This window comes from Muntiacus reevesi, chromosome 1 (genome assembly GCF_963930625.1).
Source record: "Muntiacus reevesi chromosome 1, mMunRee1.1, whole genome shotgun sequence".
Taxonomy (NCBI): domain Eukaryota; kingdom Metazoa; phylum Chordata; class Mammalia; order Artiodactyla; family Cervidae; genus Muntiacus; species Muntiacus reevesi.
This window is the reverse complement of record NC_089249.1, coordinates 183,079,436-183,149,813: the sequence shown is the minus strand read 5'-3', so window position 1 is coordinate 183,149,813 and position 70,378 is coordinate 183,079,436. Positions and strand designations below refer to the sequence as shown.

Below are 70,378 nucleotides of genomic sequence, written 5' to 3'. Positions count from 1 at the left end.
AGAAAACCCTACAAAGACCCCACACACACCAAACAACAAAAAACCCTCTTAGAACTAATAAACAAATTCAGCAAATCAGCAGAATACAAAATTAACATGTAAAAATCCGTTGTGTTTGTATACACTAACAATGAAGAATCGAAAAAGAAAATTAAGAAACCAATTCTAATTACAACAGCATCAGAAAGAATAAAATACTTAGGAATATACTTAACAAGGAAAGGGAAGTCTTGTGCACTAAAAACTATAAAATGTTGCCAAAAGATTTAAAGAACATATAAGCAGAAAGACATCTGAGTTTATACATTGAAAACTTAATATTGTTAAGATGACAATGCTATCCAAAGGAATATACAGATTCAATGCTACTCATATAAAAATTGCAATGACTTTTTTTGCAGGAATAGAAAAATCTATTCTAAAATTTATATGGACTCTTGGGACTTCCCTGGTGATCCATCGGCTAAGACTCTGCATTTCCACTGCTGAGGGAGTGGTTTCAATTCCTGTTTGATAAAAAAAAGATCCATCCCACATTCCACATGGCATGGCCAAAAAAATTTTTAAATTTTATACAGAATCTCAAGGACCTTGCAAAGCCAAAACAATTTTGACAAAGAAGAACAAAGTTAGAGGACTCACACTTCCTGTTTTCAAAACTTCTTACAAAACTACAATAATCAGAATAGTGTGGCACTGGTATAAAGACAGACAAATAGATCAGTGGAACAAAGATCCCAGAAATAAACCCTCAAATACATGGTAAAATAATTTTTGATAGAGATGTTAAGGTCATTCAATGGGGTAAAGGACAGATTTTCTTTTTTTCAACGAAACAGCTGGTTCTAGAAAAATTGGATCTCCACAGGAAAAAGAATGAAGCTGGAACCTTACCGAACACCATGTACAAAAATGAACTCAAGATGGATCAGAGACCTGAATGGAAGAAGAAAAAAAGGAAAACATCAGGCAAATTCCTTGGATATGACTCCAAAAAACACAGTTAACAGAAGATAAAATATATAAAAAAATACATAAAATGAAATTCATGGAAATTAAAAACTTTTGTGCACCAAAGGAAACAAACAAGAGAGTAAAAAGGCAATATATAATTATATATATATATATATATACACACTATATATATATATATATATATAATCCCCTGGAAGAGGGCATGGGAACCCACTCCAATATTCTTTCCTGGAGAATCCCATGGACAGAGGAGCCTGGCAGGTTACAGTCCATAGTGTTGCACAGAGTTGGACACGACTGAAGTGACTTAGCATACACACACACACACACACACACACACAAACACACACACATATATAATACAACTGAAAGACAAAAAAGACAAACAACCCCATTTAAAAGTAGGCAAAGACTATACTCCAATTAAAAAAAAAAAAGAAAATTCACCTTAAAATAAAAACAGAAAAACAAAACAAAAAATTAATAAAAATGGGCAAGATGATACACAAATGGCCAAAAAGCACATGAAAAGATGCTCAACATCATTAGTTATCAGGGAAATGCAAATCAAAACCACTGTGAGCTATCACTTCACACTCATTAGGATGTTTATAATAAAAACAAAAGGAAGCTAACACTCTTTTGAGGATATGGAGAAATTGGAGCCATGCATTGCTGATGGTGCAACAATGTGGATGTGAAATGGTGCAGCTGTGGTGGAAAACAGTCTGATAGTTCCTCAAAAAATTAAACACAGAATCACCACACGGTCCAGCAATTTCACCTCCGGTGTCCCCAAAGAGCTGATGGCAGAGAGCTGAAGAGGCATCCGTACACTATGTGTACAAGAGCATTTTTATTTTTTATTATTTGCAATAGACAAAGATGGAAGCAATCCTTGTCCATTAATGGATAAATGGAAAAACAAATGTGGGGTATCCAAACTGTAGAACATTATCCTTAAAAAGGAATGAAGTTTTGACACATTCTACAATATGGATGGACCAGGACTGCAAGATCAAACTAGTCAGTTCTAAAAGAAATCAATCCTAAATATGCATTGAAAGGACTGATGCTGAGGTTGAAGCTCCAATATTTTGGCCAGCTGATTCGAATAGCTGACTCATTTTGGAAAAGACCCTGATGCTGGAAAGATTGAGGGCAGGAGAAAGGGGTGACAGAGGATGAGATGGTTGGATGATTCAATGGACATGAGTTTGAGCAAACGCTGGGAGATAGTTAAGGATAAGGAAGTCTGGTGTGCTGCAGTCCATGGGGTCACAAAGAGCTGGACATGAGTGAGCAGCTGAACATCAATAACAATATGGACTGACTTTGAGGACTTCATGCTAAGTGATGTTAACCAGTCACAAAAGAACCAACACTGCAGGATTCCAGTTAACATACAGCACCTAGAGTGATCAGATTCATAGAGACAGAAAGGATGGTGGCTGCCAGGAGCTGAGGCGCTGAGGGAGGTGGGAATAAAGAGTTGTTTAATGGGAACAGAGTTTCAGTTTTACGTGGTAAAAGGAGTTCTAGAGATGGATGGTGGTGATGGTTGCCCAACAAAGTGTATATACTTAATGCTAGTGAACTGCACACTTAAAAATGGCTAAGACGGGGACTTTCCTGGTGGTCTAGCGGTTAAGACTTCACCTTCCAATGCAGGGGTGTGAGCCCCATCCCTTGTCAGGGAGCTAAGAAAAAAACCCCAAAAAACCAAAGCATAATACAAAAGCAATACTGTAACAAATTCGAGAAAGACTTTAAAAAAATCTTTTAAAAAGTGGGTAAGATGGTAAATTCTACATTTTATTTTACCATTTTCTTTTGTTAATTTTTAGTTTTATACTAGAGTACAGTATTCTTGCTTGGAAAATTCCATAAACAGAGGAGCCTAGTGGGCTTCAGTCCACGGAGTCGCAAAGTCGGACACAGCTCAGCACAGAGATGCATCGGCAGCCAACAGCTGATTTACAGCGTTCTTTTACTTCCAGGAGTGCAGCAGGGTGATTCAGCTACACACACGCGTGAGTGACAGTCGCTCAGTCACGTCTGACTCTCTGAGACCCCATGGACTGTAGCCAGGTTCCTCTGTCCATGGAATTTTCCAGGCAAGAATATTGGAGTGGGTTGCCATTTACTTCTGGGGACCTTCCCAACCCAGGGATCAAACACTGGTCTCTTGCATTGCACGCAGATTCGTTACCATCTGAGCCATCGGGGAAGCCATTTCTAAGAGACATTTCTAAGTATAAAGAAAGGTCAACTTACAAAGTATCAGCAGATAAATGCTTGACTTTATCTGATCTATAGACAATACATTAGAATATGTAATGACTCCGTACACCTTTTCCAAAGGAATACCCGAGACAAAAGTAGCAATAAAGTTATAAATGACAGTCATCAATCAGATGAAACAATTTAGATGAAGCTTATATCTCTTGAAGAGATGGGGACTGGGCAAGTGGTCAGAAAGGAAATACAGTGTGCTTTTAACTTTTTTGAAAAATAATGTTCAGTTCCCTGTTGCTCTGTTTTTGCCAAATAAACCCTACACTTATGCATTCTTTTTCAGATTCTCTTCCCATATAGGTTATTATAGAATATTGAGTAGAGTTCCCAGTCCTGTACAGTATCCAAAAAAAAAAAAAAAAATCTAAAGGATACCTTTATGATTCCACTTATATGGCATACCTATAGTAGTCAAATTCATAGAGAAAGCAGAGTAGTTAGCAGGGACTTGAGGGAGGGGATGGGAAGTTAGTGTTTCATGGGCACAGAGTTTCAGTCTGAGAAGATGAGAAAGTTCTGGAGGTGGGTGGGGGTGATGGCTGTACGGCAATAGGAATGAGCTTACTGCCACTGAACTGTATGCTTAACAATGGCTGGGATGATAAATACTCTGTTATGTACATTCTACCAACGGACAAACTAAAGCAAAGAAGGATAATGTAGGAGCAGTGTGAGGATTGAGGTCCTACTGCACACTGCCTGGGGTGGATGCACGCAGAACCGCCTCGCCAAGTCTAACTGCGGTTCCCAATGCTTAGGTGAGGAACGCGAGTCCCACCGCGGGTGGAGCAGGGTTCAGACTGGCACCCTGCCTCTAGGGGGCACCATCAGGTGGAAGTCCTGCCCCCTCGTCTCCCTGAGCCGCCAACTTCTCATCTCTCAGATGAGCCCTTGGGACGTCCCCGGTGGCCCAGTGGTTCAGAATCTGCCCAGCCCGTGCAGAGAACATGGGTTTGATCCCTGGTCCTAGAAGGTTCCACATGCCATGGGGCAACTAGCCCACGTGCCACAACTACTGAAGTCCATGTGCCTAGAGCCTAGGCTCCAAAACAAGAGAAGCCACCACAGTAAGAAGCCCCCACACAGCAACTGGATAGTAGCCCTGCTCACTGCAACTAGAGGAAGGCTGAGCACAGTAACGAAGACCCAGAGCAGCCAATAAACAAATAAAAGATTTTTTAAAAATAAGATGAGCCCCACAGTAGTGGAGCTACTGTGAGGTACATCGCACCACCCCTTAGGCAAGATCCTTCCATGTCATCAACACAACCTCTTGCAAGAATGTTCAGCTTGGGACTCCCTGGTGGGCCACGGGTTAAGATCCATGCTTCCACTGCAGGGAGTGCAGGTTTGATCCCTGGCTGGGGGACTAAGATTGCACAAGCAGTGCGGGGTAACCAAAAAATAATGAAAAATAAAATATTCCTCTGGGGATGGATCAGAAGGAGTGAGGGTGGAGCCACAGGAATGGCTCAGGCAAGCAATAGGAGAGGAAAGCAGTGGCATCAGTGTCTCCACGGTGACATCGAAACTCTGGGGGGGAAGCAATCTGTGAGTCCAGAGTCGCTGTTTAAAGTGTAAGAGAAGGATAAGAAGAGGGTGTAACTCTTTATTCACTCACTCAACAAGCAGTTACTGAGAGATAGGTATTGTGGGAATTGTGGATGTGTCGGTGATCAAGGCAGAAAAAATCCCATCCTCATGGCTCCACACTCCAGATAGGGAGACATAAAAGAAAATAAAATTGTTTTAGATCCTGGGAGGTAAAACAGGTGATGTCACAGAGACACAGGAAAGCTATGAAAAACCTACACAGCATGTCAAAAAGCAAAGACATCACTTTGCCAACAAAGATCCATATAGTCAAAGCTATGGTTTTCCCGATAGTCATGTACAGATGTGAGAGTTGAACCATAAAGAATGCTGAGCACCAAAGAACTGATGCTTTTGAACTGTGGTGTTGGAGAAGACTCTTGAGAGTCCCTTGGACTGCAAGGAGATCAAACCAGTCAATCCTAAAGGAAACCAACCCTGGATATTCATTGGAAGGTCTGATGCTGAAGCTGAAGCTCCAATACTTTGGCCACCGGATGCAAAGAGCTGACTCATTGGAAAAGATGCTGATGCTGGGGAAGATGGAAGGCAGGAGGAGAAGGGAACGACAGAGGATGAGATGGTTGAATGGCATCACCGACTCAATGGACACGAGTTTGAGCAAACTCCAGGAGATGCAGAAGGACAGGGAAACCTGCCGTGCTGCAGTCTGTGGGATCGCAGTGTTGTAGCCACACGTTCCGGAAAACAAACTCACTCAGAAGGACAATGCAGGTAGTGGAGTGCAGTTTATTACACCAGCGGGCCCAAGGCAGAGTTTCCTCTTAGGCAAGGACTCTGACCGACTTTGGTGAAGACCTTATATACCTTAAGTGTACAGCTCAAGCTCACATCCCCAAATTCCTTAAACCCAGCCTGGAAAGTGTTAAAGGGAGATGCGATCAGGTTACAGCCATGATTCGTAATCAGAAGGGTCAGCTGGTTATACACTGTGGCCTATGCCAATGGGTGCCATCAAGATTACAGAGGTGACTGACTACATAGGGGATCATTACATTCTTTTTGGCGACGGGAAATCTTGGTGTGGAATCTGGTGTTTATCAGTCCGGGGGGCCAGTTCGGCTGTTGATATGTTATCCCCATGGCTACCAGGCACATGGTCCAAAGCTCACTGAAAGTGCAAGATGGAGTTTCCTTCTTTTTCAAGATGGAGTCAGCTCGGCCTGTTCCTTTCCTCCTTCAACAAAGTATGGATATAGACTGACAATAGTGAAGTTCCTTGGGGGAGATGAAAGTTAAGTCAAGCCTTAGGGGCGAGAAGAAACTGGCCTTGGGGAAAGTGATAGGAAATGCATTTCAGCCAGAGGAAACTGCCAGGGCAATGGCCCTGGGGTAGGAAAAATCTTTGCGTGTTTGGGGAACGGCAAGATGGAGCCTGTTTCCCCTGCCAGACTGTCCGCCCGCGGAGAGGGGGTTAGCTTTCCACGGGGAGCAGTGAGGGGAGGCAGCCGTCTCTAGGCAACCGCTCCGCAGTGGTCCCATGGGGCGTGGGGCAGAGGCCCCACAGACTTTCAGGGTCAGGTCACTGACCTTGTGCAGCCAAAAGGGGTCGTTCTGACATAACTGCCAGAAGAGAGCAGAGGCCCAAACCAAAGGGCCCAGTGTGTTGATTTTAGCAATCTACACTCATGCTAGGCTGATGTACCTGGAACATTTTAAGCTGGCCCCACCCCGACCCCCGCAGCCCTGGGCCTGGGCCTTGCCATGTCCTGCATGGACTGGGATCCTGACGCTCACTGCCCCCACCTGAGGGTACTGAGAGACCCATGACAGTCAGTGACTTCTTTTTTTCCTTTAATTTTTTGTTAGGTAATTTTTTAAATTAAAAAATGTATTATTTATTCTGGCTTCTCTGGGTCTTCGATGCTGTGTGCAGGCTTCTCTAGCTGCAGCAAGTGGGTCTAGCGCGTTCAGGCTCAGTAGTTGAGATGCTCAGGCTTAGTTGTGCTGTAGGATCTTAGTTCCCCAAACAGGGATTGAACTCAGGCCCCCTGCATTGGAAGCATGAAATTTTATACACTGGACCACCAGCAACAAGTTTTTTTTAATGGTTACTGTATCCAACCATGAGTTTCCCTGGGAGCTAAGATGGTAAAGAATTTGCCTGCAATGTAGGAGACCCGGCTTTGAACCCTGGGTCAGAAAGATCCCCTGGAGAAAGGAGTGGCTATATCCAACCATGCCACAGGCTCCAACACCTACTATGGCTCCCCATGGCCCTGGGGTGAGGTCTAGATCTTGACTGGCCTTGGAGTTCTCCCCCTTGCTGACATGCCCACCACTTTCCCACAGACACCCCACATGCCCACGTGCTTCATTTCCTTTCCCACAGTCTCTGTCCAGATGCAGTCAGTCAACACGCCTCCATATGCTCTCCCTTGTGACCAGGGAGCATCCCTACAGTCTTCTCACAGGAGCTGGCATTCTCATGGATGGTTCATGGTGGGGTGGGGACATGGAAACATATTGATGGTAAAAACGTACGTGTCAGCTTCGTTAGGCAACGGTTCCCAGGGGTTTGGTCACACACTAGTCTAGATGGTGCTGTGAAAATATTTCCCAGATGTGGTTAACATCTCCCGTCAGTCAGCCTTAAGGCAAGGAAGTTATCCTTGAGACTCTGGGTGGGTCTTATCTAATCAGTTGAAGGCCTTAAGAGCAAAAAACGGAGTCTCCTGGGAAAAAAGAACTCTCTTCAAGACTGCAACATGTGGAACTTCCCTGGTGGTCCAGTGACCTTCCCTAAGACTCTGTGCTCCCAATACAGGGCGCCTGGGTTCGATCCCTCGTCAGGGAACTAAGAGTTTGAATGCCACAACTAAAGAACCCACACACTGCAACAGAGATGGAAGATCCTGCGTGCTGCGCCTAAGGCCTAGTGCAGCTATCTGTTCGTCTTAGCTTTGGCTGCACTGGGTCTTCGTTGCTCTGCGCCGCTTTCTCTAGTTGCCGCGAGCAGGGAACTACGCTTGGTTGTGGCCTGTGGGCTGCTCACTGGGATGGCTTCTCTTGTAGCAGGGCGTGGGCTCTAGCTGCCCCGACTTCAGTAATTGCAGCCCTGGGGCTCGGTGGTTGTGGCGCATGGGCTTAGCTGCTCCATGGTGTATCAAATCATCCAGATCAGGGATTAAACCCGTGTTCCCTGCACTGGCAGATGGAGTCTTATCTGCTCCACCACTAGCGAAGTCCCTGCAGGTATCATATTGACTGTTTCTTTAGAAGGCCCTCACTGATACAGGCACCCAGAGGCCTCACAGTGGGCGGAGGCAGGGCTTGCTTTTTATTTTTTTTAATTTACATTTATTTTAATTTTTGGCTGTTCTGGGTCTTTGTTACTGCTCAGACTTTTCTCTAGTTGCGGCCAGCAGGTCTGCTCCCTAGTTGCAGTGTGCGGGCTTCTCAATGCAGTGGCTTCTCTTGTCACAGAGCACCAGGCTCCGGGTGTAAGGGCTCAGTAGTTGCAGTTCCTGGGCTCTAGAACACAGGCTCAATAGCTGAGGCCCATGGCTTCATTGCTCAGCAGCATGTGGGATCTTCCCAGACCAGGGATTGAACCCATGTCTCCTGAATTGGCAGGCAGATTCTTTACCACTGAGCCACCAGAGAAGCCCTTGCTTTTTATTTTTTTGTCCGTGCAGCATCGTAGTTTCCCGATCAGGCATTGAACCTGTGCCCCCTGCACTGGAAGTATGGAGTCTTAACCACGGACCATCAGTGAGGTCCAGGGCTTGCCTTTTAGAGATGGAATTTCCTTGACAAAACGAGAGCATCAGGAGGCAAGAACAGCCTACCAGACCCAGTTCTCAGACTCGGATGCAATCCACCTGCATGCCAAGGATGTGGATTTGAGGCCTCAGGTTTCATAGTCCTGGGCACAGGCCACCCCCGACATGCTGGCCCAGCCCGCCACCTTCAACCGAGTAAACCCAGGGCAGGATGCCCTGAGATCAGCCCCCCTCCAAAACTCCAAGGCCTGATCCAGACCAGAGATCTAGATGGCTCCAGTCCCATGGACAGGGCTATCTTTGGTTCCCCACCACCTTGAGGGTGGACAAGTTGGCCACAAAAAAACAAAAAATTCATTTTAGAGAGACCCAGGAGAGGGGAAGTGATTATACCCGCTGACAATGAAAGGGCACTTTCTACTCTCAGACCTCTACGAGGCGATCAGAGGAATCCAGGAGCCTCTGGAGTCCTCCTCACAGGTGAGCCAGTGGGAGATTCCAGCCGGCATTCCTGATTTCAAAGCCTGAGGGGTTGGATCGTTTATCTATCCAACCAAGGTGACTGATTTTTTTTTTAAGAATAATTGCTTTACAATGTTGTGATGGTCTCTACTGTACCTCAGCCCTCTCTGTTGAGCCTCACTCCCCCATCCCACCCATCTAGATCTTCACAGAGCACCAGGCTGGCCTCCCTGTGTTATATAGCAGCTTTCCATTGGAAAATTGATGCTTTCAGATTGTGGTGCTAGAGCAGATTCTTGAGAGTCCCTTGGACTTCAAGGAGATCAAACGAGTCAATCCTAAAAGAAATTAACCTTGAATATTCATTGCAAGGACTGATACTGAAGCTGAAGCTCCTACATTTTGGTTACCTGATGCAAAGAGACAACTCACTGGAAAAGACTCTGATGTTTGGAAAGAGTGAGGGCAGAAGGAAAAGGGAGCAACAGAAGATGAGATGGTTGAAAGGCATCACTGACTCAATGGACATGAGTTTGAGCAAACTCCAGGAGATAGTGAAGGACAGGGAAGCCTGGCATGCTGCAGTTCATGGGGTCTCAAAGAGTCGGACATGACTTAGTGATTGCACAAAAACAACTAGTTGTCTATTTTACACATTAAAGTGCATATAAGTCAATGTTATTTTGTCGATTTCTCCTAGCCTCTCCTTTGCCCACTGTGTCCACAAGTCCGTTCTCTACATCTGTGTCTCCATTTCTTCTCTGTAAATAGGTTCATTGGTACTACTTTTCTAAATTCCATATATTAACATATGATATATGTTTTTCTCTTTCTGACTTACTTCACTCTGCCTAACAAGCCCTAGGTTCATCCACCTCACTACAACTGACTCAAATCCATTCCTTTTTATGGCTGAGTAATATTCCGTTGTATATATGTGCCACAGCTTCTCTATCCGTTCATCTGTCAGTGGACATCTATGTTGCTTCCATGTCCTAGCTAATGTAAACAGTGCTGCAATGAACATTGGATACATGTGTCTTTTGAATTCCGGTTTTCTCAGGATATATGCCCAGTAGTAGGACTGCTGGGTCCTATGGCAGTTTTATTCCCACTTTGGTAAGGAATCTCTTACTGTTCTCATAGTGGTGACTAGTTTAAAAATTAATTAATTAATCAATTTGACTGTGCTAGGTCTTGGTTGTGGCACTTGGGATCTTCGATCTTCATTGCAGCACGCAAACTCTTAGTTACAGCATATGGGATCTAATTCCCTAAACAGGGATAGAACCTGGGCCTCCTGTATCGGGAGCACAGAGTCATAGCCATTGGACCACCAGGGAAATCCCCCCAGGTGACTATTTGATTGAAGTCTAACAGGGTTCAATATAACCAGGAAACATTTACTGTTGGTCCTTAGGTGAAGTGAAAACCGACGTCCACACAAACACTTGGACATACATGTTCACAGTAGCAGTATTCACAGGAGGCAGAGGTGGAAACAACTCAAGTGTCCGTAGACAGAAGAATGGATGAACAAAATGTGGTCCAACCACACAAGGGACTATTACTCAGCCATCAGAAAGAATGAAGCCTTGACACATGCCACAGTGTGGGTGAGCCTTGAGGACGTGCTTGCCGAGAGAAGCCGGACACAGGAGACCTCATGTAGCGGGATCCCATTTATCTGATCCTGTTGGTATGAAACGTCCAGAACAGGCAAATCCACGGAGGCAGAAAGTAGACTAGTAGCTGCCAGGGGCTGCAGGAAGGAGGAGTGTCAGCGACTGAAAAGGACGCAGGGTCTATTTTGGGGGTAGTGAGAGTGCTCTGAAATTGACTGTGGTGGTGGCTGCACATATCTGTGAATATCCTAAAAACCATTGAATTATATATTTTAAATGGATGGATTGAATGATACCTGAACTATATCTCAATAAAGCTGTTTTCTAAAAATGTCCCCCCGAAGTTCCACATTTATTGAGCACCCACTATATGCCAGGCACTGAGCTAGGTGCTAGAATGGAGCCCAAAGCAGGAGACAGAGTCATAAGCAGATGACCATAGTACTGGAGGATTCCTCTCTTACAGTACAGAGAGGAGATTAATATATATATATATTATATATTTGGCCATGTGTGTGCAGAACTTCCCTGCCCAGGGATCAAACCCACGCCCCATACATTGAGAGCACAGAGTCTTAACCACTGGACCACCAGGGAAGTCGTAAACATTTTTAAAAATGAAAACAAACCCATCCTTACTTGTCTTTATGAACCGAAAGAGTGCATATTTGGACACTTCATAACCCACCCCAAACCATGCCTGCCTCACCCATGTCAATTTCTGAGTGACATTCTTTATGTCCACAGCAAAGACAGTGCTACAGACTGACAGGTCAGTCTCTTTGTTCATCAAGAGTGGAGAAATCCCAAAATGTGGCCGCCTGTCTGTGAAGATAAACAACAGAACAAGGGCTGGGTCTGATGGAGACCCTCCCCCCAGGACCCGCCCTATCTCCACTAGTCTGGATTCCCCCTGGCCTCTCTTCTCCCGGTGTGGCCAGCGGGTGGCTCTGGCGGGTGGCCGCGAGAGCAAAGAGGCCCGACATTCTCGTCCAAAAATAAATCATGGCCCTGAATGAGTAAACAAGAAAGGAGGGCGGCGGAGGGGACTGGGAAGGGCTGAGGGGAAAGAGAGAATTGTGGTTTTCTTGAGAAGATGAAGGCAGCTTTCAGAGGCTGGCCTCCCAGGGCTGGGCTGACAGCCGTGTGCTGAGCCTCTGCTGAGCCCCCAGCTGCTCCCAACCTCCTGACGCCTTCCCTGCTGGGTCTTGACCCCTGAGGCTCACACCTCTCTCAGCGTGGACTCCATTAGCACTCAGAAAAGTCCTTCCCTTGCAACTGTTTTTGTAAACCCAGGGTGACCTTTGACTGTTCGCCGAGTGCAATAGGCTCCCTGCCCTCAGTCCATTTTACAGAGAAGGAAATTGAGGCTCAGAAAAGGGGAGAGAGGACTTTCCTGGTGGCATGGTGGATAAGAATCCATTAGCCAATGCAGGGGACACGGGTTCGATACCTGCTCTGGGAAGATCCCACATGCTGAGGAGCCACTAAGCCCGTGCACACAACTTCGGAGTCCACGCGCTGCAACTACCGAAGCCCTTGCACCAGAGCCTGCACTCCGCAACAAGAGACGCCACCACAGTAAGTTCAAGCACAGCTACAAAGACTCACTCCTCTTCTCTACAGCTGGAGAAAGCCCGTGCAAAGCAGCAAAGACCCAGCGCAGCCAAAATAAATAAATAGAAAATAGAAAAAAAGAAAAACTAATAAAGGGTTTTTAAAAAAGAAAAGGGAAGAGAGTAGAGATTGGGATTCAGGGGTGAGGAGCTCCAGGTATCCTCCCCAGGTCTGATTTTTGGCCATTTTGAAGTGGGAGGTATCTGAAGGGGCAGATGTGCTTGGTCAAAAGCAGCTGAGATCAGTAGATCAGTAGAGCCCTGGGTGAAGGCTCGGGTTTTGATCCTGGCTCTGCCTACCTGCAGCCTTTGTTTCTGCTCCTTCTGGACACAGCATCTTGGTGTGTATGGGACTGATCCTCTCCCCTCTCAGTGAAGTCTCCCAGGCCCTCCCAATCAGTGTACTGGGGCTCTTTAACCACTGTAACTGGTTTGGAGAGAGAGGCACATGCCTCAGGCTGGGTCAGTAAAATGCAGTCCTGGTGCTTCTACTGTGCATGCATACTCAGTCGCTTTGGTCGTGTCCGACTCTTTGCAACCCCCTGGACTATAGTTCTCCAGATTCTGCTGTCCATAGGATTCCTCTGTCCAGGAAAGAATACTGGAGGGGACTGCCAGGCCCTCCTTCAGGGGATCTTCCCAGCCCAGGGATCAAACCCGCATCTCTATGTCTCCTGCACTGGCAGGAAGGTTCTTTACCACTAGCACCAGCTGGGAAGCCCTGCTTCTAATATAGCTATCAGAAAACAGGGCTCTTTTCAACATTGCTTATGTGTGTAACTGTCAGCTCAGAGCTGCTGGCCATGATCTTGCCTGCCTGGAAATGATGCTGACACAAGGACAGCAGAGTCGAGAGAGGGAAAAAGAGGCTGCCTGGTGAAGTGGGTTAAGCACCTTGGTTCAGATGAGCCTGAAGCTATCATGTTTAATCCCATTAACCAATTAGTTCCCTTTAGCCTTCATGCAGCTGAAGGAGTTGGCGTGGATCTAGCCCTTAATTAAGGGTTAATTTCCCTGGGCCTTGGTTTCTTCCTCCGTAAAACGAGTCGTGGCTGTATAAGTTGAGAGGGGGCATGAAGGGTGAGTGCCCTGCAAGTACCCTGAGCTGTGCCATGCCTGGTGTTTTTGTTTGTTTTTGGCCGCACCAGGTGGCTTTCAGGATCTTAGTTCCCTAATCAGGGATTGAACCTGTGCCCCCTGCAGTGGAAGCCTGAAGTGTTAACCACTGGACCGCTGCCAGGAAGTCCCGTGTGCCTGGTGTTATAAAATCTCTAGTGTTCTCCGGCACACCTCCAGCTCCCCCTGGGCTCCCCCTGATACAGACATAGAAAGGTTTTCCAAGTGTTGCCGGTGAGCCCAACCATTCCTTCCCACTGCAACCATCCTCCAAGAACACTGGAGGCCAGAAGGATGGAGTGGACATCTCAGGCTGGGCTCTCAAGTCCGAGGTTCCAGGGTGGGCAGTGGGAGAGATGAGCCACTCCCAGAAAGGACAGGTTTGGTTCTGAAACCCCCAGAAGTGACTTCCCGGGGCTCAGGGCTGGGGTGGAGCCACCGCTTTCTCTGCTGCCCCATTTCAGGAAACAGCTTAAGATGGAGGCTGTTCTGACAGCCCCAGAGAGACCGCAGCATTGACGCACTAATGGCACTGCCTGAAAAGTCCTTCCTGGTGGTTGTTCTTAGCAAAACAGCTCACTGTTCAGCACATGGGGTCTTTTGCTCTTGTCTCTTGGCCCACTAGGGGGCAGGAATGCTGTGGCACATGGCCTGGAGGACTGACAGCCTCTGTCCTGGCCTCGCGCATCTGTGACTGGCTCTTGGAGCAGAGCCTGAAACAGGCATTTGTGGGCGAGTGATTTTTTAATATTTACCTATGTATTTATTTGTCTGTACCTAGTCTTAGTTAAGGCTATGGTTTTTCCAGTAGTCATGTATGGATGTGAGAGTTGGACTGTGAAGAAAGCTGAGCGCCGAAAAATTGATGCTTTTGAACTGTGTTGTTGGAGAAGATTCTTGAGAGTCCCTTGGACTGCAAGAAGATCCAACCAGTCCATTCTAAAGATCAGTCCTCGGTGTTCACTGGAAGGACTGATGCTGAAGCTGGAAACTCCAATACTTTGACCACCTCATGCAAAGAGTTGACTCATTGGAAAAGACCCTGATGCTGGGAGGGATTGGGGGCAGGAGGAGAAGGGGACGACAGAGGATGAGATGGCTGGGTGGCATCACCAACTCGATGGATATGAGTGTGAGTAAACTCCAGGAGTTGGTGATGGACAGGGAGGCCTGGTGTGCTGTGATTCATGGGGTCTCAAAGAATCAGACACGACTGAGCGACTGAACTGAACTGAACTGAAGTCTTAGTTGCAGCATGTGGGATCTAGTTCCCTGACTGGGGATCAAACCCGGAGCCCCTGCATTGGTAGCATGGAGTCTCAGCCACTGGAACACCAGGGAAGTCCCTTGAGTGATTTTTTTTCCCTCGAGTGGTTTTTAAAGAAAATCCCAAAAGGACAGGGAAGGGAAGATGTGAGCCAGTGGAGGGATGGGAGAAAAGTCCAGGCGTGCCTCCCACAGAGTCCTTGGAGGGTGGCGTTGGTTCTGTCCTGCTGGGAGATCTGGAAATGTTTTATGCCACTGGTTTGGGCTTCCCTGGGGGATGTCAACTCAACGCGTTTGTGGCCCTCTGGTCTGCATGCAGGCATAGGATGCTCCAGGAGCCCAGAGGATCCCCTGGCAACCACAATCAATCACACAGTGTCCTTGAGGTTAAACAGGGAGAGGGATGCAGGGGTGTGGATGGAGTAGCACAGTGTCAATTTCTATTCCTGCCCTTCCAAGTTGCTCTTTTAAAAGTATACATTGGTGAAGTCAGATATAAAAGGCCACATGTTGTGTGATCCCATTTATATGAAAAGTCCAGAACAGGCAAATCCACAGAGACAGAAAGCAGAGAGGTGGTTACCAGGGGCTGGGGAACGAGGAAAGGGGAGCGACTGCTAATGTGGAGTTTCCTTTTGGGATAGTGAAAGTGTTCTGGAACTATTGGTAGGCCACAGGGTTTGCTTGGGTTTTTCACTAACAGCTTATAAACAACCTGAGTGAACTTTTTGGCCAACCCACTATACAGAGGTGGTGGTTGTACAACATTGTGAATATGCTAAATGCTATGGAATTAAACATTCTAAAGTGGCAACTTTTATGTTGTGTAACTTTTACAACAATTAAAAAAAGCATAAATAGGGCTATGCCCCTGCTGTGCTCTGAAGTCTCCCATGATTCCCCATTGTCTTAGGACAAAATCTATACTTATTCCCACCCTGGACACCTCTCACCCTCAACCTTTCCCCTTCTCTTCATCTCCCTCCTCTTCCACATTTATTCTTCAGGGCCTTTTTACATGCCATTCTCTCTGCCTGGCTTGCTCTTATTCATCCTTCTCAGCCCAGGTTCCAGTACAGCCCTTTCTCTGTACCTTGGGAAAGTGAAAGTTAAATGTTGCTCAGTCATGTCTGACTCTTTGCAAGCCCATGGACTAGACAATCCATGGAATTCTCCAAGCCAGAATACTGGAGTGGGTAGTTTTCCCTTCTCCAGGGGATCTTCCTAACCCAGGGATTGAATCCAGGTCTCCCGAATTGCAGGCGGATTCTTTACCAGCTGAGCCACAAGGGAAGCCCAAGAATATTGGAGTGGGTAGCCTATCCCTTCTCCAGTGGATCTTCTGACCCAGGAATCGATTCTTTATTAGCTGAGCTATCAGGGAAGCTTCCTTCAAATCACTGACTGCAGGTTGTAATTTCATTGTGGCTTTAGATCTTGGATGGAAAGTTCCACCAGGAAGGAGCAGTTAGGTGTTTCTCAGAAGTGTAGTGAGTGAATGAGTAAGCAAATGAATGTATGACTGAATGAACGAGTGAATGAACGAATGAATGAATGTGAGTGAAAGAATGAATATGTGAATGAATAAATGAATGAATTAGTGAATGAATGAATATGTGAGTGAATGAATGAATGAATTAGTGATGAATGAATCAATGAATATGTGAGTGAATGAATGAGTGAATTAGTAAATGAATGAATGATTATGTGAGTGAATGAATGAATGAGTGTGTGAACCAACAGAGATGGACAAGGGCTAGCTACCAAGATGGTGTCAGGGAGATGCTGGAGGGACTTTCATGGCAGCTTACAAACTGCAGTCCTGGAGGAAGCGATGTTTAATCACCTATTTGACATGGGAAGAAACTGTCTAGTTTCACATCTGGTTCTTTTTTCTCCTAAGATTGCAGCTGCCTCTGAAACAAAGACCGACCACTGACGCCAGCACACACTTCATCATTCTCACTTCCTCTGAATGTTCTTCAGTGGGTTTTCTTTTTAAACTGCATAGGCGTGCACTCTCGCGGTGCCCAGACACATGGCTGGGGAAGGGATGGGAAGAGCTTCTGCCCCACCCCCACCACTTTCCCCGTGACTCAGGCAATTTGGAGCAGACCCTTCTCTCTTTGCATGCAGGGAATCTGCTTACATTTTATATACTATGTTTTCTACAATAATCACATCACACTTTGCAACTTTATCCTTTAGCTTCCTACAAAAAAAATCACATCACGCTTTGGATTTTGTCCCCCCAGGGTCTAACTTCTTCGTGAAAATCTACATCAGATTTCACATCCGAAGACCCCTTAACTTCTCCCTGCCGTCCCTCTGGTTGCTCTGTTCTCAGGATTCCGCCCCACGTCTGTGGACATCGAGAGTCATCCCCTAGGTTCACCTCAGTGTGTTTGCCAGATGAGGGGGAAGATCATGACTTTTAAAGACACTGGCCCAAATCAGCTGGCAGAAAGGCTAGACTATGGAGCAATCCCATGGAAAACAGCTCGGCAGCTCCTCAAAAGATTAAATGTAGAGTTTCTAAAAAGGTGAAGTCGCTCAGTCGTGTCCAACTCTTTGCGACCCCATGCACGGTAGCCCACCAGTCTCCTCCATCCATGGGGTTTTGCACGCAAGAATACTGGAATTGGCTGCCATTTCCTTCTCCAGTGGATCTTCCTGACCCAGGGATCGAACTAGGGTCTCCTGCATTGCAGGCAGACTCTTTACCAGCTGAGCCAAGAAGGAATCCAGGATCCCGTAATTTCACACTTAGGTGTAGACCCTGAAGAATTGAAAACAGGAGTTCAAAACCTATAAGCGAGTACTCTGAGCAGCACTATTCACAATCCCCAAAAGGAGGACACAATCCCAATGTCCACTGACAAACAAATGGGTGAACAAAATAGGATCCAGCCACACAGTGAAATATTACTCAGCTGTAAAAAGGAATGACGCACTGAAACCCTGTACACTGTGACCAAACCCTGAAAACACCATGCTGAGTGAAAGAAGCCAGAAACACAAGGCCGCATAACATGTGACCGATTTCTGTGCAATGCCCAGAACATGCAACTCCAGAGACAGAAAGTAGAGTAGAGAGTAGAGATTATTAGGAGTTGGGTCGGGGGACTGAAGAGTGACTGACAATTGGGCATGGGGTTTCCTTTTGGGGTGAATGTTCTAGAACTAGATAGGGATGGTCCTCGCACAATGTCATGAATGTATTAATGTCACTGAATTGTTCACTTAAAGACGGTAAATCTCAAGACTTGCTTTGTGGTCCAGGGGTTAAGAGACTCCATGGTCCTGAGACAGTGGGTGTGGGTTCGATCCCTGGTCAGGAAACTGAGATCCCACGTGCCATGCGGCATGGCCAAAAATTTAAAATTTGAAATTTAAAATTTCAAAACAAATGAATAAAATGGTGAATTTTATGTGATGCGAATTTTACATCAATAAGAAACAAAAAATTGGGGTGATCCTCATGGAAGCCAGCAAGGAGGGAAGTGCTGTTCCTGCCAATGCAGGCAGCCACCAGGCATTCTCACACCTGTCTGGGCTTGTGGTCAACGAGGCCGCCTCTTCTCAGGGATTTATTGGCTGCGTGCATTGCTTTCCTCCAAATCTCTTGCTCATTCACACTTCTTGGCTGACGCTCCAGGACAGTGTTAATATCCTTATCTACAAATGAGGAAACTGAAGTTCCCCTGGGGTGAAGTGACTTTTCCAAGATCACCCATTATGGCTGTTCCTTCACATCAGGAACTTGGGACTTTATTTTTAGGAGGAGAAGGCCAATAAGGACCCTCAGTGACAGGCTTCCAGCCTCAAAGAACAATGGAAACAGTACAGCAAATATTTGTGAGCTTTGAAGCATGCTAGTCCTGATTCTCAGAAGCCTGGGATTAGATGCTACTATTCTCCTGTTTTATGAATGAGGACAATAAGGCTCAGAGAGGTGAATCACTCACCCTAGGTCACACAGTGCAGGGAGGACATATTAGGACAGGACTCAAACCCTCAGGTTCTGCTTTGCTCTGAGCTGCCTCTGGGCAAAAGCAGGTTATCAAGAAGTAGACACTGAGATCTTGAAGCCGAAGGCTCAAATCTCACACTTGCACCAGGAACTCCAGAAACTGGGAGATGGTGCTCCCACAAGCCCAAACAGAGGAATCTCTGGAGAAAAATCAAGCAAAGCTCAGCTCATGAGGTCCCCCTCCTGGGGTTCTGAAGAAAGCAGCTGAAGAAGGAGATAGATGGGGCCCCTGGACCAGGCAATTGATATTTGTCAAATGGAGCAAAACCGCAGTTTTGCCTTTAGCCAGACAAGAAAAAAATGCCTGTTTTCCTTCCTGCATTGATCTGGAGGGAATAAACTAATGGGGGAATTCGTTGCAGCAAAAACAGAAATGAGCGAACCATCAAACAGGCCTACAAGAGTTAAACAATCTTGGTTATTCTTAACTGTTACTACTAACAAACAACTTGTAGCTGGACTAGTCCTTTACAAAGCTAATTACTCTCTGGCTCCATATAGTTTATAATCTGTGCCTGGCATTCTTCTCCCCCTACTCTCCCTAGTAGCATTCTGCATTTCAGAAAGGTCAGGGGCTGATAACTTCAGGGACACCAGACCCAGCTGGGCTGCCTAATGCTAGCTGTGTTCATTTTGAAACTTTGCAAAAGAAAAAAAAATAAAGCAAGCCCTTCAAGACGATATAAAACCTCTCCCTCTTCCCAAGAAAGGGGGCACAGTTCTTGAGGCACTAGCCTGCTGTGTTTCCCTTTTGCCTGGCAAAAACAATAAAGCTACTCTTTTCTATTTCCTTCAAACTCCGTCTCCATATTTCTGTTTGGCATTGGTGGACGAGGAGCCAAGGTTTTGGCAACAGTGAGACCAACTGGAAATCCTGGTGTTTAGTGTGAGTCTGCAGTCAGACTCCAGACCTCAGCTTCTCCACTGGGAAATGGGCCAGCTCCTGCTGGATGTGAAGAGTACAGTCCAGGGAGACCATTGGAAGGAGATTGGTTACGCACACAGTCTGGGCTACAGGCTCCAAAGTCGACACCTGTGATCTCCTTTGATTCTCAAAGCAAAGCCAAGGCTTAGTTTATCATCCACGTTTTCCTAGACCATAAATTTCTGTCACTCTAAAATCATATAAGCAAAAATTTTAAACCAAAGAGATAAATAGTGGAAACTCCACCCGCAGCTCAGCCCACTTCCCAAGGAACCCCTGTTGATAGATGGATGTGGAGTTTTCCAGAATTTGTCTGTGATGATGCATGTATGTATTCTGAGCTTGTATCTCTATTTCCCTAGAGTCCGATACAGTGTTTTAAAATTATGATATATGGGAATTCCCTGGTGGACCAGTGGTTAAGACTCAGCACTTTCATTGCCTGGGAGCCCCAGTTCAATCCTTGGTTGGGGAACAAAGATCCTGCAAGCTGTGTGGTGTGGCCAAAAATTAAAAGTAAATAATTAAAACGGCACTGTAAAATACTGGAGAAAATTGACTTGTCAATTAATGGTACGTTTTGGACTCTTTGAACTTATACTTCAACATCCGATGTTATGGATGAAGGAGATGGAGTCCTAGAGGTCATGGAGCTTGCTCAAGGTCACCCATTGTCATGGCCCTGGTTTAGGACTTGACTTGGGTCTGCATGTCCCACCCCAAAGCGGGTCCCCTTCAGACACTGTGCTCATTGTCCTTTCATGAAACACTCATTCAATGCTGGGGGTTTAAGACAAGAAGGCCTGGGTGAAGGAGCTCTCAACCTGGGTGAGACAGAGTGGGACTTGAACATCCCAAGCCAAGGGTTTGAGGGACGGACCTGGGGAAGCCAGAGGGGCAGTCGGGCCTCTGTTGGGCAGAGCAGGGAGGGCTGCCTGGAGGAGGAGACATGGGAGGTGGGCCTCGAAGGTTGAATAGAAATTCTTCAGGCAGAGTGGGGCCTCAGGGCAGGGTGGAGAGTCACCCCCGACTGATGGCCAGCGGGGCAGTTTAGGAGTCTTCCTCACACTTGACATCCAGGAGCAGAAGACAATACTTGACTCCAGGGCTCAGCTGTAAATCTCAAGGACCGGCTCAAAAGGTTGCTGCCTGCTGCAGCACAGTGCCAGCCCTCCCCAGATGGGGAAGCTGAGGTTTGAGCAGGCACGGAGACTTTGAAGTGCTTCCTGTGCAGCCTGGGCCTGGGCTCTTCCCCTTCTTGGGCCTCAGTTTCCCCATCTGTACAAAAGGTACAGGACAGCTGGCAGAATCTTGCAGCTGAGCAGGAGTTTGGCTCCAGTCCCAGCAAAACAATGTCAGCCCCGGTCGTTCCCTTCAATAGAACCCGTGCCCCAAACACATGGGAGTTTGACAATTTACTCCTCTCCTAGGGGCTGGACCCTAGGCCTCAGCCCAGGAAGGGGGGCAGCTTTGGGGGTGTGGCTCTGCCCATGGAGAGGGGTGAGGAGGGCACTCTGAAGGGGGTTGGGATCCTCATGGTCAGTGCCTGCTTCACAGGTGGGGAAACTGACGCCCAACAGGACGGAGTAAGGAAGGGTCAGTAACGATAACAGTCCCACTCTAGAAGTGGGCCTGGATTACCCTGCAAATCAGCTAACCCATTTCACCGGAGGAGTCGAGGTATAGAGTCCTGCCGCCTGCTGTGGCAGGCTGCCTTTCCCCTCTCCCTCACTCCCAGCTGGTGCATCCTCAGCCCCCATGATAACACTTGGGCAGGTGTAGAGGGGGGAGTCAAGGCCTGGAGAGGCAGGGTCCCCTACCCCGCTCGATGGCCACTCTGGGAACTATCGGCTACAGCTGTGCTGACGCCACACAGGTCATAATAGGGTGGAGGGGGCGATGGGGTTAAAGGAATCCAGGGGAAGCCAAGGGGTGGCAGCTGGGCCTGGGTCCCGAGTATAGTGCAAGGACATGGTCCCGAGGGTCAGGGTCACAGGCTCCGGTTTTCAGGGGAGCACCTCCAGGATCCACAGCCCCTCTGCGCCCTGGTAAGGCAGACAGAGCTGCGGAAACAAGGGCGCCCCCAGGGTTGCCCCCTAAGTCGGGTGACGTGGGAACCCTGTGGAGGGGGGCAGTGAGGTGGAGAGACCGCAGGGAGGACTCCAGAAACACTACTTCTAGAGCTTTATCCACAAAGGTGATCTGTGATGTCAGGCCAAAGTTTCTGGACAACCCATGTGGCTATGGGTGGGGAACTTGTGAGATAAATGATAGTCCAAGGGTGTCCGTGTGCATGCGTGCGTGCTTAGTCATATCCGACTCTTTACGACCCCATGGACTAGCCCGCCAGGCTCCTCTGTCCATGGGGATTCTCCAGGCAATACTAGAGTGGGTTGCCATGCCCTCCTTCAGGGCATCTACCTGACCCAGGGATAGAACCCGCGTCTCTTATGTCTCCTGCATTGGCAGGTGGTTCTTAACTACTAGCGCCCACCTGAGACCAGTCCAAGACATATATATATGTAAATGTATTTTTGAAAGTTAAGTGAAAAAATGCAGAAGGCAGAATAGAATGTGAAGTATAATTTGCATTTTTAAGAAGGCTTCTGTCTAAAACATGCCCATATCTAAAATCATCTACACAAAGGGATCTGAGGCCTGGGGTGCCTTGGGTTGTGGAAAATTATTTTCCCATTGAACACAATTCTGTACATTTTGACTTTAGCTAGGTATTACGTATTCACAAACAGTACTTGAAAATTATACTCATGTGGAAAGACTGTTTAGACCATGAGGAAGCAAGTCTCTAGGTATCAGGCAGTTCAGTTCAGTTCAGTCACTCAGTCGTGTCTGACTCTTTGCAACCCCATGGACTGCAGCACGCCAAGCCTCCCTGTCCATCACCAACTCCTGGAGTCCACCCAAACCCATGTCCATTGAGTCAGTGATGCCATCCAACCATCTCATCCTCTGTCATCCCCTTCTCCTCCTGCCTTTAATCTTTTCCACATCAAGGTCTTGTCAAATGAGTCAGTTCTTCCCATCAGGTGGCCACAGTATTGGAGTTTCAGCTACAGTATCAGTCCTTCCAATGAATATTCAGGACTGATTTCCTTTAGGATGGACTGGTTGGATCTCCTGTCCAAGGGATTCTCAAGAGTCTTCTCCAACACCACAGTTCAAAAGGATCAATTCTTCAGTGCTCAGCTTTCTTTATAGTCCAATTCTCACATCCATACATGACTACTGAAAAAACCATAGCTTTGACTAGACGGACCTTTGTTGGCAAAGTTATTTAATAAGCTGTCTAGGTTGGTCATTGCTTTGCTTCCAAGGAGCAAGGTAGCATGCATGGTGAGTCTTAAATGTTAATTTTTTTTACTTTTACATGGGAGTGGGAAAGAGGGGAAACCTCTGTGCTTTGTTCTGCATCTATCTGGGTTTTGCACTTTTAAAATCTTTTACAAAGAAAACATACTCATGTTGCCTGGATGTGTATGCTTGCATGTATTACATGTGCATGTTACATAGGTCCATAGGTCCACAGACTAGAGGTTCTCCAGCAGCACCGTCTGCCTTTCTCAAGGTCCTGGTCCGAAGGCTTCCCAGGAGAGGGGAGGATGAGGGGGGAGGAAGGGGTGGGGAGAGGCCATTCACGCTGGTAATGGTATGTTCAGGTTCCAATCAGCCCTAAATGACAAGGTAGCAGAGGAAATTTTACCTTCCAAACTGAAAGAAATCCTTCCCAAATCACAGAGGGAAATAGGCCTGAAGTAAAGACCGTCCTGAGTTCTCCTGGGTGGAGAACCTTGTTCTGTGTGTCTTCCCCAGCCCTGAGCAGTGATAGAGCTGGGAAGGGGGTCTGCCAAGAGGGAGGAGGAGAGTGGGGGGGGTGGGTGGGGGTGGTGTCCTTACAGGTCCTCAGCAGTTTTCTCAGGCAGCAGCATGAGTCGTGGTCAGACTCCACCTCCAGGGCTCTGGGGAAGACGGCAGCAAACGTATGGCTTCTTGGCTGACAAGACCTCCTATCACGGTTATGTGGGTCTGTCAGTCCTGAGTCCCTCTGGGACAGCGAGAGGAGCGGTTCAGGGGACCCACAGCACTTCCTAAGGGGTCTCGTCTCCTCTACCCCTAACTTGCTAACAAAGCCCCCCAAACCTTCCTGGGCTGTCCGCTACCCTGGGCACAAGCAGGCTGTGCTCGGGTGGAGGTCCCCACCGGCCCTGCTGACGCCAGGCTTGCCTGCCTGAGTGCTCTGGACCCTCCCTCCTCACCGGAAGGGCCAAGGGGCTGCTGACGGAGCAAGCAGACAGACAGGGCCGAACACGGGAACAGCAACGAGTGCTCAAGATAGTCCACAGGCTGGCTCCTAGGTCAGGGCGAAGCCCGAGTGGGCCTTGCTCTAACTCTGGCAGCTGGAATCCCAACCCTGGGAAGGCTGTGAGGTGGGCAGGTGAACTGTGGGTGGCTCAGGTAAAGCTCCCATATCCTGATACACTCTCAAAGGCAGATTTCTGTACCCAGTAACTCACCCCTCGTTCTCCACAAAAGATATGGTGGACCCAGCCTCTGTGCTTGGCCCTGATCACTACCTGCTCTCTGGTACCCTTCAAGCTTTCCTCGTGACTCACCAGGCCCCCAACTGCAGCAGGGCAGTCAGAGAGGCCCCGGCTGGCAAAGCACACGCCTGAGAGGCGGCAATTTTACAATATGTCTCCATGTAGGCTCCACCACATCCACCACATGTTCCCCAGCCAGTATGATTGAAAAACGCATCAATGGAGACCATGGAAAATTGGGTTTTCTCTACATTTATTTCAACTGCTAAATGATTAACAACATCCACAACTTCTTAGTTTAAAAAAAAAGAAGAAAAGAAAAAACAACCCCAAACCCCCAAAACTTCCATTTTGTAACATCACAAATGTCTTCTAGGTTTTACCAAGGACCAAAAAGCTAAAATTCTCTATGATTTCCAGTGACGGAAACAAGGCAGAGACAGTAAGCACCCAAAGTGGCGAGCTAGCACTTTCCGGATGCCTGTCGTCCTCACGGAAGAGCCCCTGGAACTAGAATGACAGAAAAGACACTGTGACTTTGACGAGGCCACGCAGCTGCACGTCACGCTTGCTGGCACGCATGCCCCCTGCAGAGTGGCCTCTGCCGGAGAGAGCAAGGGCAGGCATGGAGGGCCAGCGTGCTGGTCCCCGGAGGCGGGCAGGACGCACCGCCACGCTCCTCCCTGGCCCCCACAACGCCTTGACTGCCTCAATGCCATCACCACAGAAATGTCACCTGAGTGTTTATGGGACTTTCCAGGCTCAAGAAGTAGGTGTTCCCTTTGACGTTTGCCAAAGGCTCAGTGTCAGCCAAAGCAGGACACCCCCAGGAGGAGTGGCAGGAGGCTGTGGATTGAATAGGGCTCGAATCCTGGGAATTCCTAAAGTATTTTATTTACAAATAAAAGCAGAAAGCTAAGAATGACATTCTAGGACAAAGTGAATGTGATGGTCAAAGCTATGCTTGAAGAGCGAGAACCCATGCTGGGGGTGCACACCTCACCCTGGGCGTGCGCTGAGCGTGCGTGCTCCGTGACAGGCCATGGGGAACCAAGGCCCAGGTCTCAGAGTTCAATCACTCTGCCTGACTCACAGCCAACATGGAAGGCTGTTGGAAGGATTAAAAAAGGAGGTGATTCCCCCAAGTTGTGGTTCCCCCAAACCACACCACTCCTGCAGGCTATTTCAACTCTGCTGAAGAACCTCCAACACGTCCACCCATAAAGATCTGCCAAAACAACAGAAGTGACCAGAAGCAAGCAGAGCTCTGGGGACTACCCGTGACATGAAGACAGGCAGCATCAGGTGGGAATGCGATGCTGTGCCAATGAGTGCGGGCCAGACAGAGAGAGATCCAGAGGCGGCTGGGACTACAGCCCAGGAGAGTTGAGGATCTGAGAAAATGAAGATTTCATAACTGTCAATAAAAGTGGCTGATGGGATCATTCACTGCTGTGTCCCCCAAGCTCACAGTATCAGCAGGATCTCTTTTTTTCAGGTTTTAACACATATTTAAAACTTCAACACTGCTGCTTTCTGATGAAGGGTTGAGAGATCCCCACAGCCTGAGAATTCCACATGTAGCGGCAAGAGGCGGAGTGTGAGAAGCGGGAAGGGGCGGCCATCACACATCTTGAAATAGCAAACAGCTGCAGAGCCCACCCCAAGAGGACCCTTTCAGTCCTGCACACAGGCCCTAATGAAACAATTCCTCACGCTGCCACGCAGGCAGAAAACGGGACTCTGAAGAGCTCACACCTCCTACCCCCTTGCAGGAAACACTCCATATGTGGTTTAAAAAAAAAACAGAATGAGTTTGCTTTGTGGATTTTAAAGAGAATGTAAATTTGGGGAAAGTTTCATTAGTGTAATGATTACTCCCCAATGAATTAAGTTGCTGAATACATCGGTGAACTTTCATTAAGTCTCTAGGGATGCATTTAAGAGTCGAGACTCCATAAATAACATGTTCATCGAATCCACTAGTGTAAAGAGCTTCAGCACTCAGACCGACAGGCGTGGTACTAGAGCGCAGGCTTCATTATTCCTGATTCATATTCCCTATTTGAATTTGAGAAGACACAATCCATGACTATTTCAGGATCAAGTCTGCCAACAGATCGCTTTCAGAGAGCAGTGTGTCCTGGCAGGAAACCCGACGGTAGCCGGTTCCGGGCACTTACAGGGCGCTGGTGCTTTCAAGGGTAACCCCACCTTCTGAGTGGAACCAGCAGAGACCTGCAGAAGACCTGCTGCCAAAAGCATTGGGAAGAAGGGGGAAAGGCAAAAGCAGACTGGAAACGGGGCATTTTGTTTGTTTTTTAAGAAAAAGAAAAGCCAGCGGGTGGAACCTCCACACCAGAAACTGCAGAGATGTTTGTTTTCTGTGTACACACCAAACCTACTTGGGCACTGGCTCCAGGGCTGATCCGGGACAGAGGTGGCGTTTTAAGAGTAATTGCTGCTTCAAGCCTTATCTTTCTCACCAATGGTTTTCATCTATTCAGGGAGAGAACGATTTTGTTCAAAACTGAGTTGGAAATTATGGGTGGGGAAGACAACTAAGAGGAGGGGAGAAAGATAAGGATATTTATAGGCCAAAGGCCCAAAGGAAGGAAAAGGACTGGAAGACCCTCAAATCGAGACGAGGTACGAGTGGCGTCCTCTGCGGTGCCAGCTTCGAGGTCACCCTTACATGTGCAGGACACAAGGCCACTCCCGAGGCAGCTTGTTTCCACAGGACGGCCCAGGGCTCAGGCCCCACCACAGGCTGCAGGCAGCGGTGCAGGGTGAGCGGGGGCTCGCTCCTTCAGCCAAACCTGGAAGGTGAGAGGCGGGACGCACCCACAGCCAAACACCCCTAGTGTTTCCCCCAGTTTTATGATTTTGGGGGGAGTGATACTTTGTGTTCTACGCCCTGGCATGTCAGCTCAGGCAGAGTGCCCCCCACCGGCTCACACACATACCTATTTGCTGGCCCGTCTGTGTCTGTACATCTGCATCATCCTCTGACGGAAGACGTCAAACGTGTCTTCTTTGTGCTCCTGCCCGTCGGCACCCAGCCCCTCCCCTTCTGACGCGCTTCCCCTGAGGAGCAAAACGGACAGTTAGCCACGCCTGAGCCCGTGGCCTGGCCACCAGGGGACGGACACAGCCTGAGCTGCCAGAGGGGCACACGCCAGTGACAGCAAGGGAAAGAGGAAATGAGGACACAGCTCACGGTGGGGACAAGGGATACTCACCTGTGCAGGCCTGTGGGCCTTCTGAGAAGCGTGCTCAGAAGCCAGTCCCTTATTATAGCAGAAAGCGTCCCCAGCAGGTGCTAAGCTCACTTTTAACAGAAATGCTTGCTGCATGTTAGTGGGGCTTCTTAAACTGTGGGCCATGCTCTCTCCTGGTTAGTTTGAGTGTGGGTTCGCAGAAAACGGAAGTGGCTGTTAGTGTAACTACCTAGAATTACCACTCGGCTTTTCTGATAATATGAACGTGGCCAAATGCCAGGGACCAAGTCTATGCAAATGCAGCCAGAATCTGTGTGAACACCTGCACAGGGAAACGACCTGCTAGAAGCCACGTTCAACATCAGGGAAACCAAGGGGTGCTGGTCACAGGATTCAGGGCCAGAATCCCCCAGAGAGCCTGCCTCCCTGGGCACAGCTGCCCGCCCCCGGCCCCCGACGCCTGCCGCGTACACGCTGACGGGCTCCCTGATGCCCTTCCCACAGGAGCCCAGGCCATGGCCCTCCTTCCAGCCCATCTTCTGTAGCATCTGGAACCCCAGGTTCTTGTCCGTCAGCTTCTGCTGGGCAAAGTCAAAGTCCTTGGGTTTCTGAGGAGAGAGAAGAGTGTGGCACATGAGGGGTAGCAAAGTGCCTGGATCAAGAGTCTCCCCTGGGCTGCACCTGGACATGGTCCAGTACTAAACACCCCGAACGCCCCTTTGATGCCCCTAGATGCTCAAGATCAAGTCACAGTCCTGGCAACATTCCCTGGGTGGGCTGATATTTGTAAAGGTTGGCGGTCACAGCTTGAAGTGTCCCCAGAGAACTGAACCAGACCTGTCTCTCAGGCTTCGCTGCGACCACTCTTGTTGCAGTGTTGAGACTGTGAACTAAACTTTGTGAGGGGATGGTAGGGACTGGGCCCAGAAGTTCTGACTAGGAAGATCCAGAGTGGAGACCTGAATGAAGAAAGTGGCCATGTGGTCATCAGGGGGCATATCCCAGGCTGGGGGGAACAGGCCTTGAGACAGGAAGGCCCCTGGAGTGCCAGAGTCAGAGAGGAAGCAGGGCTAAGGCAGAAGGGGGCCAGACAGGCACGGAGAGAGGTTGCACAGGAAAACCGTCCCAAAGGGGCCTCTCTACTCGACGTCCACTCTTCCCTCGTCGTTTCACTCCTGAGAGCGTTCACAACGCTGGACAGTGACTCCACCCTGGAAGCTTCCCGGGCAGCCCTCAGGCATTACTACCAACCCTGACTGACCTATGTGTGTCTGAGCTCTGAATGCTCCCCAAGGGCAGGGATGAGGTTCTGCCTGGACTCTGGGGTCCGTGTCTAGCAGAGCAGATTTTGCTGAGGGTGGGTACCGCTGGGAAGGATGGGGCCTGCGAATGACCTTGTGGGTGGAGAAGTGAGAAGCCCTGGCAGAGATCTGAGCTCCAGAGCAGGCTGTGGAAAGACAAATGAAAAGGCCCAGAGGCCTCTGGAGGAGACAGCTGCCCTGGGTGAGCTGTGGGGATTTCCATTCACTCATGAATATTCATGAGCACCTACTGTGTGCTGCAAAGTGTGGGCAGCTAAGGCCTCACAGTTCCTGCGGTCTGAGCTTGTTTCTTTAATCCACCTCGGCCTAGGGAGACCGAGAGCGGCCCATCCGCTCCCAGGGAGAAGGTTCCTGTGTCCTGATCAAGGCAGCTAGGAGCAGCAGGGACGGTACAAGTGTGGGTGGAAAGAGGATGGAGAAGGGACAGGAAAGGCTGGCCACGGGTCCCCCAAAGGCAGGCTTGCACCCCACTTCAGGGAGGCTGAGCAAGTGGAAGCAACAAGAGGAACAGGGGTCCACTCAGCCGGACATATCTTGGTGAGTTTTCAACTATGTCTAACAATCAGCCTGCCCGGTCTCCTGGGGCTAGAGCAAAGCCATGCACCTGAGGCCAGGCTGCGGAGTGCACAGAGGAGACCTCCACCCTGTCAGCAGTCACCCCAGAGACCCACTGTGGCAGGATACCGGCTGGCCGCATGTTGGGTTAACACCATTTCATTTAATCCTTGCGGGATCTCCGACCTGCAAGGTAGGTGCGACTGTCCCACTTTACAGTTGCACAAACAGGACCTCATGCCAAGACTGGATGGCCAGGCTGAGCCTGAAACGGCTGCCTTTTCAGCAGGCTGTGCTTCACCAGACGGTACCTGGGAGCTGGCTCAGCTTAAAACTCAACACACCTGTTAAAAACACACGCTTCAGGCACAGGGAGGGTCCTGCTCCCAGCTGTAACTGAGGTCACACTGACGCTTCATCTGTCTGCTGAGATTGGCGTGATGCACTCAGAACAGTCTGAGCCACCACACAGGCTTTCCTCACCCCAGACGCCCGCAGAGACACCTGGTTCCCCACTCACCTCCTGGACTGCTAGGGCCCTGTGATGTCCCCACGTGTGTCCCAGGTGAGCTGGGCCAGCCTCACTTGACTGAAGTTTGCTCTCGTCTCCTGCCAATGACCCACCCGCCACAGGGGTGCCCCATTTCAGTCAACAGCAGCCCTGTTCCCTTAACTGTCCAGGCCGACAACCCCAGAGTCACCCCGGACTCTTCTTGGCTTTCTGGTCCACGTTCAGTCCATCCGTAAGTCCCACCAACTCCACTTCACCCCGCCTGGGCCTCAGCTCTGCCTGGCCCGCTAGTCCACAGGCTGCTTTCCGCACAGTAGTCCTAATGACCATGTCTTCTACCCAAATCCCCACCAGGCTTGGCTCCCTGACACCTCCCCAAAGAAGGGGCACAGTGCTGACACCCACCTACAGACCCCACGTGACCTGGCTGCTGCCATCTCCACGTCCCCAGTGCCCCACCCCCGCCGCTCTGCTCCAGGCCAAAGGGCTCGAAGCCGACCTGTGTCTGCCCCGGGGCTTCTCTCAGGCCTCCCACCGTGCTCCTCCTCACCCACCATTCAGGGTTCTGCACGTCTCCGTTGCTGATAGCCCTGCTCACTGCTGCCTCTGGGTGGGCAGATGGAAAACAGCACGGGAGGAAGGTGCTGGCTAGTTAATGAACACTTGCGCACGCATGCGTGCACACACACGCTCAGCTTACTAGCAAAGCCACGCACTCTTTTAACCACAATTATAGTCTACTAAATCTTAACCTCTCAATGGCTGAAACATTATCTTGTTCATCTCTCTGATCCACTGCACACATCAGGCCTTACCCATCCATTAAATAGACTAAATACTCCATCCTGTGCTCTGGGCAATGCAAAACAGTTTAAGAGAGATAAGGCTGTGTGATGTTCTTTGCATGCTGACACCTGGCCTGCAGAGTGAGTACAGCCTGCAGTCAGTACCCTTGAGAACTTGGGCAAGCTCTATGTCACATGTGAGGACACTCAGCCATGCTCACCTTCTTCTTGGACACGGGGCGACCCCGAGGCCTGTCATAGGCAATTCGAACTGGTTCGTGAACTGGAAGACAAAAGAAATGTATATATACAAATACACATGTCCTTTCCCCAAATTACTGACACTTGGAAGACAAGCATGCTGCAGCTCTGGCTAACGGCCTTTCTGCCGACAGAGGCAGCTAGGAGCTGTACTGCGGGGCCAGTCGCTTGGCCCGCAGAGCACAGAAACGAACACAGAGGCTCAGCTGAGCGCTGCCTTGCTGTGGGAGAATCTCCTTAAGTGTGACTGCCACGTTTACGATGATGGACCCAACACATGCACTGCTTTCCGTGACTGGAGGAATGCATTTTGCTTCAACAAATGACCAATTTGTGACACTGCCCTCTTCCATGTCTCTGCAAGTATTCCGTAGATAAAGAACTAAAGTCCACACAGAACCTTCCAGTAAAAACAATCACACTTCTCATACAGAGCACTAGATCATATCATCATTATTATATTTGACAAAGGAAGAGACTAGCAGGTCTGGTACTATCTCATCAACCACCCTATCAAATAACTGAGAGCTTCTAAAACTGAAAGAATCCCACTTTTCCCCCATGAAAGCCATCATAACAAGTATTCTGATGTGCTACTGCCCTCTGGTAAGTTCTGAAGGACAGAAGAGTTTAACAGAGAGTTAGCAATCGATTGCAACACCGTTTCTAAACAGAAACCATGAGAGCTGTTAGCAGCAGAAACTAGACTGATACTGCTGGGTGTGAATATGATGTTCTCAATGACTTAAGAGCACATAGATTCTACACACACTGCAGCACTGTTCACCAAAACCACCTCCTCTCACACAAGCATCGAAGGATCAGCCCCACAGGAGAAACACGGCCCAGGCCTGGCTGTGTGGAGACCTGGGTGGGCAGCAGGGAGCCCACCCAAAGTGGCACATGATGTGATTTACCTACTGACAGTCCAAAAAAGGCAAAACCACAAGGCCAGAAAATGGTCAGTGGTTGCTGCGGCCAGGTAGGAGAGGATACTGTGGAGGGACAGAGAGACACTTCTGGAAGAAGTTCCAGCTCAGCAGTGCCAGGTGGCCCATGCCTCTACATCTTTGCCAAAACTCCATGAACTAGCCACTTGAAAAGAGTGCGCTTTTATTGCTGGTAAATTGTACCTCAAGAACTTTGACCCTCCCTATAGGTGAGCAGGAGATGACCTTCCATGGTCAAGGCTGGCAGAGTGTGGGCTCCACAGGTCCCACTAACTGCTGCCCCAGACAGATCCACGGCCCCTGCCTCAACATCATCAAGCAGGTATCACTACCCTGGGGCCTTGCAGGAGGAGGGGTGGGGGCAGTGCTCAGAAAGCTGGGCACCCCTCTAGATCATAGGCAGTAAACAGCCAAGATGACCCAGGCCTGTTCCTTCCACAGCCAGGACTCCCCTGTTGGAAGCCGAGCAATAACAGAAAATAACAAGCAACATGTGGGGTGCTAAAAGCCAAAGGCAGCATCTCCTTAGAGTGCCAACTCTGGACCAACTGGAAACGTCAGTTTCTCATGAACATTTTGGACTGTGTGCAAGACCAATAGGACTATTTTAGGTTAAATAAAATACAAGACCAAGGAGCCCCAGGTTGTGCTGGCCCTGGGGGGGATTCTGAAAGGTAGTGCCCAGGTTAGCTGGAGTAATCAGAGGCAGAAGGGATGACAGGGGCCAGCCGGTCATCTTGCAACTAAACTTGGGCTGGGGGGGGTCAGGTAAATTCCTCAAAACAGGCCATGTCTCCATGATTTTCCATGGCCCCCAGCTGAGCACCATCCCTCCTCAGGTATTAAAAAGAAGAAGTGTTGTGGCCACTGGACCAACACCCACGCACTCACCCTTGGGCTCCTGGATGAGACACAGCCTCTTGGGAGCCGGGATCATGCCAACCTTCAGTGACTTGCTGCTGATCCTCTTCCGGGGGAAGCAGGCCCCTGAGGAGGCCTGGGACAGGGCAGGCCCCCCCGCCGGGCTGTCCTCAGCCACCTCGCTCAGGAGGCCGTCGGCTGGGGGGCTGCCCTCCGAGCCCTCAGGCTTGGCCCCTTCTGCCGGCCTGGAGGCAGCTCCAGGAGGGGAGGCCTCCTCGGCCCCTTCCTCGTCCTCCTCCTCGTCGTCGTCCTCCTCCTCCTCCTCAGGCATCGCCTCTGGGCTCTCCAGCTCAGCCTCGTGCTGAGAGGGCTCGTCCTCAAACTCCCCTTCTCCTTCCGGGGGCCCCAGGGGGCTCTCCTGAGAATCGGCGCGCTCACTGGCATGGAGCGTCAGTGGAGATGACGTAAAGCGAATCGACGGGCACAGTTCAAATACCTTCTTTCGATAGAATTTGAAAGCCGAACTGTTTTGGTCATGTAGAAACCTAGGATAAGGATGAAATACACGGGTTAACCAGAGGGTTCTCTAACATTCCTGTTTTCTGAAACTGTCCAAATGGACCTGAGAGAATGGGGGGTGGCACAAAGAAGCAGACACACGGCCTCTTTCTACCGGCTGTGGTAGAAAGGCAGCCTTTCTTTCTTGATGGTCAGCCTTACAATGAGATAGAAAGTTTGAGGAGTATTACTAATTTAACAAAGGAGCCAGAAACATAAGAGGCCTAACTGCTTTCTTGGGGAGGGAGTTGGAGGAACAAGGTATGCAGGGACATTCAGGGAACACGCTGGAACGAGCTCCAACACCACACCCAGGAGATCCGGCCTGGGCCTTACCTCATCTCTAATTACGTCACCGGCCACTCTAGGCCTGCGTGTGCTGTGACTCTCTGTTCCTCCCGCCCTCCAGCCATGAGATGGAGAAAGGTGTGTCAACCACAGCACCTCCTGCCTCACGTCCTGCGACAAAGCTGCATGAATACGGGGGCAACAAGGCCTCTCTGCACCTCAGAGTTCAATGGCCTTAGTCATAGCTTGGAGGTGTGGCTGGTGCTGAGAAACCAAACACACACAAAATATACTTGGGCCAAAGGAAAGACAGCCCTTGTTCTTGGAAAGGACAACTCAGCCTCATAAGAGTCAATTCTTCCCTAACTAAATATTACTGTATAAAAGTAAAAGCATCATTTTTTTTTTCTGGATCTGAACGTGATTCTTAAGTTCATGAAGAGGAGGGTTAATCTCTCAGTAGTGTCCAGCTCTTTGTGACTCCATAGACTATAGCTTGCCAGGCTCCCCGGTCCATAGGATTCTCCAAACAAGAATACTGGAGTGGGCTGCCATTTCCTTCTCCAGGAGATATTCCTGACTCAGGGATCAAACTCAGGTCTCCTGCACTGCAAGCAGATTCTTTACCATCTGAGTCACCAGGTATGCATACAGAAACATAAGTATGCAAGAATATCTAGGAACACCCCCAGAACAAGATCAGTAAGAGGCCCAGCTCCACCACATATTACAAGGTGTGTAAAGCCTACACAGTTTTAACAGTAAGATACTGGCCTATGGACAGACAGATCAAGAGAAAGAGCAGAAACACAGTATCTGATGAAGGTGGGAAAAAAACCACCTTTTCAACAAATGGTGTTGGGACAACAGGCAGCTTTTTAGAAAAATATTTAAATTGGTTCTGTGCTACAGGAAAGATTTTTAATTGTATTTTTTCACCCATAATCAAAACTTTATTGAAAAACTGACATCAAAATAGGAGAGCAAGTTGTATACCTTACAAAATTAAACATGATTAGTTAATCTAGGCAGATGAACTGGAATTACTGAACTGATAGGGCTTCCTGTGATAGAACACGAGCTCAGGAAGGTGTGTGGATCATCAGTGTTGCTTTTCTACATGAACACCCTTCTGTGAATCTGGTCTTTCCTCCTGTTGGCTGACACCACACTAGTGAACAACTTACACAAAGCACCAGTCTGAGCATGGCTGAAAACCAGGGTAATCTCGTAGCTACCTGGACTTTTTACATCCATAAAGTAAGAATTTGGACTTTGAACAAGTTGCTTCTTTTTATGTTTCTTCTTTTCCAAAGAAGGATGCAGTAAAACTCCTGTCAAAGGCAGGCTGATCCCTTTACAAGCCCAGCCCATGCAGATCTCTTAATTGTACTCTTTCTTCTTCAAGATGTATTTATTTAATTTTGGTTGTGCGGGGTCTCTGTTGCTGTGTGCAGGTTTCTCTAGCTGCGTCAAGCAGGGGCCACTCTTCTGAGGTAGGTGGGCTTCTCATTTTGGTGGCCTCTCTTGTTTCGGAGCACGGGCTCCAGGGTGCTTGGGTTTCAGTAGTTATGGCATGTAGGCTCAGCAGTTGCGGCACAGGGGATGTGGAATCTTCCGGGACCAGGCACTGAACCCATGTCCCCTGTGCTGGCAGGCAAACTCTCAAACCCCCCGACCCCCAGGGAAGCCCTCTTAATTGTATTCTCAAGCACACTGGGAGCAGGGTGAGATGTGGCTGTGTGGGGAGGACAAGACAACAGCCTGGAGAGCGAGGACACAGGTGGGGCAGGGCGTGTTGTGAAGGGAAAAAAGCGAGATACAAAAGGCCCTATTACATGCAGAAACCTACTTGTGCTGTGGGAACTAAGAGGGAAATACACACACACACACACACACACACACAACAAATAAATGAAAATGGTTTCTTATTATCGATGGATGGGGAGAATGAGACTTCTCTGAGTTTACCTTTTATAATTTTTACTTTAGAGCCATACAAATTCTGGACTTATTTTAAAAATTAAATTAAAAAGGATAAGAAAAAAAGCCTTCAAATAGATTCTCAGCAGAAGCAAATGAACTTGGCTGTGTCAAACTGATGACATAACCACAAACACAAAATGAAATTAACTGAAGCAACTACTACACACATTACAGGTGTGATTCTTCTAAGGGAAAGAAACACAAAGTCATCTTGCCTTTTACTAAATAGGTGGGTGTTGGGTGCAGTCATTTTCCAACTATCCTACGAGCAATGGGGGTGAAAATGCATCACCCCACCTGAGGCTGCTGGAGTTTTCGGGCTCTCTCTGCAGGGGACAAAGGGGACAGCATCTTTTGAGAAACAGTGCTCAGAAAAGGCTGCCACAGAGGCTGAGGAATAACACCAAGCCCTGCCAGTGCCAAGCAAGCAGGACAATGCAGAGTTCTCTTTCTGCACTGGGAGAAAAAAGAAAACCGCTGAAATGCTCCAGCCTGCCCTTCACCGAGTTGTTGCCTATGCCTGGACCTGCTAGTGTGAGGTCCTGCATGCGGTGGCAGCCCAGCTCTGAGATCTGTAAGGCCCAGCAGCCCAAAGGCCTGTAAAAGGCAGTACTAGGCTGAGTACCTGCAAGGCCACCAGTGCTCCATGTGGCTCGTGTGGGCCTCACAGGAAGTAAGAGGTACCCAGTGCAGGACCTACTCAACATCCAAATTTGCTAGAAGAGCTTAGACATGCTGACTCCCAGAAATGTTCCAGGAAATGTAAAATTTTTAACCATATCCTTAAGTAAACTAAGGCACAACTCTCTAGCATGTTGGGAACAGGGCAAGGGTCCAGAACCCCTGGCTGGCAGTAGGATGCAATCCATATAGCATGGGAATCCCTCCCAATGCAAGGGGAGCTCAGCCAAGTTAAGGCTCAGTACTGAGAACACATGGCCCTCAGGCGGCTTCCCCCTTAAGGAGAATTCGCACCGCAGGCAGGGTGGGTTCTATGGCCTTCGGGCTGTAGAATGCTGAATGTTGACCCCACTGAAGGCGGACAAGGGTGCCAAGCCACTACTACGGCGAAGTGCTTGTTGCTCACACCTATACCAAAACCCATCATCATGCTTCACGAGCAGCACGTTTTCATCCTGCCCAGAGCTGCTAGCATGAGCAGGGCAGTGCCCTCCTCCTCAGACTCACAGGACACACTCTCCTCTTTGCCTCTGCAAAGGTTCTGGGGAACCTACAGATCCTGCTGCCAGGGCATTCTCTCCCCCTTCCCCTGACCAACACCCACTGAGCCTTTGGATCCAGCTTAAACTTCCCTCTGGGGGCGGCTTTTCCTGACGCCCCATAAGAGGACAGATCTCTAACAACCCCAGACAGATGCTTCTCCCGAAAAGTCCTGAGCTCAGTGGAAGAGAAGTCATGATCTATCCTGGGGACGACCCTCTGTGGGCTCTCAGGACACTCATGAGGTAAACATAAATCAAAGGGGTGTGATGGGTACGTACCAAAGGTCAGGGTTGTCAATGCTGTTTTCTATGCTGAACTGTTCAATCTCTGGTCCCACCTGAGCAACAAATTTGGCCAGTTTCTCTGCAGTCTCCATTGTCTTCATATCAACTACAAAATAAAGCAACTGTCATGTCCTGGTTCTGAGCTGCTAATCTCCACGTGAACACCATGGGGTTGTGGAAACCAATCACAAAGACGGCCTGTGATTGTGGTCTGGCCCTTTGCCACGTGCTCCTGCCACTCTGCACAGCAGAGGTGGGCTCTCTTTCCTCCCTCTGAACTGGGGCTGGCACTGGGACTCGCTCTGACTGAGGATGTGACAGAAATGTGCAGCCTGGGCCTGAGACGCCTCAAGCACCTCCTCTGCAGCTCCTGGATACCCAAGCGAACCATCAGGCTTACTGCTGGGGGTTGACGGCATGTAGCCCACAAGCTCCATCTCCTCAGCTAACAGTCCCTGACTATTGGCCACTGCCTGCAGCTGGCAGGCCCAGCCTAGCGACTTGAAACAACATTTGATGCCTTCTGTTTGAAGTCACAGTTTGCACTGGCTTGTTACACAGCAATAACTAGAAAAATGTTATCGGTTGGGTAGATTTTTTCCTCTACATTCCCATCTAGTGCTGAGGGAAGTACTGGCCACAGGGCAGCCCTGTTGTGGAAGGAGAAGGCCATGTTTGGGAGAAACAGAAGAAGCTGCAAGTCACCTAACTCAAAGGAAGGAAAGGAGAGAGCTTAGCAGGGAAGAGGAAACAGAATGCAAACCAGGGCCGCCGGATGAGAAGTACAAGGGGCAAGAATAGAGACTGGGATCAAGAAGCTCAATGCCCCAAGCACGGGCACATGGTGCGCCCTGCTGGTCAGCAGGGGAACTGTGCAGGGAGGCGCAGACTCAGCGGCAGCACTCCTGCGGGCTCCGCACTCAGGACAAGAGGAAGGGAGCAGCAGGACTCCAGGGCCAGCCCCGTGACAAGGGGAGAGGAGAGCGCCTCGGTGTGCACCATCCTGGCCGGATCCCTTTTGCTGCCGCCTGCTGCCCTGCCCAGCCCAGCCCACTGAAGTTGCCTGACTCTGCAGAGACCCCTGGAGATGGATCAGAGTTGGGGCTGGGGCCCAAAGGACGGAGACAGGGGTGAGCACTCACCATCAGCAGACAGGCAGGGAGAAGAGGTCTGAGGGACTTCAGAGACATCCATGCCTGCTGGTTTGGGGGATGGGCCGGAGGCTTCTGGGCTGGGGTCCCGAGGTGAGGGTCCAGCCAGCTCTGGGGGGCAGTCCTTGGCAGCATCATTTCTGTCCGGCTGGGGCGGCTTGCCCAGCAGGGAGCCCGGGGCCTGCCGGCCATGGTGCTTCAACCTGGTGCCTGAGGAGAGCAGGGTCTGGGTCCCAGTGGTGGCTCTCCTCACTTTGCAGCCCCGGAGCCCGTGAGTGCGAGGATGTCCCCGCCGCCGAGCTGGGAGGAGCCTCCTCTTGAGGCTGCGGACTGCCCTGGCGTACAGCATCGCCCGGACCGCACACTCTGCTGCCGTCGGCTTCTCATCTGTGCCTGGCAAGGTCTGGCTCATCCGCTGCATCTCTGCCAGTTTCAGCTTGTAATATTTATACTCCAGACTACTGTCATCAGACAAAAACCTATGTAACAAAACAGGAACAGCAGGACATTTGTGAATATACCAGCACAGCCAAATTGCTGCTGTGAATACACTTCTGCAAACCCTTTCCACTTGGTGGCCTCCTTGCTGATGGAGAGGCTCTGCCCAGCTCTACCAAGGACCCAGTGCTGGGCCATGGGCATGTGTCCTGCTCAGAGTGACCAGAGGGTGATCAGGAGCTTTGATGGAGCACTGGTTGACTCCTCCTCGATTTCAGCACCATGAAGGAGCTCACAGCTCCTGGCGGCCTCACACAGAAGCCCTCTGCTGCCAGGGAAAGGCAGGGATTCCTCCCAGACACTGCTTTCAGGAGGTGACACCCTTCAAGTGGTGGACACTCTGCGACCTTTTAATTACATCATTAAGGATAGCGTGCCATTGATGTGAAATCATGGGCCAGAGTCATAAGGAGAAGAGTACTGAAAAGAGGAGTCTGAGTTACATGTACTGACATTACATGTACTAACACAGAAAGAGATCCGTGATACAGCCCATGGAGAACAAGCTACAGAAGTCCAACACTGAAACATACCCTATGAAACTGCCTTTGTGTACATAACATCCATGTATATTTGTTTTTTTTCACACAGGTTGAAAGAATAAGTAAACATAAGAATTTGCTCTAAGGAGTGGGTGAGAAAGGGCAATGGAGGGGTCTTTCACATTATTTACTTTGCAGACCATTTCATTAGCACTTTCCTTCATCTCTATTAACCCTTCCTTCCTAGTCTCTGGGCTTCTTTCACCATTTTTTCCTTGCCTCATGAATTGAATGGTTATCTTCACTCTTTATTTCTGATAAACACATGCAAGGTTGTACCTTTCCCCCAACCTGCTACTTCCTTCTGAAGAGTTTCTAATTTCAATTCTAATTCTCTTTCATACTAAAGTTATTAGAAGCTAGTTTTATTTAGGATGTTGCTGGCTTCAAGTTTTATGCATTGCACAATGTGGCCAACATGATTTTCCTTTCCTGGGACGGTCTGTAATTTTCTCCATGACCTCATTCATACCAAGGTTTTTGTGAATGTTCAACTTCAGTTTGTGTTAAAGAACAAGTAGCATCTGGTGAGTATGGCAGTATTTCACGAGGCTCTTGGACTGTCTGCTACTGAGGTCATATATTAGACGAGGTTCCCCGTGCTCGCTTCGGCAGCACATATACTAGATGAGGTTCCCCAGTGCCAGAGGCAGAAGCGGACCGGCCGTGAGGTGGCAGTGCACAGCAGGGTGCTGGCAGTTCTGTGTGATGTGGCGTGTCCCTCGTAGGCGGCTGTGTGTGGAGCTCCTGCTGACGCTCACTGCACAGTCCAGGTCTGGCTGGACCTGGGGGAACAGGCTGTGCTGGCTCCTCTGCTGCCCTAGACACTGCTGGGCCAGCAGCAGCATCCTGAAAGACTGCACCCTAACAAGCCTAGGTTCCTACACAAGGGAAGGTGGACCAACACAGATGCTCCAGTTCTCAAGTCAAATGCAGCCCCCTATCCATGGCAGAAAGTGGAGTAAATGCCAGGTGATCCAGATCCCCACCATGGGAGGCCCTTTGCTGTGGTCGATTCTAATGCCAAGTGCAGGTTCAACCCATCAGTCACAAGCCCATCTCCCCCAGCTCTAGCGGAGCATAACAACAAAAGCACAGAGTATTTCTGAGCTAGCCTGCCAGGTTCAAATTCCAGCGTAGTCACTTACTAGCTGGGAGATTTATTGAATCTTTCTGTGCCTCAGTTTCTCCACCTATAAGATCAGATGGGTGATAACAATAAGTCACTTCACCAGGTTGCTGTGAGGCTTGAGTTATATACTTTTTGTTACGAAGAAAATGCTTTGGGAAATTCCCTGGTGGGCCACTGGTTTGGACTTGGTGCTTTCACTGCCAGGACCTGGGTTCAATCCCTGGTTGGGGAACTAATATCTCACAAGACGCATAGCTCAGGCATTAAAAAAAAAAAAGAGAGAGAAAGAGCAGCATAGGTGTGTCATCTCTAGGGATATAACAGTTAACTGTTAAAAGAAGCTTAAAGAACTAAAAGTGACTGTCTCTAAGGAGCAAACTCAGGGACTTCTCTGGCAGACCAGTGGTTAAGACTCCACTCTTCTACTGTAGGAGGGGCATGGGTTTGATCCCTGGTTGGGGAATAAAGATCCCACAGGCTGCACTGGCATGGCCAAAAGAAAAGAAAAAAAAAAAAGAGTGGAACTGGCATGAGAATGGATCATGGCAGAAACATTTTGCCTTTTGTGATAACATTGATTTTTTTGGTATATCAAATACAAGTACTACTTTGACTTAAGAATTTAAACATATACACCAAAAACCTAAGTTTACTGTTTGTTTTTTTTAACACTGTTTGTTTGCACACTCTTCTTATAGGCTCTGGGTAATTCTGAAGGAGTTCACAGGTGATCAAGTCTCTGAGTCAGCTCCCTAATCTGTTCTTCATTGAGATCAATTCTATCAGCCAACCACTGAGATTTTAATGTGAGATTTCAACAATCACATTCTTCAATTCCAAGATCCTTAATTGGCTATTTTCCATAATAAGCAGTTCCTATTTCACGGATATACTATGCTATTATCCATCTAAGACTATTAATCACATATGTGTTTTTAGACAATCTTCTTTATCTTAGAGTAACTCTGTGTTAGGTGTCAGATCTGTTGAGTTTGATGATCCTCTTTCATAATGCTGATTTTCCTCAAATACATGCTTACATTTGATTTGCAGGCCCTCCCACCACCACCACATATACCCCCAAGCCTGGCTCTGATTCTGTCTGCCACCCCCAGCTGTCAGTGACCGTGAGCCTGTGGGGAGTGTACAGCAGTCACAGGGCAGGGACACACGCTCCCAGTCCTCTCAGGGTCCCCTTTCCCTCCAGCCCAATGGCCTCGACAATCCCCTGGAAACTGTCCCTGGGTCTTTCAAGTCTACATGACATCTTACCCAGAGGAATTGGTCCCTGTTTTCATCTGTCAGTCTGAGGCTATCTAGACTCCTTCCTTCAGCATAAGCACTGGCTGAGACCACAGAGCCTGAGTGTGACTCTCAGCTCTGTCTGTCACTAGCTGTGCATCCTCCAGGCAAGAGACCTCTTTAAGTCTCAAGCTTTCTGTCTGTAAAGATGACAACATATCTACTTCAAGAGGTTGTTTATGAGGGTTTGGCCAGCTAGTGCTTAAATCAGTAAAGTGCTTAGAATGGTACCAAGTGCACAAAAAGCAAAAGATTTGCTAAATAAAAAGTATTCAGTAAATGATACTGGGGCAATTAGGTTATTGGTGTTGTTTTTTTTTAACTTTTAAGTTACATGCCTGTCTTATTCAACATATGAACATAGCCTAGGTGAATTCAAGAATTCTGTAAAAATAAAACCATAACAATTTCTAACTCTCCTCCTGGAACTCATACTGGTAAGCACCAAAGCTCTGGCACCATTACACAGAGATTTTTACCTTTCAAGCATCTTTAGTAATTACAACAGCAAGAACAGAAAATTCAGGGATCTCCCGGCTGGTCCAAATCCACCTGTGAATGCAGCAGACATGGGTCTGACCCCTGGCTGGGGAAGAGCCCACATGCCAAGGGGCAATGAGGCCTGTGGGCCACGCCTCCTGAGCCCACACACTGCAACTGCTGAAGCCCACCCACCGAGAGCCCATGCTCCGCAACAGAAGTCACACCAATGGAAAACCCGCGCCCTGCAACAAAGGGCCATCCCCGCTTACCACCACTAGAGAAAGCCTGCATGCAGCAAGACGCCCAGCGCAGCCAAAAATAAACAAATTTTTGCAAAAGAAAAGAATCTACCGTGCAACACAGGGGACACAGGTTCACTACCTGGTTGGAGAACTGAGACCCCACAGGCCCCAGAGAACTGAGCCCACACACCACCACTACTGAGTCCAAGCGCCACAACCGGAGTCCACGTGCCTCAAAGAGAGATGCCACAGGAGGCAACTAAGACTTGACTCAATCAAGTAAATAAATAACTTCTTAAAAAATTTAAATAAATAAGGGAAGGGCATGTTATTTAAAAAACAAAAAATTCTAAAAATCCAACAAAGAGGAATGGCTAAATAAACTGATCACCTACTCTGCAGGCCAGTAAACACAGCCATCTGAAATGTTTACAAAAAGCAGGAAACACGAGGGCTTTCCTGTGTAAAAGGAGTAGGGCATATCACCGCATAACCACAACCGTGTGAAAGACCACACCGCCTGCAAGGAGCAGAAAGATGCTAACAAATACCCCCAAACGCCAGGGGGCACCAGAGAGAGCACAGGTGGCTTCGCCCAACTTTCTACTCTTCTTTTTTCCTTTTCTAATAAGCAAATACTGTATTAATATTTATGGCAGAAACTTTAATTTTAAAAAACTGTTCTATTCAAGCAAAGAGGCAATAAGACAAAAGGAAGACAGTTGAACAGAGAGCAGCAATAAATCACAAACAACTGCTGTGACGTATTCCTCATCTCACACTCACTCTTTGCACGCGTCTCTCACCTCATCCTCAAATCAGCACAGACAAGGAATCTGAACCCATATGAATCTGACCCACCCTCATACTCTTCCTATCGACTGACACCACAGCTCAAAATAAACACTTCACTTTCTTCTCTGGACATCATCAAAGCAACAGAAACACTGCCCTGTACTTTACAGGTGGGATTCAGAAGAGCACCATTTAGAAACCTACCAGTAAGCAGGGTCCTCCTTGAGAAGAGCTCTCTCTTTGGGAGACAGGCTGCCTCCAATGACACGTGCAACCAGCTGGTCAATGATGTCCACCACCTTGTGATCTGCTCGCTGGGGGACCTCTGGAACACACAGAAGGTCTTCTCTGAGAAACATACTGGACCACATGGGGCCTGGGAAGATCAGGAGAGAGCCTAAGGGTGGAGCCTAAGCAGGCACCAGCAACTGAAATCCTCCTTCACAAGAGACCAGCATTGAAAAGAGGGAAAGAGCCTGTTATTCTAGAAACCAATATACAAAATATCCTCTCAAAAGCTATAGTAGCACAATCACTAGGAGAGAAACAGTCGCAAACTTAAGTGACTGTACAGAGCAATATTCTATAGGAGAAAATGGTATGTAGCAACTCCTTATCACTTTTTGCATACAGCTTAACTTGTTCACAATATTAAGGGGAAAACAGAAAGACATAAAATGTAGCTAGGTATAAAATAATGCAAAAAGTATATCTAAACTGTAATTTGTAATATGAAAAATGGAAGAAGAGATACAAATAAATAGACACACAGAAAAAAAGTTTAGACAGAAATATACCAGAAAGTTAACAGAGGTTATCTATGGGTGGTAGATTTAGCAGGGATTTCACTTTTTTGTGTGCTTTATCTATAAAAAATAAACACATGTGGTGTGTAATCAGAAAACATACATAAGCTCACAAAGAAAAATTGTCCAATTAAAAAAGTTAATATTAAAAAAAGTCAATAGTTCCAAGATAGGTGTTCAGAGAAAGCATCTGTTGAATGTTTGAAAAAAAACAATTTTTTAAGTGTGAATTTCCTTTGATATTTGCTAGTTTTAATAGCACAGATGGTCTATTTGTTCACTCATTCAATAAAACATCAGCCCTGAACTGGAGAGGTTTTCCAGTTTGGTGTGGAATGGTATCAATATACTCAACATCAGTGTGAGTTCTTAACACAGGATGCGTCAATCCTTCAGTCGTCATTTCATTTCCCCTCTGAAATTACTTTCTCTTTTGTTGTTGGCTCTCACTTTATATAACTGCTAGTTTTACATGATTTTACAAAACAGTAAGAGCTTCAAAGTCAGAGGCTTTCAAAGACAATGAAATTTGCACATCACTGCAACCAACTCTAGAGAAAATGACCACAGTTAAGGGCTAGAAAGTGGATCTTACCTTTGGCCCAGCAATCTTTCTGTGGATATCTCCTTTAAAGGAGGATTCAATTTTTTTTAAATGAAAATAATAGTAAGAATCAAGAAATTCAACAAAAGATATCCTCCCAGCATTTCTAACAGTAATGGAAGTAGTGTCAGCCTGTGCCCCATAAGACATGGACACTGGTGCCGTCTCCCTGACGACCAGACAAGGCGCCACTGCTTGGCAGATGCCAACTTCACAAGGACTCAGCTCTGCTCAGGCCCAGAAGCCTTTAATAAAAGGCACTATGACTCCAACATCAAGGGAGATGCAGCAAATGCTGCAGACACAGCAAAGAGCCTTTGAGAATCCTGCAGAGGAGCAGACGGCAGTGTTTTCAGCACAGCAAGATGGCAGCTACAGGCACGCCCGCGCCGCAGCGCAGCCAGGGGGCGGTGGCGGGCAACTCTAGGCTGTGGGGGGCTTTCTCGCTCCTCTCAGTATCACTGATACACAGACTTTCCACCTCGCTGTTCTGGGGGATGTGGGGAAGAGAAGTCCCACTTCAGCCCTGAGCTCACTTCTGAAAGGCTCCCTCTCTGGCAGTAGGTGCAGCCGCCCATCCATGGAGGGACCTACGCAGCACCTGTAGCAGTCAGGGCTCCACAAGGGTGAAGACTGAGATTCAGAAACAAATGCAACTTACCAACCTGACTGGGGCAATGGAAGCCGAAAACTGTATCAGAGGAAAAAGGGACTTCCTCATTGGCCACTGTGTGTGCTCATGCCTTCTGGGCTGTGAAAATACCCATCCTCGGAGCGCAGGGGGAGGGGAAGGGACACTACACAGCCAGTCACTTCTATTTCTATTACCTTCTTCTTTGTCTTTCCCCTCCCCAGGAAGCCAACTCGTTAACGGGAGGCTACCAGGTATACTGAAGTGATCTCTCCACCTCTAGCCAGTCTAGAAAAGTGAGCAGGTGGAAAGGTGATCTCTCCACCACCTAGCCCTGAGAACAGTTCAGAAACAGCCTTCCTGACTCCCCATGCTGGGCTGGGCCTCTCCTATAGCCCCTCAACCCCAGCACAGGCGGGGCTGGGTTTGTGATTTCTTCCCCTCAGAAGCCTGGGGGATCCTTGGAGACTGTGGCCTGTATTTACTTTCCTTTTGAGTAATAACTCGGGGCTGGGTGGGGGGGGGGCCGTGCAGAGAAGGGGTACTTTTGGAACATGGCTTCTTAACCTAGGCTGTAAGATGATACAAACAACCCAGATAGAAAAGCAATACTGTGTACATACATCCATCCACACGCTTACAGAAAGAGTGGCAGGCATGTATGAATGAGTGGTAGTCACTGTGAGTTTTCTCCTAAAATTTTGATTTGTTTCCAACTGGCTAAAGAACTTCTATGTACAAATATCAAAGAGAATAAGAGGCATTACAAAAAAGCAAACAAATCACAACAAACAGAAACTGCTGCTGCTTTCCTTACCATCACTCAGACCACTCAGAGCCTTGGCCTGAATTTCAGGCTTTGCAGGAGGCACCGCTTTCTCCTCATCTCGGGCTGGCTCAGATTCAGCTTTCTTGACCTGGAGTGGACACCCACTGCTGACCAGCCAGGCCTTCAGGTGATCGATGTACTCTCTCCCAAATAGAGTAGAGTCCTCGAAGTTTGGAAACGCAGCAGGGGATGGAGCTATATCTTGGAGGCCGACGGCTTCCAGGATTTTCTCTTGCCGGAAGGAAGAGGCCAAGGAGAACGTCTGTCCCAGAAGAGCTAACGACTTCCGGCAGAGAGAATTGGTGGTCTCCAGGGCAATCGCCAAGTCCAGGGGGTTAGTGAGGGTCTTCATCTTGACGCTCAGCTCATAGGCATTGCAGGCCATGAGCAGGGGTGTGACGCTCTTCAGCAGCCGGTCTTGTAGTCTCATTATGTATTTATCAAAGGGCTTTATGATTTCGAAAAAGCAATTTTTGGTCTTCACAGCACCTTTGTCTAAAAGCATGTTTAAAAACTCGTTATCAACTCTGGGTGTTTTCAAAGCAGAGTGCTTTAAAAATTTGATAGTAAAAAAGCAAAAATCTCTGTGCTCTGGTTTTAAGGAGCATTTAAATGAGGCGAGCATTTTAGCACAGGTTTCTGTTTCAAGTTCAAAGAGAGTCTGGAAAAGTTGGGAAAACTTAACATCATCTTTTATGGTGTGGAAGCCTGCCCACTTGATTATTTCTATCCCAAATCTCGAGAAGACATCTGACTTATCTATGATGTCGAAGCTCATCTTTCTCCTGGGGAGCCGGACATCCTTTAGATCAAGCCCCAGAGGGACTTTCCGGGTGGGGAACTGGACCTCTTCTGTCCCTGGGTTCGTCGCCAGGGTCACGTCGGGAGTTGAGGTGGTTTTCTGGATTTGGTTAGTGCCCTGAGTTTTGGGAGTGACACGACTCATAGTGGGTACCTTTTTTGTGCTCACGTTTCTCAGCATAACAAGTTTCCCAACCCCAGCTTTAGAAGTGAGCAGGCCTTGAGTCTCCCCCTTTCCCAAGAGAGCACCCTCCTGGTCAGCAAGGTTTAGACCTCGGCCTCTGCCCTGGACTTGGCTGCTGCCCCTGAGCACAGAGTCCGCCTCCCCTGGACGGTCCACGTCATAATCACGACTCTCCTTCTCCAAGCACTCTTTCTCAATCAGCCTGGAGGAGCCAAAGTCCCCCAGTAATGCAGAAGGGCCAAAACTATACTCTTGTGACCAAGAGGATTCTTGAGAAACTGAGTGGGCAAAGTCTTGTTCCCAAGAGCCACGGAGTGCAAATTTCCAGTCCTGAGAACGGAAATGTCCCAGTTTCCGGTGGCCAAAGACCTGGTCTCGGGAGTTAGGGTGGGAAAATTCCAGATCCCGACCACATTCTTTGCGAAAGAAGCTGTCTTCACTTACAGAAGGGTTGCTTGACCTGAAGGAAGGTCCTGGAAATATATCACCTCTTAGGCCTTCTCTCCCAGTGTCTCGAGGATGAGTTACAGATGCGCCCAGAGTGTACCTGCTGTCACTGTGAATGTCATCAAACATATCTGCTCTGGCTCTTGGGACTGTCCTTAGAAGATCTGAAATAAGCAATCCAAAAAGAAACACAAAGTTATGTGTCAGACCAGAGGCTACAAGTGAGTGATCTGCAGACCACCAGCAGGGTGCTTTCCCAGAGTGCATTTTAGAAACTCACATGGAGAATATGTGTAGTTTCACCTAAAAACCTAGGTTTCTACTTATGCAAACAGAAGAGTTACGAGTATTGGGCCTGCATCTGGCCTGACGATAGTTCATGGAGGCTAGGCAGCAGTACTGCTCACTCATTCAGATATGTTGCCCTACCACTGTTTTACAAGGCTTCCCTGGTGGCTCAGCTGGTAAAGAATCTGCCTGCAATGCAGGAGACCTGGGTTTGATCCCTGGGGTGGAAAAAGCCCCTGGAGAAGGAATGGCTACCCACTTCAGTATTCTGGCCTGGAGAATTCCATGGGGTTGCAGAGTTGGACACAATTAGCAACTTTCACTTTCACTTCACTTTCTATTTTACAAGCTTTCTTTTAGACTCTGGGATGGGCATTTGGTTCCCAAATAACCTGGTCTTCTTTACTATGACCGGAACACTTGTGTATTTCTACTTCTATCACACAGCAGACGGGCATTCTAGAGGCTGCCTGCCTCCCCTGCTTCCTATAAGGAACTCTTGGCCCACAGTGCCACTGAGGCAGGAGCTACATCTGACACTGCAGCCACCACTGCTGGCTGGACCTTAGTTGAGCACTTGATCCAAAGGTGGCTGACAGGCTCCCTCAGAAAGGGTCATTAAGCCAACCAATACCTGAAAAAAGAGACTGAGAAAATAAGAGGGAAGCCAGAAGTTATACAGGCCACAACAGCAGAAACCACAATGGAAACTGAACAGTATGTGCTTTTGTCCTCCTCTGCACAGAAATGAGAAAAATAGGAGATTATGTTTGCATTTGTTTATTCAGGCATACAGAAACTGTAAGGGGAATTCCCTGGCAGTCCAGTGGTTAGGACTCCACGCTTTCACTGCCAAGAACCTGGGTTCAGTCCCTGGTCAGGAAACTAAAATCCCATATGCAGCATGGTGCAGCCAAAAAGAAAAAAGAAACTGTAAGAAGTCAAAAACAGAAGACAACAATGGGCACATGGGAACAGAGGGTCTCAGGGAGACATTTGCATAGAGCACCTTTCTTACTTTCTGATTCAGAATCTATTACCTAGTCAAAAAGTCAAAGGTAAAAGAGAGAGAAAGATGCCAGGAAGCAGTGATGGGCCAACAAGCCACAGGAAACAAGGGCTTTGTATAAACCCAAGTTTATCCAACAAGTACTCACTAAGCATCCACTGTATATAGGCACTGCTCTAGGCCCCGAAGTTACAGCAGGGAAAAAGGCACAGCAAAGTCCCTACTTTCCTGGACTTCTCAGTTGAGGAAGCCAAGTGATAAACAAAAATTCTTCAGGTGTAAGGAAATGCCAAAGCAGCAGGAATGTGAAAAGGAAAAGCCATTTTAAAACAGGCTGGTCAGGGTGAGCAGCTCTAACAACAATGCATCTGAGGAGCAGAGGCCTGGGTGAGGGGTCAGAATGAGCAGCTATGGGGAAGCCTACCAGGTAGAGGGAGTGTGAGGACTAAGCCCTGAGATGAGCACAGGACAAAGGTGGTGAGAGCGCAAGAGGAAAGGAGGGACAAAATGGTAAGAAGGCAGCACCTAGACTCGGCTGCACACTGAAGCCCTGGGGCATCCTGACTTAATTAACTAGGATGGGGTGTGACCTAGGCATTAGGACTTTTAAAAAGCCCCCAAAGGATTCTAACATGAAGCAAAATTAGTGAACTACTATGACAGGAGATGCAAACAGAAGTGGGTGCAAACCAGATCAAGCCAGGCCCATGACAGGACTCCAGAGTTTACTATGAATGAGACAGAAAGCCATTGGGGGTCTGGAGCAAAAGGATGACCTCACTGGCTGCTGTGTGGGGAACAGACTGCAAGGGACAAGAGTGGAAGTTCCAGCAAGGAGTCCACCAAGATAATCCAGATACTGATGGTTTCTGATGGCCTGGTTATGGTGGGAGCACTAGAGGAAGAGTAGTGGCTGGATTCTGCCCAACGGACCTGGTTTACAAAGCCTCAGAAAAATGCAGCAGAGAGAGAGAAAGGCTGACCGATGGACCACGCAGCTCCATGACACAGAGATGGTTCCAGAACCATCTGGCATCCTACTGGGTTCAGTCTCCCCCTCCCCCAACTTTCCCTGAGGTAACTTAAGCTATGTATTAGTGTTTGAGTCTCTAGATAAGATAAACCAATTCAAATCTCTAAATATATATATATTTATATATATATGTGTTTATATATATATAAACACATATGTTTTTACATATACGTATATATGTATTTACATATGCACACAAACATACATGTGTATATATATAAAAACACATGAAGTATTCACAATTCATATATGGCTAAAAGAATTAAAGGATGAACAAAACACCACACATACCGTTACTTCCAAGGAATAAGGAAGCAGCAAAGAGGTTTTTTACATCCTATTCTTTTTCTTGGCCCCTCAGTGCAGCATGTGGGATCTCAGTTCCCCAACCAGGGATCAAACCCTGCCTTAGGAGTGTGGAGTCTTAACCACTGGATGGCCAGGGAAGTCCTGACATTCTGTTCTTAACTACTTAATCCTTCCAATCTTTTGTAACAGGAATGGTTTTGTCTGCTGCTTATACAATTTTTGAAAACTCAGACTTTGGAGACAGCTTCTAAACCTCAGTTTCTCTGGATCCAAAGCACATAGTAAGTTATTCCCACCCCAAGCATTTAGACTCATCCAGCCAACACCGAGGAAGCCTTCTCTACACCAAGGCTGGCTCAAGGGCTGGCGCAGCAGCAAACAGTACAGGCCCAAAGGAGGCCTGGAGGAGGCCAGCCCATGGCAGGGGATCAAGTACACAGTGTAAAATCAATCTCCAGGCCTACTAGGGCCTCCTGGGGGAAGACACCTATGGACCAGGTCTTACTGACTGAGGGAATTAATTACACAGAGCTGAGATGAGGGATCCACAACACAGACAAGCACACAGTGTCAGTGAAACAGGCCTAAGGCAGAGGATGGGAGCTAGGAGCCTCATGCACCGTGGGGCAGGACCTCCAAATTGTCCTGCAATATACACTAGGACCATTTTTTATTCTGCTGACATGATGTTTCAAAACTTTGCAAAAGGAATGTTTCCAGGCAGGGCCTACATTCAGCAGCTCCACAAGGCTCCAAGGTCCTCCTATCTTGCATACCAGTTACTTGGCTGCTCCTGCACTTGTCTGAGGATGTAAAACCAAAACAGGGAGCCCCAAGAGCCTAAGCTTGGCCTTGGTCCTGCAAAGTTAGCATTAATAGATTTGTGGGGAGAGAAGATTTGAGGGAATGAAGCCAGAAAGTGAAAGACATTTCAGGAGGAGATTACTGCAAAAATCCAGGTAAGACCTGATAAGAGCTCAAAGCTGCCTAGTGATAGTGGGCACGGAGTCAGGCAATTTATTTAAGAACCCTTCTTTAGGTGGGGCAAGGTGCCTGGGGAGAAGCTCTGGATAATGACAATACCTCCTTCTACGTAATGATTTAACAGGTGGACCAAGAGAAAATTTTATCTCCACTTAAGACGGTACAATCTGAGGGTTGGGCCCCAATTCTAAATACACGCTCCATCCCTCCGCCTCACTCCCCCCAAAACCACACACTTTAATTTACCTTGAGCTTTAAACTGAAGAGTTTCACCTACAGCCTCACCACTGGGGTCCATATATCGGTTAGCTTTTTCCTGCAACACAGCATCGAAAGTCTCCTGTGCAATTCTCCTTGCTGCCATGTTTCTCTGACCTGGAATGAGAAGAGGGGTAAAAAGACACTAACAGTGACAACTAATGCTCACAAAGCCTGATCTATTCCACTTAATCCTCAGAGTAACCAAGCAGTAATCCATAATCTGGTATGGCACTTCAGAGGAAGGCTGGTTTATTTTAAGGGGAGCTCTGCCCACATGAACCTCACAGGTGTGGGTTGCCTAAGAAGGAGTAAGACAAGGATGTCGATCTTAGACAATCTATTTTGCTTCTCTGAGGCCATTTTCTTAAAATCCCTTAAAAGAAGTGCTATAAAAGCAGCTCTGTCTCCTGGGGCTGCTAAAAGACTGTATGAAGCAACACACATAACAGGAGCATAAACCTTTACAAATGATGTTTAGGAAAAACACGATTTTTCCCATTTCTATTTTCCTATTTCACAGACATGGCGAAGAGGCTCTGAGAGCTAACTTGCCCTCTGACAGAGGCGTCTCAGCAAGTGAGGGGAGAAATCCCTGACTAGTTACAAGACCTACTGACAGAGCTTACTCTGTGCCAGCTCCTGTTGAAGGGGAGGGACTCCCTCAACACTTCCTGCAACAACCCCATAAACAAGTGGGGCCTATTATGAATGAAATTACACAAAAGTGCAAAAGGGAGGTTCAGGCTAAGTGACCCATCCAAGGTCAACCAGCCTGGGCTGGAGCCTGGCAAACAGGACACTCCTTGTGGGGACAAAGCCCTGAAGACTGATTAGAAAAACGCTGAGAAGCAATATTGAGAAATCCAGTGGCCGTGTCCTTACCCAGCAAGATAGCCCTTCCATCTAGAAACCTCCAACCTCAAAACCCAAGCCTGCCCCTGCCTGACAGTCATTTCTTATAACCATTACCCACTTTCCCTATCCTTCAGGCCTTTCCCCTGGCCCCCTTGTTCTCCGCTATAGAAGGGCAGGGTGTCCCAGCCAGCTGGCCCAGAATCAATTCAAGTGATCTAACCTCTCCGTGCCTCCGCTTCCCCATCTACGGAACTGGCAGTTCATGGTAGGGGTTGCTCTGGGGACCGAACCAGTTAAAAAAATGTCTAAAGAGGCGGAGTCGGCACCCCGCCGCCGTTATCACCCCACCAGAGGGGCCGATCCCGGCTGAGGCTGAATGAATGAACGAACGAATGAACCCATTCAGTCGCGGCCCGCCTCCTCCCGGCCTTTGAGGTCGAAGAAAAGGGGGCGTCGGGCCTCGAAGGCCGCAGATCGCCCCCCAGGCCGACCTGGGCGCGATGCGTCCGCCGCGCAGTCCAAGGGCCGAGCCCGCTGCGCCATCGTGGAGACCCGGGGTTCCCGGGATCGGGCCCAAACCCCCCCACCCCCGGACCCACCCTCCGACGACGCCTGGGCCCGGGCCTCACCCCGAGCCCACCGCGCGCGGAGCCGCCCCCGCCACCGCCTCAGGCTCCTCACCCGCCGCCGCCACCGCGCGAGGCGGGGACATGCAAATAAGCCAACGGTCTCCGCAGCGCCGCGCCGCGCAGGCGCAGGCCGCGGCCGAGCCTCAGGGCACAGGCGCAGGCGGCCACCGCCAAAGCCTCTCGCGCAGGCGCACTGCCCAACCTTCAGGGCGGGCACTCTCGAAGCAAAAAATTTCTCTCCCTGGGCCGGCGGCAACGGGAAGGGACCCGAAAAAGGCGACAAAGACGCCGTCGCCGCAAACCTGTTGGCTCTCTCAGCTTTACCTGTACTCGCGGTCACTCTTGGTCACCCCGGGAGCGGTTCACAGGGCTGACGGAGGCCGAGGCGCAGCCTCGCCAGAGCGCCTGCGCACGTACGGCGGCCGAAAGGGACCAGGGGCGGTGCAGCCGGAGACCGCCGCGAACCCCACCCTTTCCCCACGTGGCCCCGAAGACCGGGTGAGAAGCGGCAGCCGCCGAGCCCCCTCGCGCGAGGAGCCGGGAGTGGACGCCGCGGGCTCGGATTAGTGACGGGGGCGCGCCCCTCGAGGACTTGGCTTTAGGTAAATGATAGACTTACGGAAGCCGCCCGTGGACAAAATTGCCCACTCTTCTGCCTGTCGTTTTCTTTTCATTTATTCATTCTCTCACACCTATATATGTACCGAGTGCCTGCTGCATGCCTGGCCGCATCCTAGGTAGTGGGGGTATTTAATAGAACGAGCCCCAGCTCTCATGCAGATTAAATTTCATTGGGGAGGAGGCTAGGGCAGTAAAAGCAAATAAATACAAGGAACATTTCACTCCATGTTGAGATAATGTTAAAATAATAAGAGAGAGTAGGAGAGCGGGGGCTGCTTTATGAAGGATGTCCCTCGGGTAGGCACAGGTGAGAAGGTCTAGGTAAGGCAAGTGTTGGTAAGGAGACTGGATTTTGTTTAGAGAAGGCTGGGAAGCCACTGCAGGGTTTTAAATAAGTAAGTGAGATGCTCTCTGCTTTCCATTCACCGCTGCCTCGTGGAGAGGAAGCAGGTGATGCCACCTGAACCAAGGTGAGTGTGGCAGGCGGAGGAGGATGAATCATTCAGGGCCCCTGGTTTGTCAGGGCACCGTTTTCTTGATAAGCAGAACGGTGGCTTAGAGAGGGAAGCGTGCTGCTAGTTGGGAGCCTTGATAACTCCTTTCTCCCTAGCATGCCTTTTTAAAAATTTTTTATTTATTTTAATTGGAGGATAATTACTTTACAATATTGTAATGGTTTTTGCCATACATCAACATGAATCAGCCACAGGTATACATGTGTCCCCCATCCTGAACCCCACCTCCCTCCCCACCCCATCCCTCTGGGTTGTCCCAGTGCACTGGCTTTGGGTGCCCTGCTTCATGCATCAAACTTGCACATTTCATCTCTTTTGCATATGGTGATATATGTGTTTCAATGCTGTTCTTTCAAATCATCCCACCCTCTCCTCCCGGAGTCCAAAAGTCTGTTCTTTACATCTGTGTCTCCTTTGCTGCCCTGCATGTAGGATCATCATTACCGTCTTTCTAAATTCCATATATATGCGTTAATGTACAGTATTTGTCTTTCTTTTTTTCACTTCACTCTGTATAATAGGCTCCAGATTCATCCACTTCATTAGGACTGACTGAAATGCTTTCCTTTTTAGAGCTGAGTAATATTCTATCATATGTATGTACCACAACTTCCTTATCCATTCATCTGCTAATGGACATCTAGGTTGCTTCCAGATCCTCTTTGTTGTAAATAGTGGTGCAATGAATATCAGGGCCCAGCCTGCCTTGGATGCAGCCTGAAGGCTGGTAATGCTGTTTCTCTCCTTTCCTGGCCTGGACTGTTCCCCAGGTGACTCCCAGATGACCATTCCCAGGCACCTCTTTCTGATGAGCTCCAGCCTTGTACTTTCATCACTGCCCCCAGCCCAACACACAGGCTGTGCTGGACCTAGGGGACCTCGAAGAACTTGTAAATGGTGGTTCCAGAGCCAGACACTGACCTCCCTAGCCCAGGGATCTCAGGGCTGGGCAGAGAGAGGTTCCTGAGTTGGGAAGAGCTGAGGGTACACAGGCTCTGTCTGAGTAGCCAGGGAAGGCTCCCATGAGGAGGCAGCCTGGACAAGCTAGTGGAAGCTCCACAAAGGACCTAGGTGGAGGGAAAGTGTTAATAAGACAGAACAGGGTCTTGGCCAGTTTTCTTGCTGCCTCTCTGAGCTTCAGATTCGTCATCCTTAAAGTAGGCACAATGACATTCCCCTTTATGACTTCTGTGACCCAGTGACCTCTCGTCATTGGCCCACTTGGGTCTGAAGCATGGCCAGGGTGGTGGAAGCAACATGTGGTGGCAGAGCCAGAAGCAGAGTCCCCCCAGTAGCACCCAGCCCCAGAGCTGGTCAGGACCCTTTCCCCCCACCAGAGCAGGCTCCCCACTAAGAAATTCTTGTATCTTTTTTTTTTTTTAATTATTTATTTGGCTGCATCGGGTCTTAGCTACAGCACCAAGATCTTCACTCTGTCATTCAGGATCTTTCATTGCAGCACACAGACTGTCGGGTTGGAGAAACTCTTATCTTGAAATAGAAAATCCTTATTCTTTTCCTCCAGCTTTGATTTAGAAATCCTTAGCAACCGCTGAACAGCCTCCCTGCTCTGGGAAATAAAGAGGGGTAGATCTGCAAGGGAGAGAGGCAAGGTGTTTAAGTCCTTAAAATCCCCTGCCCCCTAAGAACTGGCCGAAGCACCTTTTAAGCAAAAGAGGAAAAGAACAACTAAGTGATGTTTATTGAGCTCTGTGCCAAATCCAGTTCTCAATGCTTTGTTGAAATTGGTGGGTGGAATTTTCACTACATTCTGTGAGGCAGATTCTTTCTTTGTCCCTGTGTCACACATGGGAATTGGCCAACAGCCCCACTGCTCCTGCTTGCCCTGGAGCCTGTCCTCCCCCACCTGACTCTGAGCTTCTGCACAGACACGGGTGGAATAGTCGGTCACATCCCATGCTGCCTGCACAGAGACAAGCGAGGGCTTGAGTGGCTCGTTCCCCCGAGGCCCACACTTGCACATTCCCGTGCCGTTGGCCTAGTGCCATCTTTGCCTTCATCTCCCTGACACAGCTGCTGTGCTTTCTGTGACACATGGTTCTGGAATGGACCCAGGACCAGAAAAAAAACAGAACTGTTCTAAAAGACCATATTACAGTAATCAAGAAAGTCCATCATGTACTGTATGTTAGAAAATAGCATTGTTGTCAGTTTTAAAACTCTACTGTTAAATTTCAGCTTTGCTGTGAATGTATAAGAGAGTGTCCTTTTTAAAAATTTTTTTCAAATACTTGTTTATTTATTTGGGCACCTTAGGTCTTCATTGCAGCACACGGGATCTTCGTTGTGGCTTGTGGGCTCAGTAGTTTTTTCTTTTTTTTTTTAATGCTCACTTTTCCCATCTTTAGCTAGCAGGTGCCCCAGCGGGTTGGCTCCTGAGTTCTTTGACGTGACCCCAGTGGTCTCTAGATGCTTCTTTGCTTTCTGGTCTCTCCTGATGCTTTTGGCTCCTCTGGCCTGTTTCCTGCCTGAAACTGGAATCAACTCTTTCTCCAAGGACCCTGGTTTCTTTGGTGGGAAATGGTAGAGACCACAGTTGGTGTTCAGGGTGCTCACTGCTGCTGTGATATTATTTTCTACAGGCATTTTTAGTTCATATTAATAGAAAATAGTTCATTTATTTGCTTAAGAGAAAATGAGTTCATGTCATATTTCCAGTTCAAATTTAGGAGTTCTGAGCTTTTACTTCTCTGATTTTGTTAAAATCTTATTTTCTTTTATGCTGGTTATTCATGATATAAACATCATTACTTATTTACTATATCTATAATCATTTCCAAATAATATTACTAATGAGGTTTCCAATAACATGATTACTGAAAACTGTTGAAGACTTTCTTTTGCAGTTCTATCTTTTGAGTTGAGAAGATCTGCTGGAGAAGGGATAGGCTACCATTCCAGTGTTGGGCTTCCCTTGTGGCTCAGCTGGTAAAGAATCTGCCTGCAATGCGGGAGACCTGGATTTGATCCCTGGGTTGGGAAGATCCCCTGGAGAAGGGAAAGGCTCCCCACTCCAGTATTCTGGCCTGGAGAATTCCTCGGGTTTGTGGGGTTGCAAAGAGTCAGACGTGACTGGCGACTTTCACTTTCATCTTTAGGGTAGATCCCAGTTAGAATATGCAGTCATATCACTGTGCTTTAAAATTGCCTGAAATGATCTCATCCACAGAGACATACCGTTAGTTTTAGGTTCATGGGTTTCATTTTGCTGTTAATTTTTAGGGATTGCTTTTATTTTTATTTTGGCATATTTCTTTTCTTAATCACATAAATCATTTACCTGAGTTCCAAATTCAACCCTCTAAAGCAAGGTACGTTAGGAGAGAATAATCCAGCTTCTATTCCTGCTCTCACCACCCTTTTCTCTACCTCCTCTTACAGGTAACTATTTCTATTAGCTTCTAATTTACTTATTTATTTTTTACTAGTAGTAATAAATAAATAAATAATAAAAAGTAATTTAAAAGTTTAAAAAGTAATAAGTAATGAATATGATTTAATATTATTCATTTTAATTATTTAACATCATTATTAATTTCATTTATATTGTATTAGTGCCATGGTATGCTATGATAACGTTATTTCACTATATAATTATATATAAAGTACATGACTGTATAACAGAGTAGTATAACTTTATATTATAATGTTATTATAATATAATCACATAACATACACCATACTATTATTATCACTCTTTAACTGTTTATGTATTTGGCTGCTCCAGGTCTTAGCTGTGGCGGAATCTTTGGTCTTCATTGTGGCAAGTGGGCGTCTTAGTTGTGGCATGCAAACTCTGAGTTGCAGCGTATGGGACCCAGTTTCCTGATCAGGGATCAAAACCGGGCCCCTTGCACTGAGAGTGCAGAGTCCTAGCCACTGGACCACCAGGGGAATTCCACAACATGTATTATTAAGATATTACTTTACCTTTATTTTACTACTGCTGCTTTTCACTGTTGGCGCTTCCCTGGTGGCTCAGCAGTAAAACATCAACCTGCTGATGCAGGAGATGGGGGTGGGACCCCTGGGCCCAGAAGATCCCCTGGAGAAGGAAATGGCAACCCACTCCAGTATTCTTGCCTGGAGAATTCCATGCACAGAGGAGCCTGGCGGGCTACAGTCCATAGGGTTGAAAAAGGTCGGACACAGCTCAGCAACTAAACAATAGCAACTTTTACTATAAGGGCATGCATTATATTAACATGGCCTATTTAGATAAAACACTAAACTACCTGCCTTCTTCTGTACTTTTAGACGGTCTATGGCTGTTGGGATATCACCCTTTGCTGTGACTCAGGTTGTTAGAATTTTTCCACGACAGTTACAGGCTCTGGCCTCTTGGTAGGCGCTCTCTAGGTGGTGGCCAGGTTCTCAGCTGCCCACTGACCCTCAACAAGTCTAACTTCTACCTTTCCAGCTTGAGAGCAGCTATTGGGTGTCCTTGGCCCCACGTGGAGGAGATAAAGATGGCCTCCAAGCGCATCACCCAGGAGACCTTTGACGCAGCTGTTCGTGAGAACATCCAGGAGTTTGAGATGGGGCCGGAGGAGGCGGTGAGAGAAGCCGTGGAGCAGTTTGAATCGCAAGGTAGGGCAATGAGGCTCTGTCTCAGCGCCGGTCCGGCTCTTTGCCCCAGAGCTGCCTTCAGTCCGCGGCTCTTTTTGTTGTTGTTGTTGCCACACCACTTGGCACATGGGACTCTAGTTCCCTGACCAGGGATCAATCCCAGGCTCCCTGCAGCTAAAGCGTGGAGTCTTAACCACTGGACCACCAGGGAAGTCCCATCCATGGCTCCTAATATGTAAAAGAGTGGTGTCCTGCCGTGAGCACATTCCCTCCTGGCATGACTGCCCTGGGTGCCGTCCTCTCTACACTGTGCCCCAGGCAGGCCGGCCACCCCCTCCCACCCCACTGGTGCCTACCCTCTACTCGCCTGGACCGCACCCTGACATCTGCAGGGCTGGGTCTTTCCAGGTGGGTCTCATTTTAATGGTCGCTTCCTTGAAGAAACTTTCTTGACCCCCCTCCAAAGAAACAGGGCCACCTGCCACTCTGCCCCACTTGCACCCCAGTGTGAGCTCATGGAGGCAGAAGGGGTATTGGTCACCAGCCTCTGAAAACAGGTAGCATGCCCAAGCCAGACCGTGGAGAATGGTTAAGAGGGAACTGTTTGCAATCATGTGGGCAGGGTTGGGAGACTGTGCTCCCCACAGCAGGACCTCCCCTCTCCCACGACACGCCATGGCAAAGCATGGGGGTCACCTGACAGAGGCAGAGGCAGGAACCTGGGAATGAACACCCTATCCTCCCACTCCTCCTGCCTCTGACCTCAGATCCGGCTTCCCATTGGCCAAACCCAGTCAGACGCCAGAGGGCAAGGAAGTCCGGGGATCCAACCTTCCAGGTCAGGACCTAGCATCCCGGGCATAGAGTAGGGACTAAACACTGGACAGGGACGGGAGGGGTACCTAGACGTGTTCTGCACAGTGGGGGCTTCTTCTGGGTCTGCCAGCAGGAGTGGGGATGCGGCCAGGGTGCAGACCAGTGGGAGCCCCCAGGGAGCAGAGCACAGGTTGCACTCCCCTCTGAGCCCCCCAGGCAGAGTTGTCGCCCACTGCAGCCCTGGCGTGCATCCTCACTACCCCTCTGCCCCGCTGGCTGGACAGGGCCAAGGTGCAGAGACCCCATACCCCACACCCCATGTAGGCATGGCTGCTGGGCCCTGCCCAGGCAGGGAGGGTGGGGTGGGGAGCTGGGCACATCCCAGAAGGCCTCCAGAGTGGGGTGGTCCCAGCTGCAGGGACCCCAGGTGTGACCCCAGGAGGCCCGCGGGGCTGACGCCTGTCTCCTGTTTCCTGACTCCCCTGCCCTCCCACAGGGGTTGATCTGAGCAACATTGTAAAGATGGCCCCAAAAGTCTCCGCGGACGGACCCCAGGATCCCATACATGACATCCTGCAGGTAGGAGAGGGCGGCCCACGTGGGCCTCACGTGCGTGATCCTGCGTCACCTCATTGTCGGGAGCACCTTTTTCTGTGTTCCCAGATGGCAGACACAGACTCAGAAGGTCCAAGCCAGCCCAGCAAGCACAGGCAAGCCTGAGTGTGCAGCTAGGGTTTCCTGACTCAATGTCTGAGGGCCTCATGGGGGCCCCCGTGCTCTGCCCACCCACCCATGTGTGACATTCTGGGATTAGAGCTGACAGAGTGGTCAGGGAATGGATAGCCCTCTGGGCCTAAGGGGCGGACAGTGTTCATGTTTGTCCTGGTGTTGGGAGCCGGGGGCAGAGGGCCCCCTGGAGGAACCTCTCTTGGACCTCCGAAGCTCTGAATTTGCTCAATGAAATGGACAGGAATCCCAGGAAAAGAGAGTGCAATCATAGACTGTCACTTATTGAGCATCGACTGTTTACTGGCACATAACAGCCCCTCCTCGCTGCACTTCAGCTGACCTGTGTGTGGTAAGTACGTCATCCCTGGCTTTCTGATGGGTGAATAGAGACCCAGAGCCTGCCCTCACTCTACCGCGGCCCAAACAAGGAAAATACAACTCACAGAGGTTCAGTCTTTTTCTTAAGGAAAACTAGTAAGCTGGTGGTAAAACAGTAGGAAGTTCTGAGAACCATCTGTGAATTCAGTTCTATACCAGGCACTTGCTTTGTGCCATCTGTTATTAACCCAAAGATACCTGCAAGGGTGGGGTTATCATCCCCATTTAACAGATGGGAAAATTGAGATCCAAAGAGAAAAAGTGACTCACCTAGCTGCAAAAGAAAGTAGTCATAAAAAGAGAAGCTGGAGGAGACAGCCCTGGATGTGAACCTAAGGGAAATTACACAGTATTTGTCCTTTTGTGACTGGTTTATTTCACTTAGCTTAATGTCCTCAAGGTACATGTATGTTGTACTACTTGTCAGAATTTCTTTGCCTTTTATGGAAACACCACATTTGTTTATTCACTTGCTGATGGACATTTGGGTTGCTCCTGCCTTTTGGCTGTTGTAAATAATGCTGCTGTGAACATGGGTGTGCCAATGTATTTTTGAGCTTGTTTTCAGTTCTTTGGGGTGTGTATCTAGAATTGCTCTATCTCTTGGTTTAAGTTTTTGAGGAACCACTGAACTTGCTTTCCACAGCAACTGCATCATTTTGTATTCCCACCAGCAGTACACATGGTTCCAGTTTTTGCTGCATCCTTGCTAACACTTGTTATTTTCTGTTTCTTTGTTTTAACAATAGCCACCTTCATGGGTGTGATGGTGTCTCATTTTGGTTTTGATTGCATTTCCCTAGTGATTAGTGGGAGAAGAAAATGGCAACCCACTGCAATGTTCTTGCCTGGAGAATCCCAGGAACAGCGGAGCCTGGTGGGCTGCCGTCTATGGGGTTGCACAGAGTCGGACACGACTGAAGTGACTTAGCAGCAGCAGCAGCAGTGATTAGTGATGTTGAGCATCTTTTCATGTGCTTAGTGGCCATTTGTATGTGTATCTTTGAAGAAAGGTTTATTCAAGTCACACATTCTGTTTTTAACTAATTTCTTAATATTCTGTTTCATCATAACCTATGCGTAGTTAAGTCCACAAATTTGAGCTCAGCAAGGGTTGGCTGACAGGTGTTGTTGACTGTCATAGCAGTTGAGGTCAAGTCTAAGCCCTTTGGGCTGATAGTATCTGTAGACCCACTCTCCTTAGGGCTGGATGCAGTAACGTCATAAGCTCCAGGTGCTCAGGTTCATCTTGGGCTCAGGCTGAGGCGGATCCCAGAGTAATGGCACTGAGTGGCCACTAGACTTGTCTGTCCCATTCAGATTGTTGTCTCTCATTATAATTTTTCCCCCAAGGCCTTAGAGTTGAGCATGGGTAGACCGACCATGTGTTCAGTGTGGTTTCATTGGGCAGTTGCTCAGTAAATACTTGTGTAGTGAAGGAGAGAGACCAACGAGGCATATGATGCGGGCAGAACTGGTGGAGGTGGCTTTCACCTTCCTTAGAGAGCTGGCCGTTGGTGGGTGTATCTGTTAGTTATGGCTGCCTAACAAACAGCCCCAAACAATGGCCATTTTATTGTTTCTGGTGATTTTGCTGGGTTGACTAATCTCAATTGGATGATCCTTCTGGATGGTCTCACTTGGGGACTTCATGCACTGGCGCCCAGGGCTAGAATGTTTCTTGTCTGCACTTCTGTGTGTGTGGCTCCTTGTCAGGGACACTGAGATAGCAAGGCCTCTGTCTGTCTGTCTCTCTCTCTGTGGCCTCTCAAGCCCAGTCAATGCTCCTAAAAGCACTGGTGTGGAAGCGGCCCCAGCTGGAACTGGCCCCACAGGACTTCCACCGAGGCCCAGATCCCAAGCAGAGGGATCCCACCGGGGCCCAGCACTGTCACTGTGACCTTCTTCGGACTGAGCTGACCCTGACATTTCTCCCATGTCCCCTAGGCCCTGGATGACCTGCGGGAATCTGTGGCCCGCTCTCACCCCCAGGAGGCGTCCGCACAGCTTGCCCGCTTTTGCGAGCAGTGCAAGCAGCAGAAGGCCTGCCGCTTTCTGGCAGCCGAGAAGGGGGCCTACTCCATCCTCCTGGAGACCTGGAAGTTGGCCGCAGCGGGTGACCAGGGCCTCCTCCTCCAGGCCCTCAATGCCCTGTCTGCACTGACTGATGGCCAGCCCGACCTCCTGGACACCCGGGGCCTGCAGCTGCTCGTGGCCACGCTGGCCCACAATGCTGACTCAGCCCACGTGACCTGCTCCGGGATCCGCTGCGTGCGCCATGCCTGCCTGAAGCACGAGGAGAACCGGCAGAGCCTGGTGAAGGCCGGTGTGCTGCCGCTGCTGACGGGCGCCATCGCGCGGCACAGCCACTGTGCCGACGTGGTCCGGGAGGCCTGCTGCGCCCTACGTGTCATGACCTTTGACGATGACATCCGTGTGCCCTTCGGCCATGCCCATGACCACGCCAAGATGATCGTGCAGGAGAATGGAGGCTTAAAGGTGCTCATTGAGGCCGCCAAAGGTAGGAGTAGGTGTGGCAAGAGTGAAGTGTCAGGGTTTAGGGCAGCTTCAAGCATGGTTGGCCCCAGGCGCCAGTTCAGTCCCACCTACATGACGGCCCTAGCAGGACCCTGTCCTTACACCTAGTTTTTCCAGGAGAGTTCCAAGCCAGTGATCGTTGGCCTGGACCACATGCTGTGCTCACCCCTAGAACCATTTAGGGAAGCGCTTGACTCTGTCCAGCAACACAGACTGAGACTGGGATGGGAGGGCTCCTCAAAGGGAGAAATAAGGGTGCTGTCTCCCAAAGGCGGGGATGTGTTACTGGCACTCCCCGGAGCTGCTCCAGGTGGGGTTTACGCTTTGGTTCATGCTTGGCCACTGTTCTTGTGCATGTCCGTGTGCCTGACTCCGAGGTGACCCCAATGAGCCAGAGACAGGCGGTCACAGTACAGACCATTGGGCACCAAAACTCCCGCCCCCTGGGCACTGCACCCCCTGGAAAAGGCCTGACTGGGGTCTTGTTTACAGAAGGTGCTAGAAGAGTGACTTTCCCTTTGCAGCCCGCCCTGTGGCCCTGACTCTGTTGCCAGGCCCGTGTGTGCGACTCTGGCTCTGTCTGTGGGGGAGTGGGGCCTGCCCCAGTCTCCCCTCTGCATCTCCAGAGAGGGGGAAAAACAGGGCCTGACTGGCTGCAAAGTTGAGCTGCTTTTCTGAGGGGTGGGTTACATCTTCCTTGTTTATTTACAGGAGTTCATATCAGTGAGAGTGCTCCAGAGAGACAGAACCAGTAGGGGGCACGTGTGTGTGTTTTGGCATACGTGTATACATATATACACAGGAAGATTTGTTGCAAGAAATTGGCTCATGTGGCTGTAGTGCTTCAGACTTATGTAGCAGGCTGAGGCTTGGGCAGGAGCCAACACTATAGTCCATTAGCAAGCTGCTTCCTCTTGAGGGAGACCTCAGGTTCCCTCTTAAGGCCCACCCAGACCATCGAGGGTCATCTGCTATACTTAAAAGTCAGCTGGTCATGGATGTCACCACATCTCCAGAGTATCTCCACAGCACACCCCGGTTACAGTTCATGGAGTCCCTGGGGGCTGTGGCCCGGCCAGGGGGCCATGTACACTGACCATCACTGAGCTCGGTGTTATTATGGCTCTTTGTGCCCACCCCCCCGCCGGCAACTCCCTAACCTCCCTCCCCACCATCATCCTCAGTCAGGCCTCTCCTCTCTGGTGCCTCTGAACTTTGTCTACAGCATCTGTGTTTAATTTTTGCCTGGGTCAACTCTATCCATATGTCCTTCTGCAGTTTCTAGGTGTCCTGTTGCACTTAGAAAGGTCATTCCCAACCCAAGATCATAAAAATAGTCTCAGATGTTTTATTATAGCACTATTATGGTTTTTCTTTTTTTAGTTGAGATCATCAGTTGTTCTGGAATTTATCTGGGGCACAGTGGAGGGGAAGGCACAGTCCCGTGTCTTCCCCAACAGCCAGCAGGGGGCACCGCAGGCCTGGGCAGCCCCCAGCGGTCCTCCTTCTCCCCTGCCTCATCCCTCCACCCCAACAGGCAGGCAGCCACCCAGCCAGGCAGAGGGCCAGGCTGCCCTGGTGGAGCGGGATTCGGGATTCCCACCAGGAGTGCCGGCTCAGAGCCAGGGCTGGTTCTCCGCTCCTCACCCCGGGTTCCCTCTCCCCCCTCTGCAGTGTTCCCCGACAATCCCAGCATCCTGAGTGAGCTCTGCAGCACCCTGTCCCGCCTGGCTGTCCGCAACGAGTTCTGCCAGGAGGTCGTCGACCTCGGGGGCCTCAGTGTCCTGGTGGCCCTGCTGGCTGACTGCAGTGACCACCAGGTGGGCGTCCACAGTGTCTCAGGGTGTGAAGCCCCTTGCCTGAGTTTCCCTTCCTTATTCTGGACTACTGTGTCTTCACTGCTGTGCCCAGGCTTTCTCTGGTTGCCGCGGTGAGCAGGGGTTACTCCAGCTGCAGCGCGTGGGCTTCTCCGTGGGGGCTTCTCTGCTGCAGAACAGCAGGCTCTGGGGCACATGGCCCGGCAGCTGTGGTCCATGGGTGTAGTTGCTCCTCAGCCTGTGAAATCTTTCCAGGCCAGGGATCGAACCCCTGGTCAGGGGGCACCCCTGCATCGGCAGGTGAATTCTTAACCACTGGACCACCAGGGAAGTCCCTTGCCTGAATTTCAGTCTGTCATTTTTCTCGATGTCTGGGAAAGGCTCTGGGTCTCCCAGTGAACTTGCCCCTCTGGGCCCTGGTCAGCCAGACAGGCTTGCATCAGAACATGCTGGCCTTGTCTGCAGAGCCCAGAATCAAAGTTCGGTTTTCGCTTGTCACGACCTGTGGGAAGGAACTAAAGCTTAGAGGGAAAACAGACCCCCCCCACACACACCGTCCTTTAGCACCTTTGTATTTTCAATCAGGAGTGAGAGAAGCAGAGTGGGTGTGGTGGGGGCAGCTGAAGTGTGTGATGCTTGAGCGAGGCCACCCGTGCTCTGGGTGCTGACCTGAGCCACACGCCCCTCTGTGTGTTTGGCGGGGGTTGGGGAGGGATCGAGGGGGTGATCAAAGTCATCCAAATGCCTGTCCTAGCCTCAGGTGGCCAGAACCACAGGGCCCACCTCCCCAAGCCTCCCCTGCCTTCTCTATACAGCGAGTGATAGACAGCCTTGCTGTTCCATGCCGCCTGCATGCCCCAGAGTGGTCCCGTGTGTGTTCAGACAGCAAACATTTAAACAGCCCCACACCCTCCCTTAAGAACCCCCTCCCACCACCCAGCAACCCAGCACCTGATGCCCGGGTGCTGCTGGGGGTAACCTGTGCATTGCTGTCTGTCCAGGAGCTGGTGAAGCAGGTACTGGGTGCTCTGAGGGCCATCGCAGGCAATGATGATGTGAAGGATGCCATCGTCCACGCCGGCGGGACCGAGTCCATTGTGGCCGCCATGACCCGGCACCTGGCCAGTCCCCAGGTACCCACCCCAGGGCGGGGGGCACACCAGGCAGGGCCACAAGGCTGGAAAGCCAGATCAGCACCTGTATCCACGTGATGGTCTTCCCATCTCTGAGAGCCAGGCCAGGCCTCGGAGGCCAGCAAGCCAGAGGCTGCAGGCAGGGTGAGTGAGGGCCAGGGTGGGGCGAGACTGTCACCCCTAAGAGCTTGGTTGACGCAGTCCAGTATCGCTTCCGTTCCTGCTGGTCAGCACACACGTAGGCGGACAGTGGTCGGCTGCAGTGAGGTCACAGAGGAGCTGGAGGAGCTGGTGGGGATCCGTCTGCCTCGTCTCAGCCGCCCCCTGACCCACCCGCAGGTGTGTGAACAGAGCTGCGCGGCCCTGTGCGTCCTGGCCCTGCGCAAGCCAGCGAACAGCCGCGTCATCGTGGAGGCCGGTGGGGCCCAGGCCGCGCTGCAGGCCATGGAGGCCCACCCTCAGGAGGCTGGCGTACAAGTAGGCGTGGGCGGCAGGCGGAGAGGACGGGAGGCTGGTGGGCAGGTGGGGCGAAAAGCCAGCCAGTAGGTCCCGGGGGTGGGCAGAGCGGAGGGTGCAGGTCCTCTTTGACCTGCCCCATTACCACCGTGACCCAAGCCTCCAGGGTTTCCTTCTTGCTCAGCCCCCAGTGTCCAGAAAAGTGCTGAACTCTGCCCTCTGTTGTCCTCTCTCCTGTTCCGTTGCTCTTCTTGCATTTGATCTTTCCTTTTCCTAACAGTCTCTTTAGAGGGATATGGCGGGGGGGAGGAGTTGGCTGGACCCGCAGATGGGGCTCTGCTGGGATTCATGGAAGGTTCCCGGGCCTGCCTTAGGCTGCTGCTTTGGAGGTCAGTCAAGCTGAAGCATAGACAGGGCTATGCACAGCCTTATCAGAAATGCACCCTCCTCCCGCTCCCACCTTCCCTACCATCCTGACTCAGGGACCTTCTGGTTGGTCTGGAGACACACTAGGCTCAGGCCCGTGGGGGGCCTTGGCTCCCTCCTCTAGGACGCTGTGCCCTCAGCTGGCCCATCACCTTGTCCACTCCTGACCACCCTGACCAGGCAGGCCCTCATTTCACCTGCTTCTCCCTGGCTTTCCCATGTTGCGGTATTTTTCAGCACTCCTGCCTGGCAGAGGAAGAGGGCCCAGATGCTAACTGAATGAGTCAACAGTGTACTTGACTGATGGACCCTGGGCACAGCCCTGCTCTTCCCTCTGTCTCTCTGCTCTCCTCCCCTGGCCGGGCTCTTGCCAGCATCCAAGGACATTGCTCAGAGACTTTGAGTCCCACACCTGAGTAGTCAGCCCCCGCTGCCCAACACTTGGCTACCCTTAGCTTCAGTCTCCTCACCTGGGAGCTGGTAGGATCAGCCCAGCCAGAGTGCCAAGAGGCTGAAGTGGAGGCATGGGCCTAGCTTGATGAGTCATAGCGTAGGCACCTACCACATGTTGCCTGCAGTCATGTTGTGTTATGATGACCCCAAGGTCACAGTGGACCCCACCCCCGGGCCCCACCTCCTGACTCACAGCCACTGACCTGCTTTCCCTTCCAGAAACAGGCCTGCATGCTGATCCGAAACCTGGTGGCCCGCAGCCAAGCCTTCTCACAGCCCATCCTGGACCTGGGGGCCGAGGCCCTCATCTCACGAGCCCGAGCCACCCACCACGACTGTGAGGACGTGGCCAAGGCCGCCCTGCGGGACCTGGGCTGCCACGTCGAGCTCCGAGAGCTGTGGACTGGCCAGAAGGGCGACCTGGCACCATGACCACAGGCCCATGCGTGCTGTGACTCTGGGTGAGTCGTGTGACTCGGGAACCGCCTGGGGGCAGGCCAGCACTCCGTGCCTGCCACTCTGCCCCCAGCTGCCTCCCCCGTCCAGAAGAGGACCTTTCCGACCGGTACCAGGCAGAGGCCAGGGAGTGGGCAGGGAGTCTTAAGTGAGGCACCTGCACGGCAGAAAGTGGCCCTCGGGTCCCAGCCCCTCTGCATGCTCTTCCGCTCGACCACCAGCTAAGAGCATCGGCTTCGTCCGCCCTGTCACCCACCCCCACCCCACCGCCCTTTGCTGGTAGAAGTGCCCCCTCAGCGCTGCTTCCTGCTGGAAGTCTGCCTGAAATCTGGAAACCACACTGACTGATCTCAAAGCAGGGCAGGGACCCCGCTTCTGTGCCTGCAAGTCCATTCTCATCCCTGCTCCTGCTTCTCTCACCTGTAAGTTGGAGCCCAGGTGCCTTGCTGTGCTGAGCAGAGGTCCCTACCAAGGCTCGTTGGTCTCCAGGTGTCCCAGGCCAGCCAGTGGAGCCTGGTAATAAAAGACTGTTGGCTGACCAATGGAGGGGTCTCTTCCATAGCACCACGGGGAGTGGGGGCTGCAGCCAGTGGCCTCAAGGGACGGGGGAGAGGGGTGCGCATTTGGGGAGGTCATGGGTTCACTGAGGAAAGCAAAGGGTTTTCAGAACAGCCTGGGATATATGACTTGCTGTCACTCTCAGAGGGATGCGTGCTGGGGTCGTCATCAGACTTGGGATCTGCGGGTGCCAGCGTCGCTGTGTCTGAGGGCGCACTGCCCTGGGGGCTCTGGAGCACTCAGTGTCTGGCCCCCACTCTGCTCTGTGGCTTTGAGCGAGTGACTCCACCTCTCTGAGCCTTGACTTTCTCCTCCATAAAATGGGGAGAGGGGAGGGGCTAGAGCCCCCTCCAGAGGGCGGTGGCGCAGAGTTGGGCGCATGGGAGATACCCGGTCATCTCTCTTCGGCGCCCAAGTCACCCCAGGAGAAGCGTTCTGCGCTCTCCCCCCTGACTGTGTTGAGGTGCCAGATGGTCAGCCGGCTGGGGCAGTCAGCTCTCCCTCTCTGAGCACCCATTTCCCCGTCCGTAAGGTGGGCAGCCCTTTTGCTGCCCCCATTGCCCACCCTCTGCAAGTGTCTTGGAGGTGTCGCCTGGCAGCGGTGCCTGGCAGACCCCAGCTCTCCTCCTTATTCACCCTCAGGCCCATAGCGTGGTCACCTGGCCGCTCCTGGCAGCCCCCGTGTTCCAGACAGGTTAGGGCCGCCCCAGGCCCCCGGTGGCCTCCTGGCGTCAGGCCCGCCAGCTCGAGCCCATGGGGCAGGACCCCTTTCAGCCCTCTGAGTCCCCCCCACCCTACTTGTCATTCACCACCTCTAGGCTGAAAAAGGTCTGAATTCAGTCCTTGAAGTCAGCGCAAGACCTTTCCCAGGAGGCTTCTGGTCCCGGTGGAAATTGGCCTGGGGAAGAGTTGTGGGAGGAGCGTCATCCGGGTCCCACCTCCCCTCCAGATGGGGAGGGCCCTGCCAGCTCCGTGGGCTGATGAGAACCTCTGCCCCAGGCCCCCAGGCCTGTCTTCACTCACTGGGGACTCAGCCAGTGGGTGGGATGATCCATACGCGCTCCAGGCTACCAACCATGAGAACTTGAATCAGTCTTGTGTCCTTGGAGGCCCCGTGAGCCTCCTGCTCCTCCATCTGTCTCATGGGTGGTGGGTACTATTTGTCCATTTCGGGCAAGCCTGAGGTGCCAGCCCTGTAACTCCTGCCTCAGCTCTGCTCAGTCTCCCTGTAGCTCCTGTTGCCCTCCACATGAAACCAGACTGTCCTCCAGGCCCTGCCCATCTCCCACCCGCATCTTCCCCATGTTGCCCTGTAATCACCCTAGCCTTCCCACCTCAGGGCTTTTGCACATGTCATGCCTTGCGTGGCGCATCCTTCCCCAGCCCTCCCCTTGGCTGGCTCCTTCCTGACACTAGGTTCCAGCTCACCCATTGCCTTCTCAGGGAAATTGCCTATTGCCTCCTTGCCCTGGCGCCCCGTGACCACTGTGCTGTGTCCCTGACCTCTGCCCCCATCTGAGGTCACCCCACTCGTGTTCCTTCCTCCTTTGTCTTCCCCCACCCCAGCCCACTGCCCATGAGCAGGCTCCTGTCTCCCGGCTCTGCGCCAGCTTCCCACCAGTGTTTTCAAATGTACCCCTGAGTAAATGAACAGATACGCAGTATGGTTGGAGGGAAGGCCTCTGACCTTGCCGCCCTAGTCCCCTCCCCCGGAATCCTGGCCAGCTTTCCCGCAGCTGCAGCCTTCTTCGAGAGGGGTGGCTCCTGCCTATCAGTCCTCCCCACCTTGCCTGAGCGTGCCTTCGTGGGTGTGGGTCAGGGCCTGTTGGGACATCCCCAGGCTGGTGGAACCCCGCCTCCAACTGAAGAGCCCACATTTCACTGAGGTCCACCAGGCCCACATTCCAGTCTCTCCTCTGCCCCCTCAGGTGACCCTCTGCTGCCTTACCTGGAAATGGGCTTAAGTGTGTCCCTGCACAGGGCTGCAGCCCCCAGCATGGCCTGGCTCGGGGTGTCCGCACACAGCACTCTTCTAAAGAGCGCTTCTCTCCTGTCCT

The 70,378-nt window shown here is 49.9% G+C and overlaps 2 protein-coding genes across 13 annotated transcripts; one reads left to right on the top strand and one right to left on the bottom strand.

Annotated features, from left to right (window-relative positions):
• Positions 1-24,450: 24,450 nt before the first annotated feature.
• Positions 24,451-53,288, bottom strand: SUGP2 (SURP and G-patch domain containing 2). Of its 12 annotated transcripts, XR_010660842.1 has the most exons (11): positions 51,337-51,465; positions 46,024-47,631; positions 43,370-43,490; positions 38,163-38,650; positions 37,015-37,126; positions 32,711-33,225; positions 30,830-30,891; positions 27,907-28,043; positions 27,181-27,301; positions 26,620-26,713; positions 24,451-24,724 (listed from the first exon to the last, which is right to left on the bottom strand). XR_010660842.1 is itself a non-coding variant. In XM_065917372.1 (10 exons), exons 2-10 carry the CDS (start codon positions 51,452-51,454, stop codon positions 27,181-27,183), a joined length of 3,282 nt encoding a protein of 1,093 aa, XP_065773444.1. In that variant the 5' UTR covers positions 51,455-51,465; positions 53,160-53,288; the 3' UTR covers positions 24,451-27,180. The 12 variants fall into 12 exon arrangements, 9 of the variants coding, with proteins under 9 accessions (XP_065773444.1, XP_065773441.1, XP_065773443.1 ...); XR_010660843.1 differs by lacking the exon at positions 26,620-26,713 and having other exon boundaries at positions 27,181-27,757; XR_010660841.1 differs by having other exon boundaries at positions 26,620-27,301.
• A 15-nt stretch (positions 53,289-53,303) lies between these two features.
• ARMC6 (armadillo repeat containing 6) lies at positions 53,304-68,294 on the top strand. Its single transcript, XM_065917377.1, has 8 exons — positions 53,304-53,437; positions 58,413-58,582; positions 59,874-59,956; positions 62,432-63,005; positions 64,697-64,842; positions 65,841-65,972; positions 66,312-66,449; positions 67,527-68,294. The coding sequence occupies exons 2-8, from the start codon at positions 58,462-58,464 to the stop codon at positions 67,737-67,739; spliced, it is 1,407 nt and encodes a 468-aa protein (XP_065773449.1). The 5' UTR covers positions 53,304-53,437; positions 58,413-58,461; the 3' UTR covers positions 67,740-68,294.
• Positions 68,295-70,378: the final 2,084 nt, after the last annotated feature.

Coding starts and splice junctions, on each gene's coding strand:
- SUGP2 (XM_065917369.1), bottom strand. CDS start 52,918: ATGTCCCCGCCTCGCGCGGTGGCGGCGGCGG. Junction 30,892..32,710: donor TCTCATCCAGGAGCCCAAGG/GTGAGTGCGTGG, acceptor TTTGTCTTCCAG/TTCACGAACCAGTTCGAATT. Junction 27,302..27,906: donor ATCAGGGAGCCCGTCAGCGT/GTACGCGGCAGG, acceptor TTTGCTCCTCAG/GGGAAGCGCGTCAGAAGGGG.
- ARMC6 (XM_065917377.1), top strand. CDS start 58,462: ATGGCCTCCAAGCGCATCACCCAGGAGACCTTTGACGCAGCTGTTCGT. Junction 58,583..59,873: donor GGAGCAGTTTGAATCGCAAG/GTAGGGCAATGA, acceptor GCCCTCCCACAG/GGGTTGATCTGAGCAACATT. Junction 65,973..66,311: donor GGCACCTGGCCAGTCCCCAG/GTACCCACCCCA, acceptor ACCCACCCGCAG/GTGTGTGAACAGAGCTGCGC.